Source organism: Onychomys torridus, chromosome 16 (genome assembly GCF_903995425.1).
Source record: "Onychomys torridus chromosome 16, mOncTor1.1, whole genome shotgun sequence".
Taxonomy (NCBI): domain Eukaryota; kingdom Metazoa; phylum Chordata; class Mammalia; order Rodentia; family Cricetidae; genus Onychomys; species Onychomys torridus.
In genome coordinates, this window is record NC_050458.1 from 10,617,616 (window position 1) to 10,689,704 (window position 72,089).

Here is a 72,089-nt window from a genome sequence, read left to right on the forward strand (position 1 = left end):
ATGAATTAAATGGTAGCATTTAAAACACATTTATGTTGTTCCTTACTTCGTAATTTTATGATAAAGAATATTAAGTAAAAATCACGTTGCATATTGAGAATATGTTCTTTCCTCAGGAGAGTAGGTGATGAAGTATCATGGGGTTGATGAATTGAACTTAGAAGGTGGGCACACTTTCTGGAAACATCTGCCAAGACATTGGCTTCTTACCTAAATAAATCTATGGAGTTAACTAAGTACTGCTCTCTCATGTACAGAATGGCATATGATTTATGAACTGAAACATGAGACTTTCTTCTCAATGTGGCTATTTGGTCTTTAGGCTAATTCTAGGGAAAAGTATGATCAGTGAAAGAAAATGATGATCAGCAAAGTAAGTGGTTTATGGCTAGTGGCCAGGGTGGACAGTTTAGCTCTTAGTGAATGATTTAGTCACTTGTAGGTATAATGCTCCTATCAACCCACTAATGAAAGGCACTACCCCCAAATGAAAATTACATCTGTAACAGAAGAACACATAATTATTAGCATATGTATAAACTAATATTTGGTGCTTACTGAAATAAGTACTTTTATGGGCATTTATCAAGTTATGAAGCTATGGTTTTATTGTGCTAAAGTAGAGTCTAATACTGAGGGACTATTGGATATTTAGTATTCAAAATAGACACTTATGAATATATATTTTTACACATGGACTGTTACATTTACACAGATGTGTGAATGTCTCTGAACAGAATATGCACTATGGGGAAATTAAACAAAAATTGTTAGAAAAAGAAGACTCAAGAATGGTTATAAATCTCAAAGAGAAGAAGCGGCTCTAATTTATGACCCACGCGGGAGAGTTTTCTGGGTGTATTCTTTCTGGATGTACTTTCCTCCTCGCTCTTACAACTGTGGCACAGAGGGCTAATCACCAGTATGAACTCTACTGTGAAAAGACTGAAATGACTTCACTGGAAACAATTCCCAGAGACTCTTCGTTGCTTTCTGAAGTAATTGGATATGAAATCTATGACTTGTGCGTTTAAATCTACACACATTGTAAATGACAGAAAACATGAAAAAGCTAAAAGTGCCCCAAATGTTACAGTGTGGCCAGAAAAGGGAATTGGGCTCTTGTGTTTTATATTACATATAATCCTTTAAATGTAATAAAAACAACATTCAATATATTCCTCCAACAATTCCATGTTCATTTGACTTTTGGTAAATAAAGCTCTAAGGGAAGTTTTCTTCTAAATGTTATGTGTTAAAGCTATTGACATGAAATGAAGGTCAAGTAGTCATTGTTCTCTTAAATACAAAATGGAACATTATTTTAAATAAATATGGAGTATGGTTCTGATCCACTAATCAAATCTTATATCATTACTATAAAATCTATGGTAAATCTGTATATGGCCATTTTAGTGAAACCAATTTACTTTGACAGATAATTGTCCTGGCAAATACATTGTAGTATACAACATGAGGCACTTCAATTCACTATGACTAAGAAAGAACTTATCAATGAATAGATTCTAAATGAATAATTTGAGGAGGATGCTGAGTACTACAAGATCAACAACACAGTATTGTGCTCTGTACTATTAAACAATGAACACTGAGTAAATGCCATAAAGACTATTAAGTTTACAAAGTTGTTTTAGTCTTCTACAATGTTTGGAGATAGCAAATTGATAAAATAAACCATTAAACAAGGGCGCTCTAAAACTCTTTGGAATTAGTTTGATAAATAATAAAAAAAAGTTTGTCCCAATTTAAAGAATATGAACTCATTCAACGTTATTCTTGTTTGATCTTGGTTCAATCTGATTCATTATCATTCTAATACTTAAAATAATCTGTAGATAACAACTAAAATCAATATAGTTTCCTCTAAAATTAATAATGTAGATTGTAATAATTGGTTATTTTTCATTGTATTGACACAAGCAAGTAAGCTAGTGCCTCACATCATGCTGAAACATTGACTCATAATGTGGGTAGTATTATAACTCAATATTTAGATGCTCAGATATTTTATTCATATTTAACATCATTATGGGCCAGTGTATAGTCAAGTGAAGTCAATATTCTTAACATAATGAAACAAAAACTCATTTTCAAGTAATGAGAAAGTAGGATGCAAAATTTTGAGAATACTGAAGGTAAGTTATGTCTGCACTACTTTAAGGGTAACAGTCTTATCTGTAGAACATTTTTTCTTTATAGTTTAGTTACATTTATAGAATGTAATGAAATATAGAATTGTTGTTAGTGATGTGATTTTTCCTGAGTGTGCCTAAGCAGAGCAAATTTTAATAGATACGTTAAATATTATAGACTATATAAACAATCTATTCCTTACTTCAAGGAATATTACTTGTAATAAAATTTCCCTTGAATATGTATTTTTCATGATTTATTATTATTTTGTTTAATAATAGGTTGCATTATTATATTTTCATACACACATAGCATATTTTTTCATATTAACTTCCCAACTACTATCCCTCATCTCTACTACTGGTTCCTTTCTAAGCATAAATAGTGTACTTTCCTGTTTTCATGTCATATATATGATGGTATATCTATTCTAAGTTTTAAAGAAAACCTGTAACATCTGTCTTTCCCCCCATTGTCCTCTGTTGTTCCCCCTTTGCCTTTCCTTTTGAACCTTTCCACCCTTGCCATATAGTCCTACTTTCATCACACACACACACACACACACACACACACACACACACATACACACATACACGCATACACACATACACACACACATACACACACACATACACACACACATACACACACACTGTATATCTTACATATTTCAACTTGTATATGTTATCTAGCAAAGAATCTCTAGAACTTCAATATAAATAATCCAACTTTGTTACTTTCAGTAGTAAGAAATTGGGCATATTATTTTATATAGAGTCCCCAATAAGGAAAATCAATGTTGATTATAATTTTTTTTTTCGAGACAGGGTTTCTCTGTGTAGCTTTGTGCCTTTCCTGGGACTCACTTGGTAGCCCAGGCTAGCCTCGAACTCACAGAGATCCACCTGGCTCTGCCTCCCGAGTGCTGGGATTAAAGGCATGCACCACCAGCGACCAGCCGATTAGAATATTTTTAAGTATGAGCCATGACCCCATTGCAGTAGAAAATACAGATAGTATGTAAATAGAAGAGAAAAATATTAAATAGTGATGTGTTTTATCCTGATAGTCATTAACCAGAAACCATTTTTCATGGAGTGGCCAAGAAGACCTCTATAGGTAGATGCCTTTAAAAATGAGATCTGAATCACAGAAGACAGTTTAAGCTCTGGAAAGGACCATTGCAAATGCCAGATCCAAGGCACATAGGCACATGACATCTTTAAGAAATTAATCAGGTATGAATGGCTAGGGTCTAGTGAAAAGAGTAAACTAGGAGTAAGAGATATACATGCACATTACATTAGGCAAAGCCTCATATGAAACCTTTGGAGCATATTTTTATTACCACAGAAAACTATTTGTTAAGGGATTTAAGAAAAGACCAGCTGATATCTGGTGTTGTATATAACACAGATAATATACAGCCAGAATGAAACTAAGTTGGTTAGATGTCAGTTACTCAGGTAAGAGACAGTGATGCCTTAGATTAAGGTCAGGGCATTTAAAAAGTAAATCTAGGGGAATATTTGGTATGATAAATGCAGAATTTGATCACAAAATAGATATGGTGGAAATATCCAAGAAATGAATTAAGCATACTTCCTCTTACTGCCTATTATTTAGCTTTTGCAAGCAAGTGATTAGTTTAATTAATTTTGATGAGGAATACTAAGGTGGATGAGAGAGGAAACATTAGGTACCCAAAGTTCTGGTTTGGATATATACCAGTCAGGTACATATTAGCTACTATTTTAAATGAATAAGTCAAGTGAACACAACTGGGTACTGGAAAATTTATGAATTTAAGAGGCATCAGAATGTAATAGTACTTGTAGCAGTAGTCTTAGGACTAAAGACTTGGAGGAGTTCTGGAGAGGCGCTGGTCTTCAGTCCACATGGGAAAGCAGACGGTAGCGAAGAACAGCAGCAACAGTAACAGGCTAGAAGCATTCACAAATAAGAAGAGAAGGTAGTCAGACCACATTGTGTCTGTGTTGCTCTGGGAAGGTGCTACTCACTCTGGAGGGAGAGTCTTTTCCCCTAAATTAGTAGTTCCTATAAACACACTCACATATAGTTACAGAATATCAGCTCTTTGCTGATTGCAGATCCTTTAAGCCTAAAAGTATTTTCTTTTAGTTTAGGTAATATTACCTTTTCACATATGAGCATCTTTGATGCTCAACAGAGATATACACGCTTAAAGTCAACCAGCTATCAAATGGTGGGGCTCAGAATAAGATCTAAGTGTTCTTTTTAAAACATAGTTGTCTTCATTAAGAACTTCATACATGTCTACAATGAAATATGAAAAATAGAAGAAACAAAGTTTCCTGGGTAGAGGAGAGGTGGATCTGGGAGGAATTGGGGGAGGGGTGAATATGATCAAAATACATTGTATAAACTTTTCAAAGAATAAATAAAAGAAACATCATATCTACCCTCCTATCCTGCCCATTACCCTCTCCAAATCTCCTCTTATTCTCTAATATGTGACCTCCTAACTTCATGTCTTCTTTTCCTGAGTTTTCTTTTTTTGTGTGTTTTGTTTTTTCTTTTTATAGTTTATTTTTATTGTATGTGTATGAGTTTTATGCATGCACATATGTCTGTGTATCACACATGTGCAATGCCAAAGAGGACACTGGATTTTGTGGGAACTGGAGTCACAGATAGTTGTGAGATGCCATGAGTACTGAGAACTGAACCCAGGTCCCCTGTAAAAGTGATCAGTTCTCTTAACCCCTGAATCATCTCTCCAGCCCCTTCCTAAGTGTTCTTATTCTTCCCATTATATCTAAAAAAAAAAAACCCATAATAGCAATATTGGTTTGTCACAGACAATGTTTATTACATTAAGATGTGTTCCCTCTATCCCTAGTCTAGCCTATAAAGGGTATATCATGTTGGGTTGTCATAGGATCATTTCGGAATCAATTGAAATGATCATGATTTTGGTTCTTGAGTCCATTTATGTGGTGAATTATGTTTATTGATTTATGTATGTTGAACCTTCCATCCTCGCTGGAATGAACCCAACTTCATCACCAACTTGAATGATGTTTGGATATGTACTTGAATATAGTTTGCAAGAACTTTGTTGAGAGTTTTTGTTTATGTTTACCAGTACGATTAGCCTATCATTCTATTTTCCTTTGGATCTTTATCTGGTTTTGCTATCAGGGCAATACTGGTTTCATATAAAGAGACTGGAAGTGTTCCTTTCTTTTCTGTTTTATATAATGATTCTAGGAGTGTTAGTATTACTTCTTTGAAGGTCTAGTATAATTGTATCCTGAACCCATCTGGACCTAGGCTTTTTAAATTGGAGAACTTTTGATTATTGTTTTATTTCATTTGTTGCTTAGATTTACTTAAGTTATCTACTTCATATTGGGGTTGGGCTTTGAGATTGCAACAGTCCAAGCCATGCCCAGTGCCTCTCTCTTTCTGCTGCCTGTGGATCTGGATGTAGAACTCTCAGCTCTTTCCAGCATCTTATCTGCCTGTGTGCCACCAGGCTCTCTACCACTAGGATAATGGACTAAACCTCTGAAACAATAGTGTGCTTCAGTTAAATGTTTTCTTTTATAAGAGTTGACATGGTCATGGTGTCCTTTCACAGGAATAGAACACTATCTAAGACATCTTCTTTATCTCCTTTAACAGGGATTGGTCTGAAGTCTATTTTGAAGACATTGGAATAGAAACACCTGTCTGTTTCCTGGTTCTAATTGCTTTCAGCTCTTTGTTTGCATTCTTTCAGCCTTGGATAGTGTTATATTTAGTGATGTTTTGTTTCTTTTTCCTTTTTTTTTTTTTTTTTTTTTTTTTTTTTGTTTTTTCAAGACAGTGTTTCTCTGTGTAACAGCCCTGTCTGTCCTGGAACTCACTTTGTAGACCAGGCTGGCCTCAGACTCACAGAGATTCACCTGCCTCTGCCTCCCAAATGCTGGGATTAAAGTTACGTGACACCATAACCTGGCCAATGTTTTTTTTTCTTGAAGGCAGCAAATAGAAAGATTCCATCTTCTAAATTGTCTGCTAGTCTGTATTTTTGATGCTTGAATTGAAACACTGAATTTTAGAGTTTCTATTGAAAGGCGTGTATTGTTCCCTGTCATTTTGTTAATCTTTTCATGTTTGAGAATTGTTCATGCTTCTGTTTAATGATGTTGCAGCATTCATTTCTTTCTTCTTATAATCTCTTATTGTGCTTATCTTTCTTTTCAGATTGAAGTATTCCTGCCAATATTCTATGTTTGGCTACTTTAGTTGTCAGTAATTTCTTTAGCTTGCTTTTATCATACAAAGTTTTCATTTCACCATAACTTGTGGCAGAAATTTGCTGGGTAAATTAGAGTGAGTTTGCAATGATACCTTTCAAAGTTTCAGAGATATCAGTCCTTCTTGAGGTTGAAGTTGAAAGTCAGCAGATATTCTGACTGACCTGCCTTTTTTTGTATGTGACTAGGTTCTTCTCTCTTGCAATTTTCAATATACCTCCTTTGTTCTGTATATTTAGTTCTTTTTTAATAATATGTAATGAGGTTTTTTTTTGTTTTGGTCCTGCTTATTTATTTTGTGTGCCTCTTGTATCTGGATAGGCTTCCTTTCCCTATATTTGATAAAATACCTTCTACAACTTCATTAAAGTATTTTTATACCATTTGAATGAAATACTTATTCTTGTATGTTTAGAGTATGTAGATTTTGCCATAGTTCTTACCATATTCTATTTATACATTTAAAAAATTATCATCAATTTAGACTGAATCATCCAGTACTTCTCTTTCATCTCCATGTCTTCATGCATGATACAGTCAATAGTATTCATTCAATTGGTGAGGATTTCCACTGAACTCTTTATTTGACCTATTTTATTTTCCGCTTCCATCATTTTGGTTTTGTTTATTTCCAGTATTTTTATTATTTTATTAATCCTATTTTGACAATATTGATTGATTTCCTCATTTCATTTTTCTGTCTGTGTTCTCTTGGATAATATTTGAGTCCTTTGTTAGCTGTTTTTACCATATTTAAAAGTCTTTTCCATCCTGCATCTGAACTTTTATGTCAGTCATTTTAACTGGGGGTCATTTGAATGAGGATGGTAATTTTTGGAGACATCAAGTTGTCTTAAGTTTTCATGTTGCTTAGGTTTATGTTCTTGGATATGACTATCTGGGGTTCGATTTTTGGTTATGACCTGTTATTTTAATTTAGGTTTCCTTTCTTCTTTCAGTGGACATGTTTACAAAAATAAAAAGTTATTAAATTTAGCTGTGGTGCTGATTTTGACTGTGAGATTGGTGTTCCCTGTTTCAAGCTTTATCTCTACACTGCACCTTGGGGTTGAGTATTTCCTGATGATAATAGAATAGAAAATGGCTATAAAACAAATGCTTATTAAATAGCAATTAATTCAGGGTGTAGGGGAGCCAATGATACTGTGTGTGCTGATATGTTAGTATGGGTGGAAAAAAGAGGAAGGTGAGCAATCCAGATGAGACTAGTGATAAGTCAGATGTTAAAAGGGAAGTAGAGGAGATGGGCTTACATAAAAGTGGGAATAACTGAGTCAGTGGAAAACTAGAAGGGTGAGGGAACCTTGGTTAATGGCAGACTAAAATGAGGAGGTAAATACCAGATATTATAAAATAGGCCTGCCTTTGAACTTTGGGAGATGTAAGAGTAACAGAAATGGGAATGGGAAAAGAGAAAGGGAAGGAGGATTGAGAGAGAGAGAGAGAGAGAGAGAGAGAGAGAGAGAGAGAGAGAAGTAAAAGCATTGGAAGGAGAGGAAGAAACAGTTCTATACTACACTGTCTTTTCAGAGCATTGGATGGATTTAAAAATTTTTTGAATGAAATCTTTTTTTTTTAAGTCTACTTAGTCTGGGAGAGAAGCTCATTCAGAATGTAATTCAAGTTTGTAAGTTTCCAAGCCTTTTCTGTCCTTTCATGGCTTGTTGGTGGCAGATAGCAATGAGTTGCTCCCTCCTCCTTAAAAATTATCAAGGGTTGATAATGGGGAGATGTTGATCACAGATGCCAATTATTGTTTATAGGAGGAATACCTGTGGGAATAGTAGCATGGAGATTTTAGTCAACAATAGTATCAGATCATAGATTTGGTATTTTTGTAATAGATGTAAAGTGTTCTCCATCTCCCAACATGGTAACTATTAGAGGTTATGGATGATTTAATTAACTTGTGGTAATCATCTCATCATTAATCTGTATACTGTAAATAAATAGTTTTGTCAAACATATCTTAATAAGGCTGGGGGAACAAAAACACAATCCTCAACAAGCTGGGCTGTGAGCTACAACTTTTTCAGCATTAACTCTTTTGCCAGTTCCTCACTAACCCTAATTATGGGTGATTTGCAACCTATTTCACCCCCTACACACATCTTATATATCTTTTCTTCAGTGTAATATCTTCATTGTTTGAAATATTAAATACATGGCTGGGGACCCTCATATTTCTTGCTCACAGTACAACCATTTCGCCTTTGCTATAGGAGACGCAGTCTGTTTCCTGCAAGCAAATTTTTGGTGGGAAGTTCTCCCTGGAGGAGTGAACAGAAGTGATATTTAGGTGCCCAAGGATATTCATTCTTATATTGATTCATTCTTTGTAAGTACGTAAACATTGGATGCTCTTATGGAAACTCCAATCTAGAATTGTGGCTGAAAGGATAAAGAAATTAAATACTATGGATGCAGGTCTGCATCAGGGCCTTCTTATGAACATAGAATTCCTTGGACCCGAGGACAGAAAGTGCAAATGGAGACTGCCACATTAGCCTTCAAATCGTTCATAAAACTTTGTTGTTGTTCTGTTTAGTTGAATATTAAAAGCCCTTAGAAAGCCAGACGCATCATGTATGGAGGAAAGTTGGGAGTGGGGCAAATGTTTGACTAGAATGTTGTTTTAGGGGTCTCTGAAGAATAGAATGAATACATCTATGTAAAGAAAAAACAGGGAATAGCGAGCACTAAAGACGTCACATTTGTTAAAATCTCGGCAAAAAAAAAAAAAAAAAAAAAAAAAAAAAAAAGTTACCTCAGGCCAAACCAGCTCCACACCGCATAGGACCTCGACGGTTCTCAGCAGCTCACTCACCTCCCTGCTGGTACCGCCCTCCGGCCCCTCCCCCCACTTCACTCCGGCCCCGCCCCTCGAGTCCTGCCACTCTTGCCGCTTTGGCTCCGCCCTCTCCCCCTGAGTGACGTACAAATGCGCGTTAGATCCCGCCCACTCTCATCTGTCGACCAATAAAACATGGCTTCGTCATGTGCCCCCGCCCGGTCGCTGGTGACGTCTATGTCTCCCCGCCCTCTCTCCCGGCCACCCCTGGGTTCTAGGAAGATGGCGAAGGTTACAGAGCGTTATGATGTGACTTGGGAAGGTAATTTCGGGCGGGGAGGATGCAAGAAGACCCAATGCCCTGGGAAATGGTTCAGAAGTCCCCAGTTTCCCGGGAGAGGTTCGTGCTCCGCTGTGTCCTCCGCAGGGCAGCTCTCCCTGAACGGGCCAAACCGAGTGGAGACTGAGGCGGGTTCCTTCGTGGGCCCCAGTTCTGCCTGTCATCTTCTGTTCAGGAGGCAAGCGGGACACGAGGCAGAGACTGTCACACTTCATGTGGGTTCTGGGAGGCGTGGAGGAGGCGGAATCAATGTGTTCAAGCTTGAAAGCCAAGAGATAAATAAGTCCAGTGAAGCCTGTGTTAATTATTTGGAAGGGTTGTAGTGTGTAGAAAAGGTGTGTGGAAGAGCTATAAACAATTACGATCCTTCCATATGCAGTTTCTGTTTATTTTATTTTCTTTTTTCTTTTTTCAGAACCGGGTCTCGAACCTACTCAAACTACACACAACATAGCTAACTACTTATTTTCTGCCAATAATGCCTCCCCCCCCCCCCCCCCGAAGGGAAATGTAACTGGTTAATTTGCGGGCATGTGTTCATATGTCATGGTCTTTTCGTATCTGGTTTATCAGGAATGGAGAATCTTTAAATAAAACATCCAAATCTTGGATCAGTTCTGTGTGGGCTGTTACCTCTCTCAAAAACGATGGTGGGAGTCATGCTTAAGAGAATAAATGAGTTTTGTTGAAGCATGGAATTTGTGTTCATGGACAGTACACGTTCCCAGCAGTTAGCACAGTGCAGTGTACTTCAGTGGCTAATTTGCCCATTGAATGCCTTCATGGGATCTTTAGCATGTAGAGTGAAATTTGCATTTATTGTTTGATCAGGAATAACTATCAAATATTATAAGGGGCAAAAGTTTATTATATTGAATAAAAATCATAAGTTTTTGTATGTGTCAAGTAAGGTGCAGCCCCAATCCTCATAGAGCTTACAGTTTAATGGAGCAACAAACCTACCGTTTTTAAAAGGTTTGTGTCAGCATGTACGCTTAACGGTACCGTAGATATGTGAGTGGGTGTTTTTTTCCCCAATGCTTTTAAAAATGTTTTAAATATTTCATGATTTTTCTAAAGTGGTATTATAAAGGTTTGTGAAGGATAGCTTTTAAAAGCTGTTAGCATGTGTACAATCAAAGGACCAGTAGGTTTGTCATTACCAGCAAGCAGAATGATTGTAAGTACCTTGGTACTGTCCTGTGGGCATTCTAAAGTGTAGTGCTGGAACTAGATTTGGAATAGTTTCTGCTGTACACATTTGTTGCACAGCAAATGAAGAAATCATGTTAAAGTGATTGGTAAACACAACACGAGGAATAAGTTTGTGCTGTTGGTTAATAGTATTAAGTCAAGTCACACTGCTGAAGGATCTGACTCTTGGTGGCGTCTAGCCTGTTCCAACTCTGTGAGCTGACTCTGCTTGTCTTTACTAAGTTGCCTGATTTGCCATGCTCTTGTGTTGGGGGTAGGCACATGCAGTTCCTCCCACTAAATGTTCTCCCTTCACAGTCTCACGCCTCCTTTCTTTAAACTTCAATCTCTCAGAATTGTGCTCAGATGTTACATCCTGCAGGACTTTTACACATACAGCCTTTCACCACTGCTACCATATTTACACAAGAAAGAAATAAAAACAAGAAAATAAAAAACCCAAGCAACAGAATCGAACACAACCTGCTCTTGGATCATGTGCTTTCTTACTATTAAAGGACTTACTAGCTTGTATTACTTTAGGATTTTTTTTCTGTAATTAGAATATGAGGAACTAGGCCTACTCTGTTCACTGTTATGTAATTAGTGCTTGACACATGGGAGGAACTTGATTTATTGATTGAGCTGTTGAGAGTGTTCATAATCCACACTAATAAGTTGTCTGTGACTTTTCTAGCTTTCTGGCCATTTATTATCTTAGGTGAACTTAGTCATCCCAGTGACTAGAACACAGTTTCCTTATTTTTTCAAGTGAAGGCTTAAATTTCCTGAGAACCTCTATTTTATGAGGGTTTTAAGAAGAAAACTATTCTAAGCTCTTATTTCAGAGACTTGTGAGAAAGATTTTTGAGATGTAGGTGGTTGATGGGGACTCTCAGAGATGGTGTTTTGTTTAGATCCGGTGGACAGTGTTGACTGTATCCTTAGGAATTCCATTAGCATCATAAACTGGTCCAAAGAGCACTATAGAGTTTGTGTGCATGTGCTTGTGTATGTTCTGTGCATGTGCATGAGAGTGCGGGTGTGCATAGACATAGAGACGCCAGAAGAGGAAATTACATGTCTTGATATATCCCTCTCTACCTTATTTATTTGAAACAGGGTCTCTCACTGAACCCAAAGCTCTGCTAGTGACAGCAAGTCCTGCTGATCTCTCTTTGCTCTATCCAGTGGTGGGATTGCAGCCAACCAGGGCTTTTTATGTGGTGTTAGCAAATCGACTCAGGTTCTTGTGCTTGCAAAGGGAAGGCTCTTACCTAGCAAGAGCTCCTAGTCGCTGAACATCTTCCCAGCCCCTGTAATTCGTGTTAACAGGAAAATTTATCACCTGTGTATAAAAGATTGTAGTCAGTCTAACAGTTTTCTAAGTCTCAAGTAGATGCTATAAAAGAATAGAATGGAAGTTCATTTTGTGAGCCAGTTGAAAGTATTTGATAGGTAGAATATTTAAAAATTTGGAAGTAAGAAAGGGAAGTTACACTGTAAGGAGAGTACTCTAGTGTCTTGAAGATGTATTTTTATGCAGAGCTAGATAGAATGCCTTGTGCAGTGCCAAGCATACAGTAGATATGAAGTGAGTTTTTAAAAATAAAGGGGAAAATTTTGTTACTATTCTTCATTCCCACTTCCTGGTTTTTTTTCTTTATCTCATTAAGAAACCACAGCTTTGAGATTTTATGGATGTGATTTCCCTGCCATGTTATATCTAGAAGACACAGTCACATAGCTGACTTTCTGATCTCTGACTCTCAGTCTTTTTGCCCCCCTTTTCTGGGATGTAGGTGAGCCTTAGGTGTAGGGACTGTTTTGTAGATGTGTTAACTGGTGTTACAGTTTAGTTTCTGTGCCTTACTTTTCCTTTAAGGTGCTAGGAAGACCTTGTGGCAGTTCACATGTTTATATGTTATACATCTTTGTTATGCTTGCTGTTACAGATCACTCCCTCTATGCAAGATTGTGATTTTTTAAAATCTTTTTATATGTATGTGTATATGTGATATTGGTGTGCATGTAGATGCCATAAGTTTCTGCCAGGTGTTTTGTCTATTGATTTCTACCCAATTTTTAAAGACAGTTTCTCTCACACATCTTGAAGTCACAGATTGGCTAGATAGATTGGCCAGTGGACCTCCAGTATCCACCTGTCTCTATATCCCATTACTGAGACTAAGGGAGGGTGTTGCAATGTCCAGCTTTTTCAAGGGTTCTAGGGATTGGTACTAAGGTCTTTATTCTTTTGTAACAAGCACTCTACTAGCAGAGTCATCTCTGTCCCAGCCCCTTGCCTTAGTAGCTTTCTTCCAGGTTCACTTCACACTTTTCATACTGCTCTTTTGATGGGGCCTCTATGTCCATTTGCTTTCAAATGGTGGAACACACTAGATTGATTTCACATCTCGCTAGTGCATTGCAGTATGTGGTTGGAAGAACACTTCTACTGAAGTTTAAATAAATAGAAATAAATTCTTTTTCCCCCTTTAGATTTAGTACCCAGCCCGTCCCTTAAGTCCCCTGGTAATGGCAATTTTTGTTATCCTGTATCTGACTTTATGATGCAAATTTTTGGGACAGAATAATTTATAAAAGGTATATTCATATACGTGAACCTGTAAGTGGTTTTGTACAAAAGAAGCAAGAGGAGGAAGCAGGCTGTTCCCTCATTTTTCAAGGTCCAGGTGTCTTAGCACAATGAGTCTTTAGGGAGAGATGAACAGGCTAGCCCCTTTATAACCTCTCATATTGATATTAATCCCAGTGCATAGACAGTAGTTAATAGCATGTACAGGAAAGGGGTGAGTAGTTTACATATATGATATAGAATAAAATGACTTTGGCTTTGAGAAACATGTCATCTTTGGGGGACTGCCTAAAATGAAAAGTATAATCAAGGAAGGATTACTCCCAAAACTTTATTTCTAGACAGAAGTTTTCCCTATTACAGTAAACGTAACTGAACATTTTGTAGAATTTTACATTTAGTAGAATGTTTTATGTAAATTACTTAATATTAGGAGCCCTAAACTTGGACCACATAAATGGGGGCAATGTATATATGAAGTTGGATGAAAGACTATAGTGATGCCTCTGAGGAATTCACGAGTGCATGACCTCTTAACAGTAAGCAAAATCAGCTTAAAAGCAAAGCAAGAGCCCCAAAACATAGCACTGTCCAAACATGTTGGTCTCTCAATTTTGCTTTATTTAAGTTGGATGAGAGACCTATAAAGCTTGTAATCCTGTGTATTTAGTAACCAAAGTAGTAGAAGTGTTAAATGGTAAGTTCCAAATCACTGTTTTTAGGTTGATGAGGCAGAGATAACAAGTCCTCTGACTAGACCACTTGCTGGTTCTGCTTCTTAGTGCCCAGGCGGCAGTGTCTTTTTTTCCAATGAAGAACCAGATAGTAAATATCTGTAGCTTTGTGTATTATTTGGCTCATATTGGCTATTCCTATAACATTGCAGCTAAGAAAAAAGCTATAGTTTCTTGGCTTACGAAATAATTGGATGCAAATTTTGGCCATGAGGTGGTAGTATCTTGACTCAGGTTTAAATTCTCTGATAAAACGCAAAGTAAAGAGCAAGCCAGAGATGCTGTAATTCGAATGAGATAATAGTGTTTGAAGTTATAAATGAATATAGAATGACTTAGGAGAGAAGCTTTAAAATCTGCTGATTCAGAGTCCATAAGAAAATTAGCAGCATGCATAAAAAACTGAACAAAATGTTAGTGACTGAAATAGTAGTAGCCATTTTTTTAAAGTTCATATTATACTAGGTCCTGTTTTCATCGCATACAACTAATTAATAATGTTCATTGCAATAGCCAAATTATACAAGTGTTATTTTTATATAGACAAGAACATTGAAGTGCAAAGTTTACTCAGCTAGTATCACGCAAATAGAAAGTGTCAGTGTTGAGACTTGAAGCCTAGCGGTTTGAGTATTACATTTCCAGTCTTGATCTTTGTGTACAGATTAAAAATAAGACAGCATGAATGTACTTAGCAGGATAGTTAGTCATACCTCAACTATGTGTCTTAGTTCAGGCCAATATAACAAATACACCACTGTGGATGTCTTAAACTAGAAATTGTTTCTGTATATTGCTGGAGGCTAGGAAATGGAGAGAGATAGATAGGTCCTGGCAGATTCAGTGTCTAGTGAGGATTAGACAACTAATGGCAGAAGCTGAGGAAAGGCAAACCTATCTTCTTGTGAGGGTACTGATTTTCTCCCAAAGACCCATCACCGCTTTGAGTCTTAGGATTTTTAAAAAATTTGAAGAGTCATAAACACTTAGCCATAATATTATGTAAATGGAACCAGATTAGATATGCTTCTAAAATATTTTGGTTTTGTTTTTATTATAGTTAGTTCTTAACACTCTATTCTGGGCTTTTAGTTTTATTTATTTATTTTTAATGGGATTTTTGTTTTGTTTTAAAGAAAACAGATTTTTTTTTTTTTTTTTTTAAATTGGCTTGTTGTTCTGGTAAAGGCATTCTGGCTCTCCACTACCAAGGGAAGGCCAAAAGTTTGTGAATAGACAAGACTTAAGGGGTGAAATTCCTTTTTCTTTAATAAGTCAGGAACCTCTTCTATCATAAATAGCTCCCTGTGATAACTAACACTCCTGCCAAATCTCTCCTGTGATAATGATCTTGATCTGTTCATTAGGACAGAGCCCTAAGATCTAATACCCACATAAAAATGTTCTGCCCCAATCTGGTTTATTGGGAAGCAGATTTCCAACCCAGAGAGACATTTAAACCACAGCAGAGTTCTGTATTCTAGAATTTCCTGTTGTATTGTAATTTGCAAAGTTGTTCTCCATTTTATGTTAGTTACTTAATCATACTGATGTTATAGTATTTCCTAAGTTCAATCAAAGGTTTCTTTTGTTGTAATTGATTTCTTGTTTACTTCCTTGCATGGCAGGATACTATTAAGGAAATCAGTTGTGAATATCCCTTTGTTGGTAGTCCAATATGATAGTCTTGAAAAATTTTTGTATCCATGAGTAAATTGCAGAAATATGTTGAATCTTTTGAGATGTCTCTATATATAATTGTATGCCCACCGCCTTTTTTTTTTTTTTTTTTAAGAAAATAATCTCTGGCTTTTACAAAACTCTGCAAGTAGTGTATATTTCCCCTCACCCCTCCAATTAAGACCTACAGTTGCCTAAAGTGATACAGGGCCTTTGTAGTAGGCCATGGCATGGTGTTCATTATATTTAAAGATAGTTGAGATATTACAGATTTGCCTCTAAGTTAGAGTTCATTTCCTTATGTAAATAGATGATTTCATTTAGTCAATATTTTGAAATCTATCATATGTTCATATATGTGTATCTGTTAACTTCAATATTTATTTTTTTCAGAAATGCGAGATAAAATGAGAAAATGGAGAGAAGAAAACTCAAGAAATAGTGAACAAATTATGGAAGTTGGAGAAGAACTAATTAATGATTATGCTTCTAAGCTTGGGGATGACAGTAAGTTTTCACTTATTATGTATAGGCCTGGCATGTCTTATTTGTGATTCTTCATATTTAATGTGTTTTTATTAACCTTGTACCTATTAGCTATATCACTCCTTTGTTTCAGGAAATGTAATGAATGGTGCTTTAGTTTAAAGAAGATTTGTAATTGTTGATCAGTTACTTTTTCTATTTCTATGACATAGCAACATGACTTTGACAACTATTAGAGGAAAGAGTCTGTGCTGGGTAGTTTTATGTCATAGGACCTCAGTTGAGAAATTGCCTCCACCAGATTGGTCTCTTGGTCAGCCCTTGGTGCATTTTCTTGACTGACAACATGAATGGGAGGGCCCAGTTCACTACGGGCAGTCTGAGCTGAGCAGGCCACAAGAAGCAAGCCAATAAGCAGCACTCCTCCATTGCCTCTTCACTGATTCCTGCTCCATGTTCTTATGTTGAGTTCTTGTGCCGACTCTCTTGGATGATAGATTTCAAGCTATAAGAAGAAATAAACCCTTTCTTTTGGTGATGATGTTTCATTACAGCAGCAGAATACTTAAGACAATTTATTTGGAGTTATGGTTCCAGGAAGTTAGAGTCCATAATGGCAGGAGTAGGAAGATGAAGACTCATTTCTTGAACTACAGTCATGAAGGAGAAGCTTTGAAAGTTCAAATCCTGCCCCCAGAGATTTACTTCTCCAGCAAAGAGGTCTCTTAGATCTCCCCAAACAACTGGGACCAAGTCTTCAAGTTCCAGAGACTGTGGAGGACAGTCTTATGTAAACCACCACAGTATTGAAACCATTGAATAGGCACTTAGGTTTTAAAGGCTCAAAAAACTGATAAATGTTTAGCTACTGTATATTTTGTAATGGCATTCTGATCTGGTAAAAATGTATTTCATAGAGAATTTTAAAATTTAGTATGTGTTAAATATCAATTTTTTTGCTTCAGAAGATTTTATATTGCTGAATACATATAAAGATTCAGTCTTAAGTTTAGAAATAATTTTCAGTAAAAAGTCATATTCTCTAAAATTTTTGCAAATAGAAGAATTTAATTAATTTATGTTTAGGAAATCTCTATATTAATTCAGGGTTTTTTTTCCATCTCATATTTCTAGTTTGGATCATATATGAGCAGGTGATGATTGCAGCCCTAGACTATGGTCGGGATGACTTGGCATTGGTAAGTATTTAATTATATTTTACCCTATGTTTAATTTGCTTTATGAGTTATATATTAGTGTGTGGTTAAGGCTAACTATAGGAGATGTATTGAGTGCTTTCTATAACAAGTTTTGAATGCTTCTTCAACAGGAAGTACAGGGTTAGGGTTGTAACTGTGTAATCCAGTAGGATTCTTGGCTAGCTTGTAGAAGGTTCTGTATTTGCTCTTTAGCATCATGCACATAAAAGAAAACAACAAAATATTTTACCAATAAAACAGTAAATGAAACTAGATACTTTGGAGCACAATAGAAACTATTTAGACCATTTTTTTTTTTTTAAAGTAGGACATTTGTGTGATGTCATTACATTTGTCCAAGTCTTTTTTTGTTTAACCCATTGTGTTTTCAGTTTTGCCTTCAGGAATTAAGAAGACAGTTCCCTGGTAGTCACAGAGTTAAGCGGTTAACAGGCATGCGATTTGAAGCTATGGAAAGGTAAACATCCTGTGAACAATGTAATTTCACTTAAGCATGGCAGATATGGAAGCTGTGTCTACAGTACATCATTGATACAGAAGGGTTTTGTACTCCTGAGCTCTGTCTAATGTCAGGGTGTTTCTCAATACAAATCCCACCCATACTTCTAGGATATAGCACTTAACATGAAGTGGAACCCATTTGCCAGTTCTGGCTGTTGAAATTAGGTCATGCTCTACTAGAAGAACTGACTTCAGACCCCAGTTCTAGCATTTTCTAGTTTGGGACTTGACACATGAATATTAAATCTTTTCAACTTTATTCCTCAAAAATAAGGGTATTGCCCTCTTAGGGTTTGAGGAAAGCATACATATATTCATGCATACAGTATCAAAGTGCATGGAAGACATGATCATCATTTGGATCAAGGGTTTTCAATCTTTTAGAAAAACAACTCCTTTTCGAAAAATGCATGTAGCCCAGAAATTGAAGGAAGAGATGGTCTGTTTCATCTAAAGCATGAGTGGGGACACATTTGGACCTATGTTGACATGTCTAAAGTACATTGTAGGGAACTCCAGAATGCAGAGTTCATTGTGGCTAGAGTGTAAGGTGAGGTAGAGTTTTTGGCTAAGACTGAAGCTGGAGATAACAGGCAGATATGGTTATGTATCACTAATATGCCCTGCTCAGGGGTGTCAATGAAGATAGGAAGAAACCATTTTAAGTCATTTAAGGAAAATGAGAGCCTTTGGATTTATCTGTAAAAACATTCTATGTGACTATATAGTCTAATCAAGAACAATTTTGAGCTTCTTATACTATTATTGTAAGTTATAGCAAAACATAGAGGATGGATGAAAGGAATTAAGAGATAGAAAATAGACCATCAGTAATATTTTAGAAGTAAAGGAGAAAGGTCAAAAATGACTTAGTTTTCTGTCTTTTATGCTGAATTGTCATCGATCTAGGAAAACAAAACAACAAAACTGGGGATAGTAGGTTTGGGTTGGAATTGAGTTTGGTATAGCATCATGGATCTCAAACTGAATAAGCAGCAACTTGAATATGAATTCTTGAGAGAAGTATCCATGAGGCCCAGACGGAGATTACTATTCCCCTCTAGATTTGTCAGCTTGTATCGGTAGGACTGTGTCACCACTCTAGGAAGTGAGAATGTCATCCAGTGCTACCTGCTCAAGAGTTTTCAATGTGTTCTTCTTGGCACTTTAAATAATCTGGCCTGGGGTTTCCTAATCTTCAGAAACATAGAAATGAGTACTTGCATCTCTCATCTGTTTTACACTTGGTCCACTTTCCACATAGCCTTGAATATGTGTGTGTGTGGTGCTCACACACATTCAGTCTGCTAATACCGGTGTATCTGCAGTATCCGTGTCTGCTGTTGCATTTAAATCTTTTCCCTTTACTTCCCAAGATGTAACTGATGGCCTATTTGCTACCTTCAGTTTCTCATCCCTCCCATTTCCATGCACTCTGCTTGCAGTTTATAACTCTAATGCCTCAGTAGCAAAACTAAAAGGAAAAAAAGCTATTTTTTTTAACGTTGGTTGCTAGTTTTTACCTTTGTATTTAGATGAAATTAATGTTCTTGTAGAAAGGTTTTCTGTAAAGACTTTATGATTTTTGTTTTCTTAAAAATAGACTAAACGTTCACTGTCAAATGAAAATAGGAAAACTTGCATAGCAGTTATGAGTGAAGATGAAGCTCTATTTAATAGTTTTCTGGATTTATGACATTTTAAGGTCATAATTATTCTTAATATATCTTTCTCTTAAAATAGATATGATGATGCTATACAGCTGTATGATCGCATTTTGCAAGAAGATCCAACTAACACTGTAAGTTTGTACATTATCCTGAAAATGATTAAAAAAATAATGTAAGGGTAAAATGAATTAGTTGAGGAAATACTGAAAGAGTTTGCTACTTTTTCTTTTTTATAGTTTAGGTGAGCAGTGTTTTATTTTAAAGATATTTGATATTCTTCAATAAGATTTCACTTTTGTCTTATTTAGAAAATTACTTAAAACTTGGTGAGGGCATAAAAACCCAGCAAAGCTCTTTCCATGTTATGAAGCTTTATGAAGTACCCGTTCATTTAGTGTGTGTGGATATGTTTTAGTTATCCTGATTAAAAATGAAAGGCGTCATCTCAGTGATTATTAATGGAGTTATTGCAGCTATTTATTTCATTTCATTTTTGCCTTTTTCCTGTTTAATGCTTGAATTAAGATTACATTAAGATGTCAATAATTATTTGTTTTAAAAATCCCTAATTGTCTTTTTTAATGTGATGATGTTTAATGTAATATGGAGGCAGCATAGCTTGCCTCAGTCTTTCACTATATGGAAAGTTATAGGGGGTTAAAGACAACAGTCATCCTTACATCTTTCTATTTTGCAGTATACTTACAGCTGCAAAAAGAAAATGTTTTCAGAATTAAAAAATGTTTTAAAAATTGCTTTACTTTTATGGTATGGGTGTTTTGCCCACATGTAAGTCTGTGCACAACTTGTGTTCAGTGCCTGTGGAGGCCAGAAGAGAATGTTCTACCTTTGGAACTGGAATTAGAAGGTTGTGAGCCTCCATGTGATGCTGGGAATTGAAGCTGGGTCCTCTGGAAGAGAAACTAGTACTGTTAAAGGACTACACATTTTCTAGCCCCATTTTTGGAATTAAACAAACACCAGATTTTCTTTTTATGAAAGGAAAGATTGTTACATTTACACAAGGTAACAAAAGTTTTCTCCTTGGCAAGTATATCTTTCAATGTTGCCATTTAAAAAAAAAATCATGTGATGTATTTTTATAGATTTTATGATGCCAAAATATGTAATTGAACAACAGTGGCACTGGGCAGTGGTGGCACAGGCCTTCAATCCCAGCACTTGGGAGGTAAAGGAAGGCAGACTTCTGTGGATTAGAGGCCGGCCTGGTCTACAGAGTGAGTTCAGGACAGCAAAGGCTACACAGAGAAATCCTGCCTTGAAAAACCAAAAAAAAAAGAAAAGAAAAGATCAGTGGCAATTCATCTTAAAGAAATTATTGATATTAACATTGGAAATTATTTAACAATAAATAATTTAATAATAAATAACAGGAAGTATCTAATGGATTCCTAAAGCACATTTGTATAGGATTGGTCATAAACCCCATTTCTGCTCACTGCTTTTGCTGTCTGGTGATATAGGGTGTTACAGTAGCTGAAATGCCTCATGGATGCTAGATTCCTACTGTTAGTGTTATCGTAGGGAAATTTCCCATAGAGACTTTTAAGGAGTTTTGCTTTTTATTTGTTTTCGTTTTTTGTTATTTCCGATATTTGAGTGGAAACATTTCCCTTCTTGGTAATGGTTTTCAGAATATAGAAAGCTCTGGGAAAAGTTCAGATCACGATAAGTTTTCTCTTACAGAAAGCAAATTAAGAAATAATGTCTATCAGTTTGTCTAGATACTAGTAATATAAATTTACTAATTACTTACTAATTTTAAAATCATTTTCTAATTTTAGCTATCTTAATAGCTTGTCATGTGCCTTAGAAAAAGTTACTTTTAAAAAGTACCACTTAGGGGGTTGGGGATTTAGTTCAGTGGTAGAGTGCTTGCCTAGCAAGCACAAGGCCCTGGGTTCGGTCCTCAGCTCTGAAGAAAAAAAAGACAAAAAGTACCATTTAGGATTAGAGAGACGGCTCATCAGTTAAGTGCACTGGATGCTCTTCCAGAGGATCCAGGTTCAATTCTCAGTACCACATGGTGGCTCACAACCATCTGTAACTCTAGTGCCAGGGGATCTGATGCCCTCTTCTGACTTGTGCAGGCACCAGACATACACATGATACACAGACATGCATGGCATGCCGACAAAACACCTATACACATAAAATAAAATAAGTTTTAGAGTGCCACTTTTCTATTGCTAAGTATTGTCTCAGGTATTTACTCATAAGGATTTACTAGTCTCCTTTGCCATTTAGCCGTATATTGAAAAAAGTAAAATCAAGTTTCCGAGTTTCCTGTGCTTTTTACATGAAGGTTAATATGCGTAGCTAATAATTTGTTTTCTTGGAGTCAAACATGTTACTTCTGTTTTGGTTTAAGTGGGGGATATTTTGAATAAATTCAGTTAGTGGTAGAGTGCTTGTGACGGCCTTGTTTCCATCATCAAGACAGCATACAAGAAAGAGTTAGGTAGTTTATACTTTAATGTGACTTTGTCTTGTTTTTCATATGTTATGGATCTTTGTAGTTTTTTTTAAGACTGGCTAAAAGAGAAATCCACCTTATTTCTTTTAGAGTATGAATGAGCAGATAGCAAGTAGATCCCAGTATTAGACATGTTGATCAAAGTGACTGGATTCAGGTTTCTCAAATGTATATTGGTTATGAAATATAATCAGATCTTCTCAATCTCCTCCTTTGTTCTACTAAATACTTACTACCGAGTATTTCTCATGAGCCACCAAAATGTTTGTGATATAGCAATAAAGGCCAGCTCTGTTCTTTTACCCTTAGGAAGGAAGCAGTATATTGGGCATTGAGGGCAAAGACACAAAGCCATTCAGAATTTAAACCTAACAGATCTAATAGAAGACTTGAATTTAGTATTAAACAGTTGAGTTACTGTGTTGAAGGCATCTCTGTTTCTTCTTCTAAAGCAAATTCGAGGCATAACCTCAAAGATGAAAGTCCTGCATTGTCTAACAGTGATCATCTGACCCTTTTTGTCTTGTGCTTCTGTGTTTAATGAAGAAATGGATCTGTACATCCAGTTTTAAAGACACCCCCCCCCACCTCATTCACATACATTCATTCAGAAACACTGAGTGTTTACACTCAAGACCAGACAGAAGGGTGCCTTAGATAGAGGCTTGCCTTGTCCTTGTTTTTCAGGAGGTTCACTATATTACAAGCATTTTTTGGACCTTGAAATTGATTTATTCAGTTTTGATTCTCTTGTGACTTTCTCTCTGAGTTTTGACCCACAGAGGCTGTAAAGAATGAGTGCGGTTTACGTGAGGCAAAGGCAGTGAGGTGGAGAAAGACGCTAAATCCCAAGGAATGGCACACAGTTTCACATTAAGTGCCAGCCTTCCTTAGGGAAGGGAAGGGAAGGGAAGAATATGATGCTTAGAATTAAGTTTTCAGAGTTTTGAGGAGGTTATGAAAGGAATAATTTCTCCTTTTCTAATTTTTAAAATTTGTGCAATATTTTTAAAAAATGTTTTGGATACTCACATTAAAAATAATAGATATTAAAAAACGATATGTGGGAAAAATAAGTCAGTCCTGCCTCCAAGCTCAAGTCCTCCTTCCCTTGGGCATACTGTTGGTTTACTATGGTTTGTTTTCAAAGAATTTTTTTAATGCACAAACAAACTGTATATATCTCTCTCTCCCTGTCTCTGTCTCTGTCTCTGTCTCTGTCTCTGTCTCTCTCTCTCTCTCTCTCTCTCTGTCTCTCTCTCTCTCTGTGTTGATGATGATGATGATGAAGTACTTTACGTTTTTATTTTGGAAATAGATAGATTGCTTCTGTGCCTTGTGGGGATACTTTGAAGTCACACTTCCTTTGTGCCTGGAGAACTGGGTATTCCTTTCTCTTTGCTAAGCAACTTTTCTTTCCTTTCTGGGCTCTGAAATCTTGAGTTCAGGGAATTTGAGATTGTGTTTTACTGGGTGGAACACAGTAATCCTTTAATCCATTTCTAGAGGTTATTTCTCTGCAAGCTTGACAATTGTGTATAAGTTTTTCAGAGGACCTGGAACTAATTTGATGAAGATTTATTCATAATCTTTTAAAATTTAAAGCAATTTATATGGGTGTGTATGTTGTTTGTTTTTTTTTTTAATATTTTTTAGATAGGGTCTCTATGTTAAATTGGCTAGTTAGGGTTACCATTGCTGTGATGAAGCACCATGACCAAAAGCAACTTGGGGAGGAGAGGGTTATTTGGCTTGTGCTTCTACTTCATTGTTCATCACTCAAGGAAGTCAGGACAGGAACTCAAATAAGGTAGGAACCTGGAGGTAGGAGCTGATGCAGAGGCCATGAAGGAGTGCTACTTACTGTCTTGCTCCTCATGGCTCCTTCAGCCTTTCTTAGAGAACCCAGGACACCATCCCTGGAGTGGCTCTACCACAGTGGACTGAGACCTCCCATCAATCACTAATTAAGAACTGCCCTTGCTGGTCTATGAGCAGGCTTCTGGAATCCGGTGCCTGTGGTGTGACACTTTGCACAGCCTTGGTGCAGTGAGAAGGGGCTTGGATCTGCCTAGGCTCAGTGTACTGGGCTCTGCTGACTGACTCCCCATGGGAGACCTTGATTTGGGGGATGTGGGGATGTGGGGTGGCTTGGGAAAGAGGGTGGGTGGGGTGGGTGGAGGGAGGAGGGGGAGTCTGTGAATAGCATGTGGAGTGAGTAGAAAATTTCTTAATAAAAATGGGGGGGGGGGGGAAGAACTGCCCTTGCAGGCCTGCCTACAGCCGGACTTTGTGGAGACATTTTCTAAGTTGAGGCCCCTCCTCTCTGATGACTCTAGCTTGTGTCAAGTTGACACAGAACCAGCCAGCACAGTGATGTAGGCTGACCTGGCACTCGCTTTGTGGCGCAGGGTGCCTTGAACTTTTCATCTTCCTCTGTCAGTCACCCATATTTGGGGAATATAGACATATAAAACTGTGCCTGTACATAGCTTCTCTGTAGTTTTTATTGGAAAAACATACAGGAACATTTCTGTTCAAATTGTAATCACCCCAAATTCAGCTCTCCTTTGTCCACTTTCCCTTTCATTATGTCATTAGGAATGAGAATATCTTATATGTCCAATTGAGGATGCAGAAATATGTATATTATATTTGCTAAATAGATTTAGCCTAGAAGAGTCAATTCTCTGAAACCAGGTGTTTAAACCTTTTTTATGTGGTTTCTATTGAAGAAAACAGAATTGGATATAGGATGTGTTGTTGGCCTGTTTATTCATTTTTGAGGAGTAGAGTAAATTGTTTGGGATCTGTTGCATTTTTCAGTAGTTTCCACTGTTGCAAATAGTTTCTTCAGAACTATTATTGTATTTTATAATGTATCCAGATTGTTAATTCAGAATGTTGATTGAGGTTAAGGGATAAGTTATTAGAGTTAGTACAAGCTAAAATTCTAATCTTGTTTCTAAGGTTCATTTTTAATTTTTAAGAATTAAAATTAAAATCACTGTAGCTGGAGGTACAGGAGGTTGTGAATCACCTGATATGGGTGCTGGGAACTGAACTCAAGTCCTCTGGAAGAGCAGCAAGTACACTTAATTACTGAGTCATATTTCTAAGCCCTAAAATTCTAATCTTTGTGAGGACAAGAAAAGATATTACTTAAATATTTAATGTGTTCTGCTTTTGTTATTCGGACGTAAGTGAGGTATGTATGTTTAGAATAGCTTATATTTTCTACTCTACTACCATCTTTGGGAAAAGCTATAACTTTCTGCCAAGCAAGGTGTGATAAGTGACAGGAGACTAATTATCACTGTAATCCTATAATTTGTCAGATCTTCCTATCTTTATTTACAAGGGGACCAGATCATAGAGAGGTTAAGAGACCTAGGCAGCATCATGCACTAGTAAGTTACAGGCTCTGTAATGGCAGTTGGAGTCTAGAGACAGCCCTTGATCATGATCCAATAAGCCACGGCGATGGTTAGCGTTGGGTCCATTTGTCTTTCTTACAGAAATTTCATTCTGCAAATGTCATTGCTACTATAGAGTGCATATGAAGGCAGGCCTCTTGTCTTTGTCCTTTCCTATTTCCTGAGCATAGTTCTAATGAATTCTACACTAGGAAGTCACGATAGGAAAAGTAAAGCTCTTTTCTTTACATACATTTTTGTATGCTCTGAATAGCATTCAAAAGCCAAGAGAAGCCTTTTCTTGACCCTAATTCTGGTTGCTTGGTAATCATTCAAAACCCACAGTCTCTGTGGCTCTCTGGAGATGTATTGTTTGACTCTGGGATAGAATTTGTGAATTGCAGTTGGACAGCTGAGTGCTAAGTGTCCAGAGAACAAGACACTGCAGAACAGCAGAGTGAAAGTGTGCAGGAGCTTTAGGCTTTGCTGTGTAAGTCGAGACTTGCTCTTGTTTATATAAAACGAAGAGATTTAATTATCACTGCCTATTTTTCAGGTTCTTTCCAGTTGTAAAATATGTGAGGCAGCTGCTTTCTGTCTTCCTTGTGTATCTGCATGCTCTGTCAGTGTCCAGCACTGTTCAGTGTGAATGAGGACACTGACATGTACTTCAGTTCCCCTCTTAGCTGTGAAACACTCTTGTTGGTACAGCTCAGGGAATAGTTTATATATGATAGACTGTATATCCTCTACTTAAAGTTTAAAGGAATGGTAAGATTTTAAGACTTGAGTAGCTTTCCTTTTATGATTCTACAGCAAAAAAGAGTATGTTTTGAAGTTTCCTTTTTTTATAATAGAAATTTTAATCTGGATATTGAAATCACTTAGAAGATATAGAATACATTTTATTTTAAGACTTAAATTGACTTCGGCCAAGATTTATCCAAATAAACAGTTTAGGAAAATTCAGAAAATTGTTATGTATTGCTAGATAAGAAAAGGTATGAGGAAGAAATACAAACTGACAGTGGCTGAACGTTTATACTAGGATTTAGTCTGATAGTGTGCCAATCTACTCTTTACCCTATACCTTCCTCCTGGTTGCCTGGCTGGCTGTGCTTTTTGTACCCACTGGTGTGAACTAATGTGTTAAGCTAAGTGCTCACAGGGCGCCTCTGCAGCCATCTATCCCTGTCTGTGTTTTCCCTCTGCAGTTCTGTGTCTCGTGCACTCTACCATGTTTACTTTCCCTCTGATTTTTCATCCATATTCAGCAGCCATAAAAACTCTCTCAGAATAGTTAGGGAGAATAATAAATGTAACACCTACCTTGTTTCCCATTTCTCAGGAATCAGTCTTTAGTACCTGATATCCTTCTGTACATTAAAAATACTTACTTCATGTATTTAGTCCAGTTCTTTGGCTGTTTTCAGGCAAGAAAGTAAATCTTGTGCCTTCTACTCCATTTTGACCAGAAGTGAATCACCTACTTCGTACTTATCCATGAGATGGTTTGGAGGGATGAAAAGGTGTGTGTGTGTGTGTGTGTGTGTGTGTGTGTGTGTGTGTGTGATTATATTATAATACCCACAAATAAATAATTTTTAAATATTAAAATTAATTCTCTTTGGATCATTCTAGAATAGAACTTTACAAATTATTCTGTACATGATGAAAGGTGTTAGTATTCTCAGCAGTAGAGAAATTGTTCTGTAGTCAAATAACTGAGAACAAGTTCCAGCATCATTAGGTGTTTTCAGAACACCTTTCCTGAGACTCATGCCACATCACTGTGTTTATGCCTCTACATACAACACCTGTTCCTATAAGCCTAAGTGTATTATTTGCCATTCTTATTTGTTCTTGGACTATCTAATTTATAGCCTTTGACTCCAATAGTTTCAGTAAGTTTTCACTCTATCAGTGTAGTAGTGTTGTACCTTCTTTGATACCTATCCTGTATGGGTCAAGGTTTAAATGAGCAAAGCAAATCTGTGCCAGTCCTTAAAGATCTTAATAGAGGTTGTGGTCAGGCTTGAAACATAGATACTGATCATTGACAAAGGTTCGAGAAAGTAGCAGTTAGCCCTTTATGTTCTCATACTCTGTTAGTTGCTTTACATTGGCATTTGGAAGCAAGTGGAGGTTGCAAGATTTGGAGCAGATAAGGAAATTGGTATATCACAGCTGAGAATCAACTTGCCATTTGAATTTCAAATCCTAGACCTTTTTGCTCTATTATACTGCATATAGAAAAAAATAGTGTTGTGAAAAAATGAAAAAAAAAGGGCTAAATTTTATTTCAAATTTAATTGTGTGTCAGATAATGCTAGGTTTTTTATTTAAAGGTATTTTGTCTCCTTGAAGAAATCAGTTTTTTTATCCAGGCATGATAGTGTAGTCCTATAATGTCAGGACTTGGGAGACTGAAGAAGGAGGATGAATTCAGGGCTAACTTGGGCTAGATAACGAGTCTCTTGTCTCAAACAGGCAGAGAGAGAGAGGGAGCAGAGATGAGAGAAAGACAGAACACGTTCGGTTATGCTCCTTTTCAGTACCTGAGTTAAGATTCCCACATTAAGTGTGGTATTTTTCTAATGACTTTAGAATCTGATTTACGTTCAAAGCTTTAACTTTAACTTGTGAATTCTTGAGATTTTCTAAATTTTAAACTTATTTTGATGCTTTTGTTTTACCTAATAAAACAAATCTCTTCAAACCCCAAGAAAAACTAAACAATTGAATGTGTCTACTATGTGGCTTTGTGTGCTGGTCCTTTAGCATAAGCTGAATGATCAAGGATCTATTTTCTTATTTTCATTTTAGTCATTACTAAAATATTGTTAGCATCATTATATTTTTCTTATCTTTGATATTGAGTTTCCTCTACTTAAACCCTATCTTTTTCAGAGCCAAACCAATGAGCGCCCATCCCACTATGGCTTCATCCATTTTTCCCTTTTCTGTCTGTATCTTGTGGAAAATGTATTCTATAAAGCAATAAATCATGTTCATAATAAATAAGGTCTACTTGTCCCTAGTCATATTTTATTTTGTTTATCCTGTATTTGAATTTAGCAGAGTTAGAGGTGATACACATGTAAACAGTGCTGTTTGTTCCTGGCAGCTTACTGTGGCTTTGAACTTACAGTGGTACTCTTTCTCCTGCCTTGGCTTATGTGTTCCTGCCAGGGTGCAGTGTCCCACGCACAGCTCCCTGGCTTGCTTTCTTCTGGCTGCCTATCCTTTGTATTTCAGTGTGTGTGTCTACATCTAGATTCTTCTTTGCCTCCTTCCTTTTCACTCCTCCCACTGTACCATAGTTTATTGGGATCTCCTCTCTTTTGCTGTGACATCCTAGAGATCTCTGTCATTGCTCTTAACTGCATTAAAATTATATTAAATGCATATTTCTCATGAGATAACTCCAAAAGAAATGATTTATTTCCTTGTTATTTTTATCATTTCATTGACTGGCACAATATCTGGTAAGCAAAGGTTATTTAATAGTTGTTTGAAGAATGCATATATTAGTAACATTTATTTCTATACTTATCATTTTTTAAATGTAAGTTTTAAATAACTTTTATTATAAAGTATTTTTATCAAGGCATATTTTATTATTTTTAAAGATTCATAAGTAATTTGCTTTTCTCTTAGAATAGTGAAAAAGTTGTCAGAAGCCAGTTTTGTATAATGACATTCAAGTGTCAATTGTGTGATTTCCCCCTTGCCAACCCCCACCACTTCCAATCTCCACTGCTTCTTAAGATAGTGATCCTACAAGTGACACAGAGTAAAGAACATCAAGTTGGGTAGAGATTAAGATTCCCTGCTGGCTGGTAATTACAGGACTCTGGATGGTTATTTATTTGGATGAAATGATGCATACATTTTTGCATGCATCAAAAGTAAAGCATGTGCGATTGTTGGAGGAATGTCTGAATTTCCCAGTGGGATGTCATGGGGATGTTTATAAACTCTCACCAAGCAGTTCTTCCACAATGGAATTTCACTGGCATTGAGATAATAATTTGCACAGTGAAATTACTTTCTTTACAAAACCCAGGGACTCATGAGGACCTAATCCTTTATTAATGTCAACCCATAGGCTGCAAGAAAGCGTAAGATTGCCATTCGAAAAGCCCAGGGGAAAAATGTGGAGGCCATTCGAGAGCTGAATGAGTATCTGGAACAGTGAGTGTTTTACAAGAGGATTGTGTTTTGTTATTCTGATAAATCTTTTTTAATTAAAATGGAATTTGCATTTGATTTTCTAGTTTGTTCATTTATAGACCATTTACACATATTCTTTGTCCTTATTTCTTCCTATCAGATTTGTTGGAGACCAAGAAGCCTGGCATGAACTTGCAGAACTTTATATCAATGAACATGAGTAAGTTGTTAAAAACACATAAAATTTTAAGAATGAAATTGTAAAGTTCATTAGACTCATTTGGAATAAAGTCAATCACCTGTTGTTGTAGATGAGGAGGAACTAATTAAATGAGCAAATAAGTGAAAAATAATAAATGAAATTGCTAGTGAGTAGCTTGTAGCTGGGTCATTTGGTTTTGCTAAATTATTTTTGTTCAGGAAACAAGCTTTTATTTCAAATACAAATGGGCTCCTTTGGAATCTGAAAGGCTTTTTACTAAGCTATTACTTTTAGGGAATCAAAATCGTGAATTTTAGAGTTCAAATTGTTCTCATATACAAAGAGTATTATGCTCCCTGCTGTTTAAAAATTCAGTCAATTGTATGCATTTATTAGCCTCAGGCCCAAGAAAATCAACTCTTCCAGAGCAGAAGCGTTCTGTTGCCTGGATTAAAAACTAAGTTTAATGAAGAATGTTGAATGCTATAGGAACTTGGTTATTGGATATTTAATGTTTTTGTTAGCTTTTGATTGTTGTAGTGACAAGAGGAAATCCCAGTGTGAAAGGATTAGTGCAGAGTCCTAGTGGAGATTTACAGATATCACAGCATTAGCACCAACCTCCCTACAGGGTGAGGGTCTACTTCTATTTTCCTTTTAGCTCTAAGTCTGAAGAATATCCCATTGCATCTGTTCTGGCTTTTGAAAGAATAGAATTAGATTCCTATGCACATGTTTTTAATTTTGTGAATAGTTAACTTTGTTCTCAATACTACACACAGATGACACCAGAAATAAAACAGAATAAGTGAGACATTTGTATGTTGCTTTTGCCCACGTCTGTACAAAGGACTGTGGGAATCATGTTCATGATATTAGTGAAAGTGGCATCTAGAATCAAGGTCATAGCTGTCATGTAGAATGCATATTACATCCAAGAGCCATTCTTCCATCCTGTGTTGTGCTAGAATCTCTTTCCAGGGTAAAGGAATTGTGTTCAGAGTAAATGTATATAGGCTTACATACACTCAGGATAAGACCACATACAATATTTCTTTTCTTTCTTTCTTTTTTTATTTATTAAGAAATTTTTTATTCATTTTACATACCAACCACAGACCCCCCGGCTTCCCTCCTCCCGCCCCCCTACAGCCTTTGCCTTGCATCCCACCCTCCATTTCCTCCTCCGAAAAGATAAGAGCTCCCATGGGGAGTCAGCAGAGCCTGGTACATTCAGTTGAGGGAGGACCAAGCCCTTTCCCCTGCATCAAGGCTGTACAAGCTGTCCCAGCATAGATAGTGATCACCAGAAAGCCAGCTCATGCACCAGGGATAGATCCTGATCCTACATACAATATTTCAATAGAAAACTTGATGTCTAGTATGTATTACAAATACTAACATTAGATTTTATTTTAAAAGAGAAGGTAATCATTTAGTTTCTTTTCACTCTTTGAAAATTCCTAACTAAAAGTGCTATTTAAATTTCAAGATTTGACCTCCTTGTAACTCTGTTCTCTACTAGAGAATCATAACATTAATTCTCTACTTTTTTGGGTTTTGGTAAGATAAAATGGGTTAATAAATACACTTAAATATTTTGAGTAGTGCAGGGCATATAATGACACTTAATGAAATTACTTATTACTATCTGTGTAGATGTGGATTTCGACTATATATATTTCCAAAAAAGATCCCAAATGTTAATATTTGCATGTTGATAACAAACACTAAGAAAAACTTTGTTCTGTTGGGTAGGGTAACCTCCTCAATGGGAATAAATCTAGCAACAGCTAAGTGTTCTTTAGGATTTTCCATAAATAGTGAGGATGGTTACATAGCTTTAAACATATAAAATCATTCAGGTGAGTTCTAATCACATGGTCTAAAGGCTGTTTCTACTAGAATACCCCTGGCAGCTCTCCCCATAGGTTTTCAGCACCACTTGATTCAGTAGCAGTGGAGAGCATATCAGCTCCAACGTCATCAAATATTGGTAGCTTTAGAAGCACATAATTTTATTTTGATTTATATTTAATATAAACTTAATGAAAAGTCTTTGCTAGAGGATATATTGAAGGTTGTGTAGCAATTAGACAGTATTTTGTTAAATACTATATTTTCTTCTGCTGCTTTAGCTGTTTAAACATCGGTAGTGAATGATCACTGGATTTACAGAAGTTGTGCTGTGTAAACCTCTAAGGGTGGGAGCCCTGGTGTGTAGGTACCACAGGAAAGATTCAACTTTTAGAAAAGTAGTAGCTGTTGATTATTCATATATTACTTTGGGATTTAAACATAGATTTGTTTATTCATTTCAATAAAAGTCTAGATATTAGGATTTTGAATTAATAAATGCTTTAAATATGTTTAAATAGTTTTAGAGATAAATATCTACTGTCACTAAGGTTTTACAGTTATTTAAAGGCATGTTTAAGAAATTTTTTGACTTAAAATTGCTGCACCCCACTAATATTTTGCAGCTATGCCAAGGCAGCCTTCTGCTTAGAGGAGCTCATGATGACGAACCCCCACAACCACTTGTACTGTCAGCAGTACGCCGAAGTAAGTGGTGGGAGCAGCAGCACTGAGCTGACTTTTGCTGCTTTTGTCTATGTTCTGGTACTAAGTCTGTTTTCCTCATGATAGATGAGCTTATCAATATTTTGTAACATCTAATGGGTGGTGAGGAAATACAGGTTAAAAATTTAAATAATGAATTGAAATACTAACTTTTTAATTAAAAATTCCAGATAAACTGAAATTCTTCATAGTTTAATACAGTATTTATGTTGTTCTTTCCTAACTATGAATCAGTTACATCACAGTTGTCAATATTTAATTGCTTCTAAGACATTTATAAAGAGGATGGCTTTTAAATATGTATTCTAGGAAATTCATGAGATATAGGAACTATGTATTTAATTTGCACAGTATTAGGAATCACAGTATAACTGAATGCTGTAGGGTTACAAAGAACTCATTGTAAAAGAATATAAAAAGACTATTACTTATATTATTAAAGTACAGGTGTAAAATAGATAATTCATATTTGGAGTCTAGATTTATAATACAGGTAATAGAAAATACAGTGTTGTGCAGTAGCAAGGCCATTGCAATGAAAATTGTGCTATGCTTTTTAGTTTTTAAAAGCTACTCTGATCTTAATGTTCATAGCAGAGAATTGTTTGGCAAGGGCAAGGGTGTGTTTTAAATTTTAGATTAACTATCTTAAGGTGAATTCTTTGAGCATGTTGCATTTGTTTACAGAATATCTGTTCTCATTACTTAATGCCTAGGTATGATGGAACATGCTACATTTCAAAGTAGTAAAATAAACAGGTTTCAGCAATCTGCAACTTTTAACAGGTCAAATACACCCAAGGTGGACTTGAAAACCTCGAGCTTTCAAGAAAGTATTTTGCGCAGGCACTGAAACTCAACAATCGAAACATGAGAGCTCTGTTTGGTCTGTACATGGTGAGTTGATGTGTGTGTTCAACGTAACTCTGCCGAGCCTGGCATTTAAACATCCTAATCTCTCCCTTCTTGCTTTTTGTAGTCTGTTGATGAGCATAGTTAATTATGAACAAGAAGTGCAAAGCAGCTTTAACTGTGATTCTTTGTACATCTTTGCTCTTTGATGTTTCATTTGAGATGGATTCTGCATATCAGAATTGAGCAGTATTGTTAAAGTATAATATCATTCATTTGTTCCTTATTCTTAGGAGTGTACCCAGTGTTATTGGACTTCTTTCCTAATTATAAATATAAAAGGTATTTTAAGCAATGCCAATAAATTGTATTAGGAAATAAAATCTATAGTATATCAAATTTTAAATATTTTAAAAGTGTAGAAAAACAGTGTGAAAAATGATTTGTTGGATTATATAGTTATCATTTATGCATGCCCCATGAAGAGCTTATAAACATCAATTAACAAGAACTATGGGAAGCAGGAAGATTTGCCAAGCTTTAGAATATTTTTAAAACAAGTACCTTACTTAATCAGAAAGGTTAGGGAAATTAACAGGTTTCTTAATTCTTTGAAATTGTGGTTTTCCTTTTTTTTTTCCTTCTTTTGGGAAATTTATCATTTGAGAATTTCAAACATGAATATAATATTTTGATAAAATTCACCTTCTACTACCTCCCAATTCCTTCTATATCCTTCCCCTCATTTTTTCCCTCTCAAATTCATGTACTCTTTTAAAATATCTGCTGAGTCCAATTAATGTTGTCAATGTTATACTAGTCTTTTTTTATTGACTCTTTGATGAACATCTTCTTGTTGAAGCCAGTGAAAGAGAATTGATTGAGAATATAGTGATAAGAAGAAACAAATGAAATAATTTTAGGAAAGAAATATGATTAAAATATGCCTCAAAAGAATTTGAAGAAAATTCTTGGATTCTACCATAAACAATTACAGTGGCTTGGAGATGCACCATTGTTAGCAGTATCTAATAAATCAAATGGCCATCTTTAAAGTTCCATGACGGCTTTTCCTAAGAATTATTTGCTTGTATAGAGCATCTTGTATGCTGAACATTGCTCTGAGTTCTAGTTTTTAATTTAAATCAATAGATAGTCACATCAACTATTTAAATACCTACTCTAATTGCTACCTGAAATTTACAAATAGTGCAACTGAGATACAAACATAACTAATTTACTCAAAGCTGACAGTAAAGTTTCTATGTTAAGCTGGGATTCCAGCCCCTGTGTTTGATTAATTAGTCTTTCAACCACTGAATTACCTGGTTTCATACCAAAAATGTGATAATAATTAATACAAGAATACAGATAATCTACTGACTGCAGAGGAGTGAGTAGAAAATCTGTGAAGGAGACCAGCTATAAAAGAAAATCTTAACCTTTCCTGAGTCTCATAGATCCTTATGAAGGATCAGGTATATTTAAGAATAGGACCAAAGTTCAGCTTTCCTCTTCCCAGAAATATGGAGATATATTTTAAATCCAGTCTGTTATTTTAGAGGTTTATAGGTTGTTTTGTAGATATTAGACTAAGAATCCCTCATTAAACTACTTGTTTTTAAAGGTAGATCAAACTGTAGTGACTTTTCAGTTCTGTAGAATATAGTTGGAAAGCTTTCTATTGTGTAATGACAAAGCAATTAGTGATAAGTGTCCTGTTACATCAGAGACCTCCATTAACTTGTTTTGGTCAAGTTGGATTATTTCTATTGGCCTGAATATATTTTCTCCTATTAATATAGGAAGTTGTGCTAAATTGTTTTTGAGGTTCTTTCTGTTAATATTTGATAATGTGATATTGGGGATTTCATATATTTCAGTAGCAAGAAATGACAATACCCTCAGTAAAATGTTGTAGTTTATAAAGTACATTTCTATAGTGATAGAAATTTTTACCTTTAAGAGCAGATGTAGCTATATAATTAAATAATTTTAGATATGCTTTAAAATGTGCTTTGTCTCGTTATTTTGGATTATGCTGTATTTTAAACTTTATTTTAATTTTGAGCATTGATTTCATTCAACATTTTATTTTAAAATTGTTTTGCTTCACTATTTTAAAGCTTGTTATCAGCTCTCTACAGCTATGACTCTTACATGTTTTTTATTATCCTAACTGGAAAGGAATTTTGTTTCTGAGTTTCTTTTTTGTTTTTAGTCTGCCAGTCATATTGCTTCTAATCCAAAAGCCAGTGCGAAGATGAAAAAGGACAACATCAAATATGCTAGTTGGGCCGCCAGTCAAATAAACAGGGCTTATCAGGTCAGTAGCGATGACAGCTTGTTACGTAGATTACCTGATGGAGTTCTTTGTCACTTTGCTCTTGGGAAACTACAAAGCCAAATGTCTATTATTGGAAGTTTTTGTTAATGTCTTGGGCCTTTATGAGATGCTTCCTTTATGACCTTTCTCCCACAGAGCAGTCTATTAGTTCTATGATATAATTAACATTTAATTTGTAAATCTCATTTGTTAAATATGAAGGAATTATAAAACCCAGAAGTGAAACTGGAGGATGCAGCTTAGAGCCATGCTGGATGTGAGAATGCCTTTTGATTGGCAGTATCTCAGGAACTAGAAAGAGGCAAAAGAAAGGCCTAATGGTGATCTAACCAGACCTCCCAGCGTGTATGTCTGTGTCACCTTCAGAGCTTGAATCAGACAGCTTTAGTGGTGGTGCTCTAGGGGAATTTGTTCCTCACAGAACTCCCTTCCTTTTTTTTTTTTAAAGGACAATTTGGAAGTTTATAGCTTATATTTATTTATATATTTACTTATAGTTTTTAGCTTATATTTACTTATGTATTTTAACCATATTTTCCCAGTGGCTTATGGTAGAATGTTGTCCAGAAATCTAATGCCATCACAACTTTGTCTGATAAATGATTTATTTAGACTTGCTTGGTTGCGCAAAGGAAACTTTCTTTATCTTTAAATTCAGTGGTCTGTGATATATTTTGTTGATTGTTTGGGGATCAGTATTTCTAAATGCACAGAATACTTGTTTACAGGATTCAGTCCTATTTTTTGAGAAAAGATACTTTTTGAATTAAGATTTTTTTCCTCCTTGCTCAAATGTTCTTTTTCAGGACTCCAATGATAAATAACATTGCCTTTCCTTTCCCTGCCTCTTATTCATTTTCTTTCTCCTTTTTCTGTCATTCTGTAGTTTTTAACATAATAATATGGTTTAGAGTTTGTTCACATTCTTCTTGTTGTGGGCTGTTAGGAAGTGTTTGTGGGATGGAGTTGGGGTTGTGATGGGGTGGCTGTCCTGACTTGTCTCTTCAGTCTTCCCTCCTTGTTGCAGAGAACTCCTCTGTAACACTCAGTGTCTGGTCTTTGTCACAGTTAGAGCTGGCTTGGACCCCCTGCCTGCAGTCCTCCTTAGTCTCCACAGAACTCCCGCCCCCTCCCTAGAGCTGTGCTCTTCTGTGAAGAAGAGTGCCTGCATGCATGCCCTGTGCAGTCCACTGTGGCTTCCCTTCTGCAGTTCAACCCTCCTCAGTTTCTTTCTGCCATTTCTTCCTCTATTCCTCATTTCTGTCCTATTCAGTTTGATTTTGGATTTTGGTATTTTTCTTTGTGCTTTGAAATGTTTATGCTTCAGGAAGCAGAGGTATTGGCTGAATGTTTGAAGTCATACATCATTGAATTTCTTTAATCACATTTACATGCAAATTTCTAACATTCCTACGATTTGGAGGTTGTGAGGACATTTTCCAACTTCTTTAGGTATCTGTAGATTCATTAACTCCAGTCTTACTCTTTGGGGTACTAGTGTTTGTAATTTTTTCATTTTTGATTTATTGTAAGTTCTTAGATTCTCTTCTCTTCATCTTGTTCCAAGATAGAGCTGGTACTCTGTTACAGATCCTGCTGCCATTAGCCACATGATCACATTGGAATGTTTAGAAAATTGCTTATGAATGAGGTTTTTGAAACATGTCATTTGATTTTCTTTTGTGTTTATTTGTTCTTAGTGTTGTTTTAGCATTCCTTAGTTGGAGAAGATTGGAAGTATTAATAAAATTCAGTGCCCCCTAATTATACCATTAAAAATAACCTTTATTTATGAATATTATGTATTATAGAAAATCTTAGTTCTGTTAGCATATTATGACCCAGAATGCTTATAAATAGCTAGTCTGTGTTTCTTTAAATGTAGTTGGCATAGCCCTGGTCTCTTCTGTATGTGTGTGTGTGTGTGTGTGTGTGTGTGTGTGTGTGTGTGTGTGTGTGCGTGCATGCATGTGTATGCATGTGTATGTGTATGTTGTAAAGATAGGAGCAATGTAACAGCACAAGCTAATGGTATGTACAATAAATGATTATTTAGATTTTCATTAGAAATAACTAGCTACCCAGAAATTGATCTTTTGACATGGCATGAATACATTTTTTAAATCAGCTGTTATTAAATTATTCCATTTGTGGAAACAAGAACACAGGTTATAAATAGGCATCTCATTGGACAGTACAGAATGTGAATGTTAGGCTAGTAAGAACACACATTATGTCGGAGTAGGTCCTCCCAGTTTGTATTCCTTCTGTCTTTTTCCAGAGGACTGACTCATCCCTCCTAGGTTCTGGAGTTACAGTGTATTCATTTTTCCAGAGGACTGACTCATCCCTCCTAGGTTCTGGAGTTACAGTGTATTCATTTTTCCAGAGGACTGACTCATCCCTCCTAGGTTCTGGAGTTACAGTGTATTCATTTTGCCTTTTCTAGTTTACTCACTGATAGGTTTGAAGTTATCTTTACATAGGTCTGCAGTTTATTCATTTTTATTGTGCTGGAGTCTCTCACTTTAGATAATTGTTATGTGTAGTTTATTTATTGTTTGGGGGATATTAATAATTCTACACTTAATTTCCTGTACATATTTTCTGTTCTATGCACATGTGTATATGGTGCATCTATATATTTGGTAACACTGACTTAGAATACATGTATACTTTTTAGGAAAGACAATTTTTAAATTATTATTTACTCCCATCTATACTTTTAGAGAGTTGTCATCTTACCAACAGCTTATTCTGGTGTGTACATAGAGTTAGTTCATGTTTTTATGATTTATTTCCCTTATGTGCAGTGAGTTTGAACCTTTTCATACGTTTCTTGTCTACTTGGATATCTTCTTTCATAAGCTCTGTCTTTTTATCTGTTTATATGACTTAATTTTTATGTCCCCTTTTGGATGTATGTATGGCAAATATTTCTAACTGCTTATTGCAAATATTTCTAACAGCTTATTTTCTCTTTCAAAAATAAGTTTGACAGATTGATGTTCTGAAGTTAAATGTGTTCAAATTCACTAATCATTTACTTTTTGCTTTTTGCTCTGTGTATTCTGCGGATACTTATCCACAGATGAAAACTTTGTAGATACTACAAAGTCAAGAGAGATACCTGTCCACTGGGAAGTTTTTACTTAGATATGAAGTAGGGGTCTCTTTTTACCAATGTGGGTATCTAATATTTTTTGTCCATGTCTGTATTATATGTCATGAGTCTTGTTCTATAAAATTAGTTAATATAGTAAAGAGAAAAGCACAGCTGGTAGATCCATATTTTCTAGGTTCATAATCTGACTCAGACGTGTACTGCCTACACAGCATTGATGAATTATGTACCATTGGGCTGTATCCCCAGCTCTCCTGTTTTACAAGTGAGGAAGTTCAAGCACAGAAAGATTAAAATATCTCCTCAGGTGACGTATTGGTTCAATGACATCTGTTGTCAACCCAGGAACTCTAATACCTTCAAGTTTGCTATTCTGAAATCACAATATGATGCTCTGACAAAGATAGGTGCTGTCATAGTTTTTAACACCCTCTTCACTTATCATCTCATGTAAGTAATGATATAACATTCACCCCTACTTGTTTCTTCATTTTATACGTAAAATACTCTATACTAATTAAACTAAAGAATCTGATTTCTTTGGACTCCCCTGCCTTATCTCTTCAATGATAAAACACCTCCTGGATTTTAAGCAAACATGTTCCCCTACTTTAGGAGAGCCATTTTACCAACTGACATGATTTTGGTGTTGTAAGCCATTGTTCACAGACCTAACCCCTGTTCTTGGTAACATCTGCCCTTTCTTCTGAATTCATTTCCCCTTCCTCTTCTATCCTCCCTTCTCCCCTCCTCTATTAGCTCACTACCTCCTTTCCTCATTGCGATGTTACTAGATCCATTTTATTTTTGTCAAGTCTTGTAATTCTCACTGTTCCTTAGAAAGAGCTCTGAGAGAGTTGCTTATATGCTTGAGTCTTTGGGTTTGGAACTATAAATTCCGTAGTATCGAATTAGATGTGTTTTTGTTTTGTTTTGTTTGGTTTTGTTTTTGTTTTACTCGGGAATGGGAGATCTAGATTTTCCTTTGTAGCTCTAGCTGGCTTGGTGAAACCCAGGCTGTGGTCTTGACTGTGTTGTGTCAGTCCTTCTGATTCAACCTCCATCTCTGTCTCAGTTTCTCACTCTTACTGGGTAACACACCAGGACAGTGTCTCACTGGTATCACAATGGATACATCACTGGCTCTACATTTGAGAATGAATTTTTTTATTGTTTGGTTGTTTCTGTGTTCTTTCTGGTGAGTTTTGTTGTTAGTGTTTTAAGATCCACAAGACAGCCATGAATAGTTTGCCCAAGCAAGTATAACTGGAAGTATAACTTTCAGACTCACATTCTTATACGAAGAAAAATCTTTAAGATCCACTTGAGAATTTAGGGACTTCTATCAAGACATAAACCATTGTAAAACATGAAGTATATATTTGTTACTGCAGAGTTTTTCTACATATTTGTAAATTTGAAAAAATGGGGTTTTACCAACAGTTTTCTTTGCTTACCCCTAATGAAACAAAATGTGGCCACTGTGTGCTCTTTAACTAGATAATTGGTGTGCTCAGGAAGTTTATTGTAAGCCTGCTGGCAATTTTCCAGATCAATGCTTATTCCATACACTGTTAAATTTGTCTGTCAGCAATCCATATGTTGTTATGACTGTACAAGTGGATCTATGACTGTCCTTTTGGAAAATGGAAAATTAAATCATGATTTGAGGAAAAAATGAGATCCTGGCTTAATCAGTTCAATTGCAATATAATTCTGGAATAGACTAAATAATTGTATGCCAGGAAGAACTTGAAATGACAGATTTATATTTGCACTTTTTAAATGTCTTTTGACATAAATAAGGTAGATTTTACAGCATCACAAAATTTTTATTTTCACTTTGCTCTTAAGAAATTTGAATAATTGTAGAATAATAAATGAGAACATTTGTTTTATATCCTTCCCCCACCCCATCAAGGCCTTTTCTCAAAATTAGTCCATATATTTTTTGATCAGATCCGTTCGTGGTCACACTGAGTAAGCAGTAAAAGAAAAGCCTTTCAGTGCTTTCTACATCCCACCAAGTTAAAGCTAATAACTGGACAGTAGAGTGAGAGGCATACCTTCCTTGTAATCCTCAATTGCTAAGAGAAATTATTTTCAGAAATATGATGTTACCATAATTCATAAACATAACTGCTATTTTTAGCATTTCTCTCCCTTAAGATGTGATGACCCCTTATGGAAGGTAAGGTGCCCTGTGTTTCCTGTTCCATCTCTTAAGATGCTCTTTCACTGTCTCCTTTGTGAAACAGACACTAGGCTGCAGCCCTGCTGCTATGGAGTCAGTATGTGAGAGCATAGGTCAGAGGTCACCAGTCATGTGCCCCGTCACCTGTACTGCTGCTCAGCCCATCTTTCGGAACAGGTCATAGATAGTTTGCCAGCTTCAGTTAACTGCAGAAGAAATAAACAAATAGGAAGTCATAAGATAGTGGCTGGAAAATGTGTTAGAAATACTAGGTGTTGTTAAGACCACATTTTAATCAATACTTTGACCATGGGGAAATAAGTACTACAGATAGAATAAACTTTCCCCCACCCTCACAGGTAACACTCATTTATCTGATAAATCCATTATGTTAAATCAGGCTGATATAAATGATGGTGATTGTCAGCACAGTTAGAAACTCATTTTGAAATCAGCATGGGGTATTCAGCAGTGATTCCCCAGTGATTTAAGTGCACGAGTTTTGGATTTAATATATTATGAATTTGCTTTTGTATACATAAACGTAGAACTTGATATACTATTTTTGGTTTTTATTATAAAATCTAATCTCAGTAAATAAGAAGTGTATCATCCAGTTAACTAACAAATATCAGATTAAAAATATGATCTATTCTAAATAATGCTAAAGTAGGTACACCTTTACCGTTAAATGTTTAATTAAACTCCTTTCATTTATATAACACTTGCTTGAAATTCCAAACTTCTGTTTGTATGTTAGACAAGTAGATATCAACTCTTCCTCTATATGTGTGTGCTTAAACTTCATTTAAATTATACTGTGATTCATACATGCTTTAGAGTCTGACTCTAGGGTAGTTTTCAAATCCAATCTAAGCTTTTATAGGTTATCATACTAATTAAAATTAGCTTAAACTGCCCAAGTATGTAGTGAAATATTTGTACACTTCAACTGAAGAGAAGTCCTAATGCAAATGTCCGTAAAACTCTGAATTTGTTATATTGAAAAACACATATGGTTGCACACAAATGATACAATAGTATTTTCATTAGCGGCATGAAGATGAATGTGATGTTTGAACTTTCCAGTGATATTGAGACTAATTGTACTGTTTTTTTTTTTTCCTTTTTAATTAGTTTGCAGGTCGAAGTAAGAAGGAAACCAAATACTCTCTTAAGGCAGTTGAAGACATGTTGGAAACATTGCAGATCACTCAGTCTTAAGGTTTCAGAAACTCTTTGACATTAGATTTCAAAACTGAACAGTTGAACTTCTTGGCTTGTGACTTATTTACTAAATGCCTAGTGCTATTTGCATTCTCATGTTCTCTGAAGATGTCAGTTACAATGAATGTGTTCAAATAAACCTGTTTGCCTTGTACTGCTAAGCAGGGAGATGGAGGGTGTCCATGGAAGAGAGAGTTAAGACTTACTGATTGTATATCAGTCTTCTTATCACTCCTCTGTACACCTTACTAAATAAACCATGATCTATTAAACTCATGAATGAAAATTCAGGTTTCTTTTGCTGTATTGTAATTAGTATGTTGTAGAGCTTGTATATCAGCTAAGTTCTTCTCATTGATGATGAGAATTTCACAAAGTTTATAGCTTGCAGAAACAAATTATTTTGAATGTTTTATAGTGACAGGCTGGAATTTGTGGCCTGTTTGGATTTTTATTCTTTCAAACTGTTCAAATATAAGTCTTGCTTAAATGATGTCATTCTATAAAGTTGCTGATATCCCTATGAAATTTTTGGTTGTTGTATACATTTTTATCCATAAAATGTTTTGAAGGTAATATGGGCTGAACATTTAAAGTTAACCTTTTTACACATTATGCTTATTAAAACTTTTAGTTGTAAATTGTATAACATGTATACATATATGTATGTACACACACACACACACACACACACACACACACACACACATTTTTGAGACAGGGTTTCTCTGTGTATTTTGGATGCCTGTCCTGGATCTTGCTCTGTAGACCAGGCTGGCCTCAAACTCACAGAGATCCTCTTGGCTCTGCCTGCCGAGTGCTGGGATTAAAGGTGTGCACCACTACTGCCGGGCTGCATAAAATTTATTTAGGATCATGGAAATATCAATGAAAGATATTGTTTTCACTGGGATCTAATTAGTTTGGGGGCTGAAAGGAAAATCTAAGCTATCTTTAGGAATAAAATGATTACAGTTCAATAAAATGCGTTATTCACATTTAGGTATAGCTTAATAAAATATGCTTCCAGAATGAGTGTCTTTACATCTTCACTTTGCTCCTTGGCAAAAGAAATTGCAAGGGGAAGTTACTTCCCAACGTAATCTGTTTAAAAAGGCATTAAAAGTTGTTTCTTGAGTACATACGGTTAGGTTGCAGAAGTAACTCTACTGCCTGGATCTACTAGATGGGACGCTCCAATAGTTAATATGTGATTTTACTTGGGGGAGTTTGTTAGTGATCAAATCCAGGGCCTTGGACTTAAACACACTAGAGCTATGCCCTACAATTTGTGTTTTAATATATCTGTAAGATAAACCTGAAAGCCAGTGGAATTGGAAATCATTGTTAAACTTCACTCTTGTTGGACAAAGACACTGGAAGAAGCATGATGCTGTGGAGATCTGTATGTTATGGTCTTTGCTTCTTAAATTTTCTTTATTGTATTATATTTTCGTTTTCTGTTTTATTTTCTTCTTTCTTCAACTCAAATTTTTTTTTCAGACAAACCTTTCCACCGCAGTTTGTATCATAAAGAAATGATATATATGTATTTTTTATTTTGGAAGTTTTTTCTTTTTAATTTTGACATAGTATATTAGCAATTTTATTACTATTTCATTTCTGAGAAGTTGGGCTTAATTATTTTGATTCATGTTAATTGTCCTTAACAGCATCATTAACCTTAGATATTTACAAAGCAGGCATTGGTGTTCATATGTAAACATCTGTCTAGATGTATAGAAGTACACATCAATATACTTTCATATGTTCAGTTTTCTGCACTCAGCTGGGATCATCTCCATGATATACAGAAGATACCAGCTTTTTATTACAGTGAGCACAGCAGAAAGCAAGAACACTGAGTTCTTTAGTCATGTTCTTCTATGATTTATAATAGATTTCAGTATCCAAAAAACTAAATTGAAAGCACATTGCAAGAAATCACTTTTCAAGTACCTTTTAGGCAAATGGGTGAAAATTATATGAAAAGGTAGCATTTTGTGAAGCCACTTGGTAACAGTGTCTGCTGTCCACATCGATTTGAAATCAAATTGAAGGTCTCCAGAGTGGGAATGAGGAACCACTGATTTCACATGTTGGGCTCAAATGACAGCTGAATTTGGATCTAATTTCAGTTTATTGGCCTACCTGTCATTCTCAGTAGGTCAGAGGGGATCAGAGACAATACAGCCCTATTGTTCGGTAAATCCTCAGTGCTTAGAGCAAACCTCTGGACTACAGAAGCCTAAAATTTTTTAAATTAAAACTTTTAGTTGGGGAGTCAGGATGGTGACAAAAATGATGAAGATATACATACGTATATACATATGTGGGTAATATGTGGGTATACACATAGACATATATAGACGTCTTACTAAAAGGAACTTCAAGAGTACCTTCTATATGGTAACAGTTGATCACCAGTGGCAGCCAAGAGTATGGACTGCAAACCTACCCTACAGTGTCAGGAGCTGCAGTTAGTGTATTTGACAGCCACCTGGCAGCTATAATTTTGTTTTTATGAATATACAGGATAATTTTAAAATAGAACAATTAGTAATGTGATCCCAATGTCTACACAAAAACATTATTATGGGGATTAGAAAAAGTAAAACTTTAAGATAGGACAGTTAAAAGTGTTGAAATAGTTACCTTTTTTTTTGTTGTTTGTTTTGAGGAGGGAACTGCTATAGGCTTCATATTCTTGATCATATTCTTTAATTTCCCACAAGGAAATATCAACTATTCTATAGCATATTTTGTGGTATTAACTTAGGTTAATAGCATTGTATTGTAATTAATATATTAACAAATCTCAAATTTAGTTGATTAGTTTAAATTAATAATTTAACAGTCAGTGATTTGAAATAAAAATGAAATCTTCATTTTCAGTTCTGTACTTTTCCTTTCACAAGCCTGTAGAAGTACGCCATCTAGAGTTTTAAATTTTTTGAGTTATAGATCTCACAAGCTAGGTTGGTGTTATTTTCAACTCTAAAATTTTATTCAAAATCATGCCAGATGTTAGAGTCATTGTGGAACATTGTTATATATGTATTCTTGCTTTTTGACATGAAACTTTCTTAAAATTGTTGTGTATATGATGAATATTTTTATTTAATTATTCCAGATTCAGTGTTTTACTTCATTTGTCCATTTGAGATAAATAACAGATCAAGTTCAAGAGTTACAAGTTTTAAAGCCTGATTCAATAAACTTAGTAATAATTTTAACATATGATTATTAGTTAAATATTTTTTATAAAACAATGCATATGTGTATGTCTAGCAAATGCAGCATCCTTTATCCTCAGTGTGTTCAATGGGTTTATAAGTGCAATTGTATTAATTGAGGGCATAGCCATTAAATAATCTTGGATGCTGAAAATTTGCATATTGGATGTAGATCAACCTGTATTCCACTAGGAAACATTTTCAAAAGCTCATACAATGTAAAATTAAAAACCCTTTTATTTGGTTCTTATGACCTTTCAAGTAGTATTGTGGTTTAAATTTGGAATAAATTCCATAGGCTTATGTGTTTGAACACTTGGTGCTTATCTGGGGTGCTATTTCAGAAGTTTATGGAACCCTGGGGGAAATAGGTCACTGGGGATAGGACATGAGGTCCCATAAACAGGATCCTGTCCAAACTCAGCTTCCTAGTTGTTTAGGCAGCATGGCCTCGTATTCCTGTTGGCATGCCTTTGCCATGATGGGCTGCATTTCTTTCAAAGCATGAATGTAAGACAAACAGACAAACAAAAACCTTTGAATTTGCTTCCATCACAGTCATGAGAAAAGTAAGCAATATACAGGCAGACGTGATACATGCATTCACTTGGAACAAAAAATATTAAGGAGGACTGGTTTTAAAATTTATTCATAGGAGTAAACATCTTAAATAGATAATACTGTTTCTTAAGATGTTGAGTCCTCTTGGCTGTCCACGTAGACAGTGCTAAAATGCATTTATGTGTACTAGTGAGTGTGATCGAGATTTCATAAACACCAGTTAAAAAAACTTTACAAATCTGAAACCTAAGCAATTTACAGCCATCAAGAGCCTCGGTCCTATTTTTGAAAAGCAATCCCTGTCCCCATAGTTCTTACAAATGGCACCATGTAACAACTGGAATTTTTATTTGAGATTGGAACATTTGAGGGCAAATGATATTTCTTACTAGATGATCCACATGAGTCCAGATTGCTTGCTGAACCAGTGCTTCCCTTCACTGGTATTTTGTATTCATGCCTTCTATAAACTAGAGCAAATGCCCCTGTAAAAATGCCTTTCCTGTCAATTTCCCTTTTCTAACATATACTGGCCCTAAAGTGAATGCTGAGGAAAGTGTGCTGATTTCATACTTTGTCTCCATGCCAACTGATGTCCATGAGGAATATCAAAGAAGTGCTAAACTTCTCAACACTCAAAATGAGGTTATCAGACTGTGAATTTAATTAGCAACATTTGAAAGTTGTATGTTGGGTTTATTTTTAATTGAGTTTGACAAATTTTGTTTAAAGCACAGCAGGAACGCCTTGATAGCAGCTACATTTTGCAGAAATTCAGAGTGAAAGATTTATGAAATTTCCCAATCTGCTAGGAATATGAACCAGACAGAAAAATTATCCACCAAGTTAAAGTAAATGTCAGTGGTTTTTGTTTTTTTTTTTTTTTTTAAAAAAAAAAACCAAACCCAAACTTACTTTTCAGTTCTAAAGGATATATACGTTTTATTTATAATATAGCCTTAAGGCTTTATGCTACCCAGAGTATCTTGCAGTTGCCATGGGGAGCTCTGTTGTTCGTCAATGTAGGGTTTCCTGCTTGGCGTGATATATATTTATGATGGCATCTGTGTTTGCTGGTTGTTGCATTTGCAGTGGAACTTGTGTTTTGGCCAGTTGAAGAGAGGGAAAAGAAAGCAAATTAAACTTGACTTCTTGGCAGTGGAGCCGAGGCTTCTTGTTACTTGCAACTATTCATTCCAAGAACAAAAAACGTAACTGCAGTCGTGTTCTCTTGTTCTCTACACATGGCAGGCTTTTCTAATAATATAAAAGCTCAGCAGATAGCGTTGCACTGTCAGTTCACAGGGTACTCTTAATTGGAATTTTAATATGGGAAATTTGTCTGTGTAGAATGCCTGAATTTTATAGGTTTTATCAAAGAGGAATCATCGATATCATGTAATGTATCATTTACTTAAATTTTTTTTTTCAGATTGCTGAGACAGGACTTCCCTATCACCGAGGCTAACTTTGAGCTCTTGTTCCTTTTTTCCCTCTACCTTCTAAGTTCTAGGATTACAGGCATGTGCTGCCTCATCCAACCACAACTGAAATTCTAAATGAACTAATTTAAAAATTCTGCCCCGAGCTTTAATAAAAGAAGCAAGATAGGAAATAATAGTTAATATATTAGTGTCTAGTATTTCTTAAAAACAAATTCTAGTGTGTGGTTTAGATTTATCATATAGCATAGTTCAATACAGTTTTACAAATCTGTCTATGTCTACTACATAATCCTGTTTGATGTTCATAGGATTATCATGCATCTAAAGAACTATCAAGAAAATAGAAACACCTTAATATAGGCCTTTAATATAAGGAGCTAATGTATAAATATATAAGTTAAGTAAATTGTAATTTATGTGTTTTTATTTTAATGTTTGTAGTATTGGAGGCAGCATCTGATTAAACATGTACTTGGAATGTTGTATGTCCCAGTTATGTCTGTACATATGTGTAAAGCATGTGATAGATAATTATCTCATTCTTAAATCTTGCCCTCAAGGAGCTTTCATTTAGTTTGAAAGATAGTTATATAGGATAGAAAATTCTTTATTATCACTAACCAGTTTTCCAGGATGCCACTGTAAGAATAAAATACAATGTCTCTCATAAATTAACATTTCTATTTTTGATGTGTAATGAGTACCTTAAGTTGAAGATGAAACTAAAGGTTTGGTTTTCTGATTAAACCTTTAGGTGGAAAGTTATTTGTTTAGTTTGGTTTGGTTTGGTTTGGTTTGGTTTGGTTTGGTTTGGTTTGGTTGTGTGTGTGTGTGTGTGTGTGTGTGTGTGTGTGTGTGTGTTTTAACTCAGGGTCTATATGTAGCCCTGGCTGTACAAGAACTTGCTATGTAGACCAGGCTTGTACTTGAACTCTGAGATCCTTCAGTTCCTGCCTCCCAAGTGCTAGGATTGAAGGCATATGTCACCATGGTCAGCATACCCCACCATTGCATGGCTTGCCCCAGTCACAAGGATGAGAAAACAAAAATGTCTTTTCAGGCACTGGTTTTATGTCTTTCTTGCTAGGATAAAACATTTAGAAAACCAATGGAAAGGATGAAGCACAGCATTTGTATTTTAAAACAGGTATTTCCAATTCAATTTAAAATTTATAAGGAATGTCTGTAATTTTCAATTAATCTAAAATGCCTCTGGGACAGTATCTTTATTACTACTATTTATTTTTTTAACTATACAACTAACACCACTGGGGGTTATTGTAGACTGTAACAGTTATGCCTTGATCTAAAGAGAAAATTAAGAGTGATCAGCTTTTGTTTAAAAGTAAAATACATGATTTCAAAAATAATATCAATTCTTATATTTTTCACTTATCTTAGAAGAATGTTTTGCTAGCCATATTTTCATGTAAGAGCAATGGTTTAAATTCCAATGTTTTCATATTTTTTAAATAATCATGATTATAATGAAAAATATTTGTCTTTTCTCATTTGAAGTACACTTAAAATTTCATGACAGCATTCAATTAAAAACTAGTAGTTATCTTGGGTGATAGAACACTAAACTGCATCTTTTTCTAGAACAATAAAGGCCTTCAAAGTGAAAAGATCCATGCAATTGCTTTTATTTTCTACTGATTAGTTATTTCTGAACCTTTTGAATAACCTCTTTCATAATAATGCATGATTTTGACACTTCAAGAATTTATTTTCCAGTTTCCATGCCATGTTATAAAGATGACTTTAGCCAAAAAAAAAAAATAGTTTCAGAAGAATTATTCTATTTTATTCTCATATTATGGTGTGATGGTTAATTTGACTGTCAATTTGATGGAATCTGAAATACAGTAAGGTATTCCTATGGGTAGATCTCTGAGGCAATTTCCAGGAAGGACTACCCAAGGAAGAAGATGCTCTGAAAGAATGGGTAGAACCTTCTGGTGTCAGCCCAAATAGAAAGAGGTGGTTGCAGGAGAAAATCAGAGTTTCCTGCTCTGCTGTCATTGGTAAGTGCAATTGTCCTATTGTTGCTGCTGCTGCCTCCCAGGGACTGAAGAACTTGTACTCCGCAGGAATCGCCCAGGTCTTCAGGACTATACTCAGGACTGCTGAGATAATCTGTGCATTGAGCTGCTACTGGTTTATCAACCTGCCCAGTGTGCAGCCATTCTTGGAATGCTTAGTTCACAACATGTAAGCCATTCTAGTAAATCATATTTTGTAATGCATGTACTCTGTTCTTTCTCTACCATGATCATCAGAGATGGTGTGAGAGAGAAGGTTGCTACTTAGTGTATTTCCACACATATACTACATACAGTAGCCTTTACTCCTGTCTAAAGTCAAATTGGATAGAATCATCATTATGTTTTATCAGCATCAGTTTTTGACATAAAGAACCAGTGATACATGTTTAAAAATTATGACCAGACAAGCAAATGTTTCCAAGGTAGGTCAATTTGAGGTAAATTTACACATTTATCATATTTCAGAATTTTCTTGTGTTATCTTTCATCAACCACTGATTATGTATATAAATTTCATTTTAAAGGACCAGAAGTAGATTCTTTAAAACTAAGTAATAACCAATGCATTGTGGTGGCCAGTAGTGATCTTTTGGTTCACAGGCAGGGTTGTGATAACACTTGGGGCAGTTGTCACTGATCCTTGGTGATCGTTCTCATTCTTGTTCTGCTGTACTTACAAGTTACTCAAGTGTTTCATTTGCAAGTGGGAATTTAATAAATAGTTCTCATGTTCATTTTAAGACAATTGCAACTGTCCTTTTGTGAGATCATTATCCTCTAGAACCTGGTGAGTGGAAAATGCCCAAATAGTAACTTAAGGGAAATTCAGTGCAGAGAGAGGAGAGTGGGGAGTTAAGGACTAGAGTGTAAGGCTTGTTGCAATTTTGAGATTTGAAAGAAAATAATTGTAAAGGAAGGAGAATGTAGGAAATATAATTTATAGAGCTCTGTGTGTAATAATGAACAGGAAGAACAGAACTCAGAAGAGGATACAATTGTCAGAGGCCTCAAAACAGGTTTCAGCATATAGAAGAGGCAAGCCACATTCTGTGGTATGCAGGATATGCATTTCTTGCTTTCACATTTGAATTGGGCTTTGTGCTTTGGGTGTGATATGTTACTCATTCCTACCTTGTATGCCCGAGGCTTAATACAGTTTTAGCCAGAATAGATACAAAACTCGGATCTTGGTAGTACATGCCTAATGTTGACTTCAAGTTAGGAAGATCTAAGATGATTATTTTTAAGGACTTCATGAATCGTGATTTCCTCAAATGATAGCATTCATCAAGGTAGTTCATAGGATTGATAATTTGAAGGCTGGGAAAGGAAGACAAGATGGTTGTTAAATAATAGACAGCAAAAGTATGGTTAGTAATTAGATCACTTGGATTTTTATGATTTTTATCTATAATCCAAGAAGATTGTGGATTATATCTCTGTCTTACTCGGGTCTTACTTGTAGCCTTGTGAGTCAACTGCAAAGCACACTTTTTGATTTGGTAGGATCATAGATATTTTATCTTTTTAAAATAGATGTCAACTTAAATTTTTAAAGAACATCTATGGAAATGTGCTATTGCTTGTATTTTGTTAATAGACGAAGAAAAAAACAAGTGGTACAATCAAATACACATTTATAAATTATTTTTAAAAAAGAGCAACAAATGAGGGAAATATGAATACAATCCTCAGAAGTTTCTAGACAAAATTTAGTTATGTGACTGCCGTAATAATATACCATTTAATAGGCAATAAAGTATAGACAGCATTCATATTTATTGCAAGGCACTTTAAAATAGGAATATGGTTTGTAAAATTTGAGCTACATGGAATACAATCTATCTTTGCAACTGGAATCATAAATAATATAAAATTTAAATAATTAAAAATACCTTGGAAGACTAAAAATTAATACATTAAAACATATAGAAAAGTACATTATACTAACATACAGTTAGAGTATTAAGTTCTGGACATTAGATTGTTTTGGTTAGAGTTTAAAATAGTTACTACAGGTATTTTGTCTTGGCTTTGTTTTAGAGTTTCTATTGTGTGATGGAACACTTTGACCTAAAGCATCTTGGGGAGGAAATGGTTTATTTATTTACAGCTCTTAGGTCACAGTCCATCACTGAGGGAATTCAGAGCAGAAACTCAAGGCAGGAACCTGGAGTAAGGAACTGAAGCAGAAGCTATGGAGGAACACTGGTTACTGGCTTGTCCCTTGTGACCTGCTTAGCCTACATCTTAAGCAAGCCAGAACCACCTACCCAGGGATGATACCACACACAGTGAACCAGGCTTTCCCATGTCAGTCTCTAAGAAAATGCCCCACAGGCTTGCCTATTGGCATTCTTATGGATGCAAATTTCTCACTTGAGGTTCCTCTTCCCAGATAACTCTCCTTGTCTCAAGTTGACAGGAAATACCAGCCAGGACAGATTCCTAGCTGTCATGAGCTAAAAAGCTTCCCCCCAGCACAGTGTGTACATCACTGAGTCCCAGAAACACAGAGGAAAGTGACTGAAGACTGAAATCTTTGAAGAAATAAACCACAACAAACCCTTCCTTGACCTGTGTCTGTCAGATATTTTGTCAGAAAAATTGAGTCTCCTGAGCACAGACACCTGGTGTAAGAAGCGGGTCATTGTGCCTACATAACCATGTAGGTCAGAGCCTTTGGCTCGTGGGAACAATTTGGGAAAATGTAGATATGTGAGTAAAGAAGTCCTTAAACAATGTAAGTTGAGTGTAATACAGGAGTTCCAAGGACTAAATGCTGACAGAAATGTTGAAATAAAAGCTGAATTGAGGAAATGGCTGTCAAATGTGTATGAAGATCTCAGTTTGGATGCCCAGCATATATGTTTAATAAGCTACACACAATGGTACACACCCGTAATTCCAGTGCTTGGACACATGGAATATCTGCCAAGGAGAGTGGCAAGTAACAGGAAGTCAGCACTGGAGAGAGGTTGCATAGACTGCCACTGGAAGTCTACACCATCCTACCATATTCTCCAGTACTGGACTAGAAGGTACATACAGGATGTGTGTGTGTGTGTGTGTGTGTGTGTGTGTGTGTGTGTGTGTGTGTGTTCATTATCTTTATTTTGTGTATAGGGAAATGGATACGGATGTGGAAATGAGAGGACAACAGCAAGAATTACTTCTTTTCTCCTGCCACGTGTGTTCTGTGGATTAGACTCAGGTTGTGAGCTCTGATGACAGAGTTCATTGGTGACCCAATGAACCACTTGTCAGCCTGGAGCTATGACATTTAATATTTTACCTCTGTCACGGTCTTGATTTGGTTCAATCTGCCTTCCTATTCTAGTTTTCCTTCTTGGAGTAGGAATATTTACCCAGTGCTATTGTATGCTGGAAATATATAATTGCCTTTTTAAATTTACAGGGTGAACAGTTATAATAGTTTGCCTTGGTTCTCGGAGGAGGCTTTGAACTTGCATTTCTGAATAATACTGAAGTGGTTATGATTATGGGTACTCTTAAAGATTAACCTAATCCATTATGATAAAGACATAGGAATTTTGGCAGCCCAGAACAGAACATAGGTTTTGATGTTAAGTTGTCTTGTGATGCCTGGCCTTGGAGTCAAGAGGATTGGATTAAGAGATGCATGGTTTAGTAAAGTTCACTTCTGTGTGTCTGCAAATCAGTTTTTAGAGAGGGGGTCACCTTGAGTGTGGATGACATATTTAATAGGTTAGGAATCCAGATGGAATAAAATGGAAGGAAGCTCATGGGCATCAGTATATTCTCTTGGTTCCTGGGCTGCTGCCATGCAGGAGATGTGAAGTTTTCCAACAATATGTTCTTTTTTCATGCTGTAATGTCTGAGTAAAGCACCAGAGCAGTGAGTCAGGGACTACAGATAGAAGCCTCTGGAACTGCGAACCAAAACAATCCCTTCCCCATAACTTGTTTCTTCAGGTGTCGTGTCATGGTGAAAAACCTCTTGCTAACATTGTAAGTTTAGCTCTGTTTGTATTTTCAAAATCCTTTGCATGCACGGAGACAGTGGCCTCTCTGTTGTGTCTGTCTAGAAAATCTTTGGTTCCTCAATTTACTTCTTAGTTTTCAAATGCGAAGAGACCCTACACACTAGATGCTCAATCAACACTGGTTGACAGTGGACTCAGTGCGGAAGACTAGGAACTGAAGGCAGTTTTGGATATTGCTATTTTTGTTATTTTGTTCTGAGGGTGAACAATGAAAGACTAGAGTTGATAGTGACCTTTGTAAGCTAAAATCCAAAAGCCTGTCTATAGCTTAGAGTATCCATCATGATAGAGATCAAATATTTAGAAAATATCTTAGTATTTGTGAACCATATAGTCTTCCACAATTCTTCAACTTTGCCATTATAATGAGAAAGCCACCATAGATACTAACTTAATATATGATACTATCCCAGTGAAGTTTCTTTTTAAAATCAGCTGGTGAAGCAGTTTATTAAACTGGGATCTAGACTTCTCACAGTAGTGGCTCACTTTCCCTATCATCACCCTGAATTTCTACCAAAGGAAACTTCCTTTTCAAGATTCAGATCTTATGATACTCCCACAATTTTTAAAAACATTTCTTACTTGAATTTTTAATTCCCCACATTGTTTATGGAACATGAAAACTCAATAAGCAGGAAGACTTGAAAGAAAACAAAAGGATATTTATGTTAATTTTGTATACAATCATAAAGAATACAGTTACAATTTAGTATTTTTTAATTATTAAATTCATAGATTCTGATAAAGATGCTCATTTCAGATCTATTGGTGTTTTTCTATGATAAAAGCTCCAACATTTGTTTTTTATGGCATCTGGAAATGCTCTTTTGGAAAAGTATGTGAAACATTTTTGAAAAATGCACATAATGCCGTAAATCTACATGCTGAAAATGATATTTCTTTTATGTGAGAATAGCTACTTGCCAATATTTAATACAAAGGTAAAATTCTTGGAAATTCTATCTGTGAACATTCAAGTTTGCTTTTATTCAAAACACTGTCAAATAGATTAGCTTGAGACCAAGAAAAGAAAGAGCACCAGTTTTTAGCACAGCTATAAATGATGACATTATTTTACCCACTTAGCACACAGTTTTATGTAAGACTAAAAACATTACTGTCACTCAAAATATTACTAAATCTTTATAGCAAGGAAATGAATGAGATTAGCAGCCCTGCACCAGAGCCCTGGATTAAAACATCCTTTGGAAAACAAGAGACTGGCCACATGTAAGAGGTGGGAAGAAGTTAGACATAACTGTCCACAAGAGGTTTGTGTTTGAAAATGAGGAAAAGAAGGCAGGTCCTTACCACATGAAATGTTGTCTTATGCTTATCAGCCTTCCATTTCTTAAGAGCAAATGATAAAATTGGATCTGGGAGTTTGCAAACTGGGATTATGAGCTAGTGTTCTCTTCCCATTTTATTTATTTTTGTCATGTGTGTGTGTGTGTGTGTGTGTGTGTGTGTGTGTGTGTGTGCGCGTGCGTGCGTGTGTATGTGTGTGTATGTGTGTGTGTGTAGCACGACTGTACTGGTATGTGGGTACATGTAGGCATGTGTTTGGAGGCCTGCAGTTGATATGTGTGGAGTCCTCAGTTGCTCTTCTTTTTTTTTTTTTTTTTTTGTAGTTAGAGTTTTCCTGTCTGGCCCAGTCAGGACAAATCTCTCTTACCTGCCAGTCCCACAGTCGCTCAGACCCAACCAAGAAAGCACACAAAGACTTACATTGTTTAGAAACTGTATGGCCGTGCCAGGCTGCTTGTTATCTACTTCTTTTCTCTTAAATTAACCCTTCTGTTTATCTATACTTTGCCACATGGCTTGTGGCTTACCAGTGTCTTTACATGTTGCTTCTCATGGCGGTGGCTGGCAGTGTCTCTCTCCAGCCTTCTACTTCCCAGAATCCTCTCCTCTCTTGTCCCGCCTATACTTCCTGCCTAGCCACTGGCCAAACAGCATTTTATTTGTACAGTGTGCGCGCGCGTGCGTGTGTGTGTGTGTGTGTGTGTGTGTGTGTGTGTGTGTGTGTGTGTAGCATGGCTGTACTGGTATGTGGGCACATGTAGGGATGTGTTTGGAGGCCTGCAGTTGATATGTGTGGAGTCCTCAGTTGCTCTTCTTTTTTTTTGGTTTTTCAAGACAGGGTTTCTCTGTGTGGCTTTGCGCCTTCCCTGGAACTCACTTTGGAGACGAGACCAGGCTGGCCACGAACTCACAGAGATCCACCTGCCTCTAGTTGCTCTTCTTTTAGTTATTGAAATAGGATCTCTAACTGAACCTGGTGGTTATCAATCCAGCTAGCCTGGCAGGCCAGCAAGCCTTACAGGTCCTCCTGCCTCTGCCTCCCCAGTGCCTGGATTGCAAGTGAGATACTACACAGAGCTTTACATGTGTTCTGGGGATCTGAAATCATCTCTTCATGCTTCCTTAACAAGTATCCTTTCCTGTTTAAATATGAATATTTCTATTCTTGGTACTTCAATCTAGGAAAGTGGGTTTTTTTTTTGTTTGTTTGTTGTGTTTTTTAATTAAAAATTTGAAGCTGGGTGTTGGGGGCACACGCCTTTAATCCCAGCACTCGGGAGGCAGAGCCAGGTGGATCTGTGGGTTCGAGGCCTGCCTGGTCTACAAATCGAGTTCCAGGAAAGGTGCAAAGCTACACAGAGAAACCCTGTCTTGAAAAACAAAACAAAACAAAACAAAAAAACAAAACAAAACAAAAAAGAGAGGGAAAATCTGAAGGAATAAATTATATTAAAGGAAGGCTAGAACTGATAAATGACCTTTAGATCCTGTTTTTATTTTTTAAAATACTAAGCTTATACTTTTACACAGACCAAAAGCCACATACTTCCTCTCAAAAGTAACAAGGCAGAAAAATTTCTTGGTTTAGGATTATGGAGTGGAGAAGCCTGAGTAGAGTAAAGAATTCAAATCACAGATGACCATATTCTACTGCCCGGCAAATAACCTTGTTCTGTAATTAAACAAGTGCAGTTCAGATAGAAAATACTCTGTACAATAAAGGACTACATTAACCGTTTGAGTTCCTTCCAAACAAATAATTCATAAGAAAGGAATTCAATGGAATCAAAGACATTAGAAACTAAAATAAGAAGTGCAATCTGATTCCTTTCAATGGCAAAATCTGGTCTCTTTTGCTTACGGGTCATTGATTTTTTTTTTTTTTCTCTTGAAAATTCACTAAGTTGTTTACTTGCTGGATTCTAAGTATTGTTCAGCTCCCCCCAGCTTCTACCTGGGGTTTATACCCAAGACCTTCAACATGCAAATTCATTAGCTTCTTTTTAGTCAAATTCAGTATTTGTTCCTGTGATTTGAGTCAGTACCTAGCTCTGGATTCTATAAAGCTGAGAACTCTGTTCTTCCGCCATTTCCTTCCTGACGTGTTTTTTACATGGTATGACTGAACTAGAAGGATGTTGAACATTGTGGCAGATTTGGATTTCACGAAATAAGATAGTCACCTGGTAAAAGCCATCTCAAACACACGTTGTAAATGTTCAACTGCCTCTCACTTCATGGTTATAAGAGGTGTTTTGTGTCAACTCTGGATGCAAGTTGGATCTGGGAGAATTGCGCTGATAAATAAGGCAGATTAAAGTTCCATGCAATAGCCAACTTTATTCAGATCTCCAGACAACTTATTCTCTGAGGGTTAAGAAAGGTCCACTGAGTAAAGCTCTCATGAGTTCATGCTGTATACAATCACAAGGACAAGCTCTGTGTGCTAAATACAAGTTTTTCCAGAGAGGCATCTAGATGATAGTTTAAACATTTAATTGAATAATGTCAGCAAGCAATATGAGTAATCTGAAGTAAATTCACTCCTATCCACTGCACCTCGGAGGAGCATGAAAGCAAGAAAGGTTCTGTGTTTTGAAGGAATTGAGGTCACAAGATTCTTGTTTCCTTGGAGTTTTCTTGCTGGCACTCAGAATTCCCTCACAGGACTCCATTCCTGGACCATGTTCTGACAGTTTTGTATGATTCTTTTGATTGGACTTGAAAGCTATTTTTAATTTCAAACATCTTTTTTTTTCATCTTAAAATATGAAAGACATATCCCTAGGAATAATGATACATGTCTATAATCCTAGCACTTGAATGATTGATGTAGGAGAAGCAGAATTTGAGTCCAAATTGGGATATACCACATGATACCTTTAGTATCTTGTACCAAAATAAGATATTAAAAAAATAAACAGATAACAAACAAAAGTATACATATTTATTAGCAAAACTGGATTAAGAATAAACTTTTCTAACACAGAAATTTGCTCTGAATATGGAATTTTTGTAGTTACTGTTATTTAGACAAGGTCATACTATATAGCACAGTCTGGCCTCAAAGTCCCCCAAGTGCTATGACGGTAGGATTGGGCTATTACACCTGGCTTAAACAAGTTTTGAGGTTTTCAAAATTGCTAATGATACTACATAAATATAGGGACTTTATTTAGTGATTCAAATAATTGTTGTTCTACTGCATGCCTGGGGAAATTACCCAACTTTACACAAAATACAAAATTTCTCTATGGCCATGTTGATAGTGAAGTCATCCTGCTGAATTATAATTGTGTCTTTCAGTGACATCAAAAATACCTCATATTTCCCATGTGGCAGATATCTCATTTTCCTGTTGCTTATTTTGTAATTCATTTCAAGTGCTAATCTTTTCTACTCTCTGAGCCTTGCCTTAATTCTGAGTTAACAATGTGTGTATTGACAGAAATTAGATCCTTTAATAGTTATTATAAAATAATAGCTACCAGAAACTAACACATATCCTCATACACATACATCTGCATTTACTGACACAAATCTATCATGCTTTAATTAATGCATCTGATTTCAAAATTATAAGCCTTTAAAATGGAACCTCTATAAACAACCTGACTTAACTTGTCTTTTATGTATAATGCAGTCACTTATCTAAAAACTCAGCTTTCTAACATTGACACCAGGAAAACACATGGACATGGGAAGTAAAGGAAAGTATACTATCTTTCAGAGCCTCCCCCCAAATCCCTTCATTCCATCTAGATTTATCAGTCCTTAGTTTGTTGGAATCCACCTGCTTTGTCTTCTCCAAGAAGTCTGGAATGATACCCTTGTATAAATGTCAATCTAGACTAATCAGGCAGACCTGGTTTAGCTGCCTTTATTAAGTAAATCAGTTTTAGCTTTCACTTTAGAAATACAAAGTACAGAATTGAGGCTTCATTTGAAAAATGTATAAGCCCTAGAACAGAGAAGAGAGGAGGCATACTACAGGATGGGAAATAAAATAATTTTTGCAAACTAAATTAAAAAAAAATTGAATATACTACTGTGGTGATTCATTTTGTCCCCTTGACTAAATCTAGAACCATTTAAGAAGAATGTTTAGATGAAGGTGGGCTGTGCCTATGGCTGTGAAAAATTGTAGTTAATTGGATTAATTTCATGGGCTGAATCCTGACCTAAATGACAAAGAGAAAACCAATTAAGCACTGGCAATGGACATATTCTCTCCCTGCTATTGATTCTAGATGGGACTAACAAAAGCAAAAATGCTTTCTCCTCCAAGTTACTTTTATAAGAGTGTTTAATCACAGCAATAGAGAGGAAACTGATATAACCACTAAGGATAGATAGATATCCATTGTGTTGTATTCATCTAGACTGTATTTGTTTAGGTTTGGTTAGTAGCTTACCACTATCTTTTGAACACCTTTTTCAAAAACCTAGATAAATTAAAATGCTCTTATATTTTTAAATGCTTTTATAAGTTGTTAAAACTAAAATGCATGTCTGAAAACAAGCCAGGGACCACGAAAGTTAAATTCTGATTTTTGCTCTTGGTATGGAATATAAAATACCTATTATCTACCCAAACAGAAATCTGAAAGACTAAAATGAAAAAGAAAATATTAAGAAAGTTGTCTGTACAAAAACTAATGAGAGCTAAGTGAAGAATAAAAATAAGAAATTCCTTGAAAAATGTATCAGCACAAGTTAGTCCTCAATTAATCTGAAAAAAGAAAAAAGAAAAGAAATCACTTAAATAAAGAATTTAGCCTTGAATGTCCCCTACATGACTTTGGTAATTTTGGTGACCTACAGAAACACAAATCACACGGAAGTGTTCAGCTTGAACCTAGATCTCAACTACATTTGACAGAAAGAGTTACAAGCAAGATAAATACTCACAGTCAAAAAATTCATACGACACCAGAAATGCAAGATGTCATAAGTAAGAAGGATTGAAACATAAGTACCCAAAGTAAGTTACAGGTACTGTTAACATCAGAGTTATCAAACTGGACATAAAACAGTATTTAATAAGCTTGAAGAAGTGAAAGAGAACCTTGAGAACATAGGTAACAAGTGGGATTTGAGCACCTCTACAGAACTTCTAGAATTGGTTGTTAAAATTTAAAAGTCAATGAGAAGAGTAGCCAATCACCAGAACACATAGAGCAGAAAAGATAATGAGTGAAAGAATTTCTGAGGAAATGATCACAGTGTCTAGAGACAAGAGGTTATGATGGAGAAGCCAGTAATTATGGAGAATTAAGGGAGGTGTAAGCCTTTAGAGAAGTGGAAGGCAATTATAGAACTAATAAGAACAAGACAATATTCAGAAAGGATTTCCCACACAGAACTGGATGCATGTTTCACCTTCACAAATCTATATATTTCATCAGAAATCTTTCCTAACTTTTCTAATAATTTCTGTATCTTGAAAGTATAGTATAGAACAATAGTAATTTCTATTGTCTAGAGTTTGTGATCATCATGTGGCCACCATGTAAAGCTGCCTCATCTTTTCGGTATTTTCAGTGGGTACATTAAATTTTTAAAATGATACTGTAAATTCCATACCTAGAATATAGATATATCTAAGATATTCTACTTTATTTTGAATAGAAACAATCACCACAGTTCATGCATGTGTCTCTTTGGTCTTTTATTTGAGATGAACAAAGAAAAAAAACAAGGTTAGCTATTAGGAGGGGACTAAATCATTGCTGTCTCAAGCAAAGTCCACACTACACTAATTCATCTCAGGATCAATTTCTTAGGTCCATAATGTCATGTGCTAAAGACTAATGATTAGAGAGGTGATCGTGAAGATACTTTCAAGTCAATAAGGAATGAGCCATCATTGATTATTTACAATATCCCAACAAGTTAGGGACTGTTAGTTCTGTAGGAAAGAGAAGGCACCTCTAGTGCAGTAGATTTCAAGAACTGTTCAGGACCACACAACTTATAGATGACAAAAAAAAAAAAAAAAAAGTAGAACTTAAGCTTACTTAAGCTTTGAATAGTTTAGCCATTTGCAAAGGCCTGGTGGGTGGTTATGATTGACACATGGAAAAAATACTTCTAAATAGTAGAGACTGTAGCTAAAATATTCAGAAGACTGTTATGTAAGGTTTTAATAACTCAGCTTCAAGCAGAATGCTGCACTTGAGTTGGAGTTTCCTGCGGGAAAAGGATGTGCTTAAAGAGTGTAAGGCTAGTTTGATCTATCGGGGAGTAGTATTTGAGAATAGAGCTGGCAAGGGCAGAGGTATTTCCAAAATTACACATATTTCACTTTACCTTACCTTTCAAATAGAATGTGATATGACTTCTCATTCTGGCCCATTTCCAAACATTATGAACAAGTAGACTTTTTATCATGAGATCAATTTAATATTTTAGAATTGAGTCTTTAAAAGACCTGTCCTAAGAATTTTGGCACAGTGAAAGTTTGGAATTCATAGAGCAACCTTTATTTTTTTTTTCTTTTCTACAATCCTATTTATTTATTCATTCATTCATTCATTCATTCAGCATCCCTGCCAAAGTTTCCTTCCCTTCCTTTCCTCCCAGTCCCTTCCCCTTTACACCCCCTTTGTTCCCACCTCCTCCTACAGAATGTTCTTGAATCCTGTTGACTTTCTACCACACTGCTCTGGGGAGCATGGATTGTGTGGGGGGAGGGAGGAGGTGAAAACCTACCCTGTTGGGTGCCTCTGTCTTCTTTCCAAGCATTAAGCAGACCCAATTCTGCTTCACTTTCAAGAGTGCAGAGCTGTCAGATAAACAAAAACAAAGTACTTGAAGTTTCTTCTAAGGCACAGATGTGGAGTAGTGTTTCCTCTCTTGGCTGTTAGAAGGCGCCTTCATCATGGTACAAAGGGATTTTCCCGATACCATGGGGATATATTGGCACACGTTATAATATGCCACAGAGGTACCACTCCCCTCAGCAGAATCATGTTTAATAGATGACCAAGCAAATACACAACCGGCTCCTGACACACAATGTACAGAGCCTGAAAAGGGGATGGGAAGTTTGAAAGGAAAGGCAAGGAAACAGAACAGAGAAATAAGTTTGCTGTTTGACCTCAACCTTGCTTAAATATAGAAATCAGAAAAAGCAGACAGTTAAAAGAACAGCAGCCATCGTATAAAGACATTAGCTTTTTGGCTAGAAGATGAGAGGTGCTCTTTTTAGCAGGCAGGTCAGCTAGAAGATATAGAAGAAAAAATGAACTTCCTGATCTCAAAGGATTCTGGGAAGATTATTCATTGGGTGCACTTAAAATGTCAAATTGGTAGGCCTTTAGTAATATACTTTTACTCCTTTATGTTCCTTTGAACATGGATCTGCCTAAAAATAGATGTGGTAACCTGAATTAAAAGACTAAAACTTCAGCCTTCCATATTCAAGGTTTTCTTAGACCTGTCAACTCATGATAAAAATCACAGTTCTCATCACCAACACTGATAATGAAATACAACTGTTGTATCAAAAAAGTAGCAATAAAATGACTCCTAATGACATTGTGCTATCCTCATAGATCAGTGTGTTGCTCACTCCTTTTTCCACAGGAAACTCCAACTCAAGCTTCCTCCTGATGTAAATGAGAACAAATCCAGGGACTCAGAGCCAAAACTTATGCAGAGAATCAGAGACCTTGGAATACCCAGCCCTAAACAATATGTCTCCAAATAAATCTTTCCCCTCAGGGCTCAGGGAAGCTGGTGGAAGAGGAGACTGAGAGTGTAGGAGCCAGAGGGGATGGAGGACACCAAGAAAATAAGACCCTGTAAATCAACATGAGCAAAGCTCATGTGAACTCACAGAGACTGAAGCAGAATGCAGAGGGCCTCCACAGGTCTGTACCGGGTCCTTTGCATATGTATTGTGGTTTCTAGTTTAGTGTTCTAATGGGATTCCTGAGTGTATAAACAAGTGGGTCCCTGTTTCTTTTGCCTTCTCTTAGTCTTTTCCTTCTGACATAGAAATACCTACATAAATTTTGTTTCCTTACAGTGTAGGGGGAATCTTGAGATGTTTTGTACATATGCCAACACTCTGATGAAGTCTGTCAAGGAGGGCTATCTCCCATATTGTGCTTTGTTGGGGCGGGGGTAGAATATTATAATATATATAATTGAGTAATTAATCTACAGGAAATATGGCTATTCTGCCAGTATAGATGTTATACTTTTAAAGGCCTTGCATGCTTATAAAAACTTTATATTCTTTGATTATCTTTAAAAATGTTCCTTTAAAGAGCAGAACTTTCAAGAAAATAGAACAATGTTGCCAAAGCCTTGTTAATTTCCATACAGGTCTCGTGGGCTTCATTCATTTAGGAGATACTTACTGTGTGCCAAGCATAATTCAAAGCATTGGCAACACAATGAGAATATGATGGACGTGACTCTCATTATTAAATACTCATGGTTTGAGCTCTCAAACTCTTAGACAATTGTGGATCTGGTTCTAATTTAATATAATTAGAAGAAAGATTCCTTTGTATAAATCTAGATTGTTACTGAAATTATTGTAATTGAAAAGGACTTGTGAAACACATTTAGTCTGAAACAACAACCCGTTCAAAAATCACTAGTAGTTCTAGATAAATCAGATTTTCCAATTTATGCTTGATGTGGTGCAATAGAACATATTTTCATAGATCTACAACAGCAGCACTTGGAAGACAGGCATGCAACAAAATACAATTTTAAATTTCGCTTTTTATTTCTAAAATGGGTTTCTGTCATAACTCTGGAAAGGCATCACCATGTAAATTATCATTAAATAACTCTGGCATAATTTATGTTAAGAGGTTTTTGGCTGTTTATGTACCCTAGAATTTGCTAAAATTAGTAATGTGATATTCCATATTTAGCAAACCTACAGAGCAATGAATAAAGACTCATGTCTATTGGGGAGCACTGTTTGTTTAAATTCTTTTTGTGGCATTCATGAAATGCAAGGGACTTCCAACTCAAATTCTGCACTATTAGGCAGCGAGTTATACTCTGAACCAAACCAGATGGTGATCAGCTCTATTCCGATTATCAGCTAAGTGCAGGGATGGCTACCAGACTTTACTTACATTGTTAACATTTGGAACAGATTAGCAGCAGTTAGGCTGAAATGAGAAACCTTCATTTTACTAAAAGGTTCAGAACATATCATACCATAAAATCTGAAAGACTAGAAAGAAAAATTATGAGGAAAAGAGTCCACTGTCTACCATGTAGGATGTGTTATTTCTTTTTCCAAAAGAATGTTGATATGGAGTATTGGAGGTTGAGGTCTGTTATCCCATCAGCCTCTTGAGGTGCCCATTCACAACTTGTTGAATTTATCTCTATATCCATGATCAATATAGGTCTTGAGCAAGCAAGGAGATTGCTTATACTTTGGAAGAAATTTTCTTTGCAACAAGTTTGTGCATAACACACACACCAGCATCACATGCATATACACCCATATACCACACATACATTCATAGACCACACACATGCATGTGCATAGACACCACACATAAATACACACATGCATGCCATATACATGCATACTCCAAATACACACCACACAAATATATAAATATACCACACATGCACAGCCACACACATATATCATGCCCATACAGCACACACAAATATATTTCATACACACATAATACACACACCCAAAGCACATACCACATATACACACATACCATGCACACCACACTCATAGCCACACCACCTACTTATACACATAACACAAACACACACAAACACGACACACACATATACAATAGAATAGAATGTAATTCAGCTCTTAATGTATTTGGTTAAATTCTCTGCTTTGTGTGTGGCATGTCTTCTGTGTACCTTTAACAAATTTATTTATATTTTAGCATGTATCAGTTGCACATATTAAAGAAGTTCAGTGTTATTTTCAACACATGTATGCAGTGTGTGCATAGATCCAATGAAGGTAGTTAGAATTTCATTCTCAGAATTTCCCTGTGTTAGGCATCCTTAAACTTCTCTTTTAGTATTCACAAAATGTATATTAGATTATGCTAAACTACAGTTATCCTACTATGTTATAAAATACCAGAACTTACTCTTTCTATCTACATGGTGTTATACAGAACAGCCAAGTATAGAATCAATCTAAATTTTCTTGAATAACTGGACAAAGAAAGTGGAATATATATGTATATATTTATATTCATGCATGTATAATACATATTAATATTTTTCAGTCACAAGGAAAACAATCTTGTAATTCACATAAGAATGAGGAAAGGATTCAGGTAAAATAAGCTACACAGAGAAAAAATACCACATATTCATCCTCATATGTGGGCACTAAAAATATTCAACCCAAATGTAGAATAATATGAGTTAGAGATAGGGAGGGTGTAGACATAGATAAAGGAAGCTGAGTGATAGTACCAACTATTCTTCTCTGTCATTTATTTCTCAAGTCCATTCCTAGGCCTGTATGGGATTAGGACAAGTCATGGTATATTATATACCTCCAATCTGTATACAGATAGCATCAACTTAAGAGGTACAACAAGGTGATGTCTTAGAGGTACACTTGTCAGGATTAAATTTTGAGATAACCATATAAACTAAGAGAAATTCTGTTTTCCTGCAATGAGAATTTGGGGCACTGAGACATCAAAGGGTGATAAAAAACATACTGTTGGTGTGAAAGCTGGCTGTAATGAAAGCTGCAAGATAACATTTATTTATCCTTAATCTGGAAGAAGTACTCCACTATTGTTAATTGAAAAAATGTGACAGGGTTTGCAGTTTGCAACTATGTCTTTCCAGAGTCCAGGAAGGTTTAGAAGCCAGAGGAAATAAAGACCAAATAGAGGGCTATTTCAATAGCCAGGACAAATGATGGTTTTTGTGTATGTGGTCCTTTAAATGCCTCCATATATAATCACTGGGGAAACCCCCCTGGGTGCAACTTTGAAAGTGTTTCCAGATGTTTAAGTAAGGAGGAAAAAACTTACCTTGGATGTAGGCATGGGTAGCATCACCTCATGGGTTGAAGTTCCAGACTGAATAGTAAGGAGAAGTGAGCTGAGGACCAACATGATTTCTCTTGGCTCTCTGAGTAGGGATACAATGTGACCATCTGCCCTATTTTTCTGCCTCCATGCCTTTTTGGCCCTGAAGGACTGTAACCTCAAACCAAGAACCAAAATAAACCTCTCCTTGCTTAAGTTGCTTTTATCTCCACAGTGCTTCTTGATGTTATCACCTTGTGAGGGGATCTTTTCTCTTTCACACTTAGTGTTTCCCTATTTGTTCTTCTTAAGCATTTGTTTCATGTGACTATTATCTGTTAGGAGATAATTCTTCATTGATCTCTCACATTTCTGTATGCTTGAGAATTGCTGTTGATTATCATTTCCAGGATGTTTATATGATGAACAGCCACTATGGAGATAATGTCTTCCTCTGAAATGAAGGGTGAACATATTTATTACCTGCTCTAAAAATCTGGATTCCCTGTGTTTATCTGTGTAACCACCTCCGTATCTAGTGTCATTTGACCATTGTCTCATCACTGTTGGGACATGAGCGTAACAGTGCTGTTGCTGCTGTGGCTTTAGTGAACAAAAATCTTTCTGCTTCATTTAAGAATGTCATTTTTTTTTCTGCCAGTGTCCATAAATCTATTGTAAACTAACTTGTCAGCTTACTAATAGGGTGGAATTTCAAACCCTTACAGTTCTCTACGTTTGTTTTCTACAATGAAGATTAAGTGTTCACTCTTTGATGAGGTATCACTTCTTCTGGGAAGACCTATTCTTAGAGTATGATTGCTTAAAGACTCTTCCTTTGTAGTAACTGACAAACTGTGCTGCAAGTATATCTTTAAAAGTTTTGTCTTTGCAGGAAAAGTAGCTCTTTAGAGTCAGGTATGGATAGCCTTTCAGATCTGTAGGTTGACATTTATAGATTCAATCAATTATGGGTTGAAAATATTCAGAAAAAATGTGTATATACTAAAAATCCATAGGATTTTTCTTACCAGTATTTATTGAAATATGTAACATATGTATTTAAATACCACTTATACTGCACTAGGTATTATAACTAATCTAGAGATGATTTCAAGAATATGAGAATGTGTGTTGGTTTGTGAAGATACTCTGCCATTTTTAATATAAGAGATTTGAGTGTGTATGGATTTTGGTATCTGCAGAAGGGATGGTAAGACAGGATCTTTGAACTAGTCCACTGTGGACACTGAGGACTAGCTGTTTTGTTGAAGAAGAAAACCCATATGTATAGTTTGCAATTCCTTCTTACTAAATAAAAAATGGAACTTGGGCCTGGAATGCTCCTTACCAAAAGATAAAGAGCCTTAACAGTCTATGCTGGGTTTGAAAACTTCTGTGAGAATGTCTTTCCTGTTTCAGATTTAATGTGCATCCCTTTCTATGCTTAAACCTCTGTCCTTTGGCACCTGTCCTACCACACTCTTGAATCTGTCCCATGCTGGAGTGGGTGGTAGTGGTGGGTGGTAGGTGGTGGGGGATGGAGTCCTTATGTTGAAACACAAGAGAAGAAAAAATATTCACTAAGGTGACTCCAATGAAGTGATGGAGTAAGCTGAAGTTGTCAGATTCCACTTTTGATGGCATGTTGTAGATTCTATAATACCAGCAAAATTCATATAATGGGACCTGGGAGCATTTTTAAAATGGACACTTAGATATTCAATAGCCATTGATGAAATAATGAATGTGATTCTGCTTTCTGGTTGTTTATTGTTGTTTATTAACCAATTATATCTAAAGTGTTTAAAAACTTGTAAAATTATTTCTTTTCAAAGCATGTCTTTTTTGTTACTATCCTCCTTCAAGTTTAACTTCCCCAATACCTGTAAGAACTTTACCACCTTCCTATCCACCAAACTTCATATATTTTCTGTTTCTAGCTCTTTCTCTCAAAAGAAAAATCTAACATACAGAAAACAAAAATCAATCAAACAAAAACAACCTTAAGAAGATACACACATACACACACACATACACACAAAACAAAAACCAACAAAACACTCAAACAAACAAACAAACAAAAACCAAAAACCAAATCAAAAAGAACAAAAAACCATGAAGTTCATTTTGTATTGGCTAACTACCTCTGGGAATGAGGCTTGCCCAAGAATGTCATTGATATACCCAATGGTGCCCCAATGGAGAAAATTGATATTCCCTTTCCCATCAAGTATCAGTTGCAAATAGGTTCTTGATAAGGGTTGGGACTTCATGTCCACTTCCTTTTCTCCAAGCTGTAATTTTTTTTTTCTGGTTTGAACTTGTGCAGGTCTTATGCATGCTGTCAAAGTCTCTGTAACTTCGTATGTTTATCAGTCCTGCTATGTCTGGAAGATGCTGTTTCCTTGGTGACATCTCTCATATCTGGTTCTTACAGTCTTTCAATCTTTCTATCTACTCTTACACATAGATCCCTGAGCCTTGAAAGAAGGGGACTGATGAAGACATCCATTTGAAGCTGTGTGTTCCAAAGTCTTTCATTCCCTGAATATTGTCTAGTTGTTGGTGTCTCTGTTAACTACCATCTACTGCAAAAAGAAGCTTCTGTGATGGTGCATGGGAGATGAACTGATCTGTGGGTATAGCAATATGTCATTGCGTTTTATTTTGTTGCTGTGCCCCTTTAGTGGAATAATAGTAGTAGGTTCCCCCTAAGGTCCATGACTATCTAGTCAGATTCTTGGCAAGTTTAACAGTATCAGGGATGGATTCCATCTCATGGAGTAGGTCCTAAATCTAATAAAAAAAGTAGTAGTTGGTTAATCTCATAATATGTGTGCTACCTTTGTACCAGTATACCTAGCAGTGGATTGCTGTTATAGGTTGTGGAATTTGTAGCTAGGTGACATCAATTATTATTTTTCTCCTCCATTAACATACAAAGTACCTAACACCATGAATGCTAGTCAGTAGGGGTACAGTTTCTAATTGGGCATCCACTCAACTTCTCCATCTTCAATGATATAAGTAAGTGGTGTATTTAGCAACAGGGCATTATGATCAGGTTGTGAAGGAGAACTGTCTCAATTATTTTATATTTCTGTGATAAGATACCATTACCAATGCAACCAATAGAAGAAAACATTTAATTTGGGGCTTATGGTTTCAGAGGGTTCAAGTTCATAACCACCAGGAAGTGCAGTATGGAAGCAGGCAGACAGGTATGGTGCTGCAGCTGTAGCTGACAGCTTACATCTTGAGAAACAGCCATGAAGCAGAGAGAGCTAACTGGGAATGAGTTAGGCTTTTGAAACCTTAAAGCCCACTGCCAGAGACACACCTTCTCAAACAAGGCCTCATATCCTGATTCTTCCCAAATAGCTCTACCAGTTGGGCATCAAGTATTCAAATACATAAGCCCACATGGAGGCCATTGCCATTTTAACTACCACAGTAACCCATAGCATTGTCAATGGCCTGTGATTTGGGGGTAGAGAGGTGGGGGTTGGGAGTGGGGTGATGGTCTATGGAACTCCCTTGACCAATGACTTCATAAGACGCAATCATTCCTGGCACTAGTGGTTTTACTTGGTGGTTAAAAATGCCTAGTTACTCTCCTCTTTTGTATGGTGACTCCATGTAAATTACTTTTGTATGTATATGTATGTTAGGAAGTTTCCACAGTAATATAGCTTTTCAAAAAACCTTCCTATACCTGCCTCTCTCATGTCCCTTAATCACATAACCCCCTATTCTTTCCTTTTTATCTCTGTAACACCATACACTCTTTATTCTTCCGTGAAAGAAAGTGCCCTCCTCCCTCCCAGGTCATTTACTTGCTGCCACACTTCTATGATTATTCTAATTGAAACACACATATCTAAAGCTAACATTCACATATAAAAGAAAACATGCAATATTTATCTTTTGGGGTCTAGGTTACATTACTTAGGATGATTGTTTCTAGCTCCATTTGTTTATTCCATTTCCATCATTTAATTTTTCTTAACAGCAGAATAATATTCCATTGTGTAAACATACCATATTTTCATCATCCATTCATCTGTTGATAGTCATATTGGCCATTTCCAACTATGACTATGATGAATAGAGGAACAATGAGTATGTATGAGCAAGTATCTCAGAAGTATGATGAAGAGTCCTTGGCTAAACTGATTTCCATAGCAATGTACAAGTTTGCACTCCCATTTCAGTGAATAAATGTTTCCCTTCCTCTGCATCTTCACAGCAAATGCTGTCACTCTTCAAAAAAATTAGTCTTGGACATTCTGATTGGGTAAAGATTTCAAAGTAATAGTTTGCTTTTTTTTTTGTGATGGCTAAGGATGTAGAACATTTTAAAAAGTGTTCCTCAGCTATTTGTGTTTCATCTTCTGAGAACCCTCTGTTTAGTCTTATGCCTCATTTTCAGTTGGGTTGCTTGTTTCCTTGATGTTGAGGTTTCCTCACTCTTTGGGATACTCTGGATACTAACCCTGCCAGTGGTAAAAAAAAAAAAAAATCCCTTCCCCCCACCCCCACCCATTCTGCTGCTTTGCTTGACTGATGGTACACTTTTCTGTGCAGAAGCTTTTCAGCTGCATGAGGTCCCATTTATTAATTATTGCTCCTGATGTTTGTGCTATTGGTGTCTTGTTCAGAAAGTCCTGTACTGTGAGTTCAGTTCTAGTCCATATTTTCTGTTTGATCAGATCCAGGGTGTCTGGACTTATGTTGATGTCCTTGATCCATTTGGTTTTGAACAGAGTGACAGAGACAGATCTATTTTCCTTCCTTTTCCACATGCAGCTATCCAATTTGACCAGCACTTGGACACCCATCTGTCCATAGGTGTGTGGAAATATGTCTGTCTTTAATTGGATTGCACTGATCAATGTGTCTGCTTTTAAGCCAATATTGTGTTGATTTTATTATATCTCTGCAATAAAACTTGAAATATGCATGGTGATAGCTCCAGGGGTTCTTTTATTATTCAGGATTGTTTTAGCTATCCTGTTTGTTTGTTTGTTTGTTTTTTGGTATATATTTCTATATGAAGTTGAAGATTGTTTTATCAATTTCTGCAAAGAATTGTATTAGAATTTTGATGGGGATTTTATTGAATGTGAGGATTATTTTTGGCAGCATGGCCATTTCACTATATTAATCTTGCCAATCCATGAGCGTGGAAGAACTTTCCATCTTCTGGGGTCTTCTTCAGATGCTACATTGCTGAAAGTGTTAATCAGCTGTAGAACCTTCCTAGTGGAATCTTTATAGAGTCTTTCATGTATAAATCATATATCTGTAAGTGATGTTTATTTGTCATATGCCCTTGATCTCATTCAGTTGCCTTTTCACTCTGGCTAAGATTTCAAGTGCTGTATTAAATAGTTTTGAATTTCTTTCCATGTTGGATGATGTTGGCTCTGGGCTAGTTGTAAATTGCCTTTGTTATATTGAGATATGTGCCTTGCATCCCTAGTTTCTCCAGGGATTTTATGTTCAACCCTTCAGATGTTGGACTTTGTCAAAGGCGTTTATTATGTGTCTACTGAGATAATAATCTGTTTTTTTTTGTGTTTTAGTCTGTTTATGTGGTAGATTATGTATATTGAATCATTGCCGAGCCTCTGGAATGAAGCCAACTTGATTATAGTGGGTAATCTGTTTGACACACTCTTGAATTCTGTTTGCAACTATTTTATTAAGAATTTTTTGCATCTGTATTCATGAGAGATGTTGGTCTATAATTTCTTTTATTTTTGTTGAGTCTTTGTGTGGTTTTGATATCATGGTTAACAGAGCTCATAAAAACAGTTAGGAAATATTCCTTCAGGTTCTATCTTGCAGAATAGTTTAAGGAGCACTGTTGTTACTTCTTCAAAACTTTGATAGAGTCTTGTCCTGAATCCACCTGTCCCTAGCTCTTATTTTTTTTTTAAACTGGGTTTTTTAAAATTAATGTTTGTATTTCACTAGGGGTTACAGGTCTGTTTAAATTGTTTATTTCATCTGTATTTACTTTGGTAGGTTGCATGCATGAAGAAATTCATCCATTTTTTCTAGGTTTTCCAATTTGGTGGAATATAGGATTTTTTAATGATTCTCTGAATACTCTTGAAGTCTGTTGTAA

At 35.9% G+C, this 72,089-nt stretch overlaps 1 protein-coding gene across 1 annotated transcript; it reads left to right on the top strand.

The window, feature by feature from the left end:
* Positions 1 to 9,488: 9,488 nt before the first annotated feature.
* On the top strand, positions 9,489 to 42,825 carry Emc2 (ER membrane protein complex subunit 2). Its single transcript, XM_036208728.1, has 11 exons — positions 9,489 to 9,577; positions 16,196 to 16,309; positions 17,423 to 17,487; positions 17,880 to 17,965; positions 19,753 to 19,810; positions 29,704 to 29,789; positions 29,929 to 29,988; positions 32,454 to 32,535; positions 33,340 to 33,450; positions 35,627 to 35,731; positions 42,208 to 42,825. The coding sequence occupies exons 1-11, from the start codon at positions 9,493 to 9,495 to the stop codon at positions 42,292 to 42,294; spliced, it is 939 nt and encodes a 312-aa protein (XP_036064621.1). The 5' UTR covers positions 9,489 to 9,492; the 3' UTR covers positions 42,295 to 42,825.
* Positions 42,826 to 72,089: the final 29,264 nt, after the last annotated feature.

Bases quoted from the DNA above. Each gene is read 5' to 3' on its own strand.
- Emc2 (XM_036208728.1), top strand. From the start codon at position 9,493: ATGTCTCCCCGCCCTCTCTCCCGGCCACCCCTGGGTTCTAGGAAGATG. The intron at 19,811-29,703 runs GTAAGTTTGTAC...GTCAACCCATAG, and splicing joins AAGAAGATCCAACTAACACT to GCTGCAAGAAAGCGTAAGAT. The intron at 29,989-32,453 runs GTAAGTTGTTAA...AATATTTTGCAG, and splicing joins CTTTATATCAATGAACATGA to CTATGCCAAGGCAGCCTTCT.